General features: G+C 38.7%; 2 protein-coding genes across 3 annotated transcripts; one reads left to right on the top strand and one right to left on the bottom strand.

Moving 5' to 3' along the window:
• Positions 1 to 36,134: 36,134 nt before the first annotated feature.
• On the bottom strand, positions 36,135 to 39,413 carry LOC127653390 (homeobox protein unc-4 homolog). The gene is made up of 3 exons (XM_052140063.1): positions 39,158 to 39,413; positions 38,443 to 38,618; positions 36,135 to 37,127 (listed from the first exon to the last, which is right to left on the bottom strand). Exons 1-3 carry the CDS (start codon positions 39,411 to 39,413, stop codon positions 36,135 to 36,137), a joined length of 1,425 nt encoding a protein of 474 aa, XP_051996023.1.
• Positions 39,414 to 53,312: 13,899 nt separating this feature from the next.
• On the top strand, positions 53,313 to 65,524 carry LOC127652281 (AN1-type zinc finger protein 2B-like). 2 transcript variants are annotated; one of them, XM_052138423.1, is made up of 10 exons: positions 53,313 to 53,450; positions 54,762 to 54,849; positions 58,328 to 58,422; positions 58,514 to 58,645; positions 58,769 to 58,920; positions 59,007 to 59,123; positions 59,217 to 59,307; positions 59,409 to 59,488; positions 61,833 to 61,917; positions 63,334 to 65,524. In XM_052138423.1, the coding sequence occupies exons 2-10, from the start codon at positions 54,795 to 54,797 to the stop codon at positions 63,370 to 63,372; spliced, it is 846 nt and encodes a 281-aa protein (XP_051994383.1). In that variant the 5' UTR covers positions 53,313 to 53,450; positions 54,762 to 54,794; the 3' UTR covers positions 63,373 to 65,524. The 2 variants fall into 2 exon arrangements, with proteins under 2 accessions (XP_051994383.1, XP_051994384.1); XM_052138424.1 differs by lacking the exons at positions 59,007 to 59,123; positions 59,217 to 59,307; positions 59,409 to 59,488; positions 61,833 to 61,917; positions 63,334 to 65,524 and having other exon boundaries at positions 58,769 to 58,924.
• Positions 65,525 to 72,089: the final 6,565 nt, after the last annotated feature.

The following is a 72,089-nucleotide window of genomic DNA, read 5'->3' as shown; positions in this document are numbered from 1 at the left end:
ATACCTCAGTACACATCTGACCAATATAACCCACCCCTCCTTTTCACACACACTCTCACATCCTCTTTGATTTTTTATTCATTTATTTTTTTTTCTTTTCTCAGTGGAGGGTTACAGATGAATCACTTGCTGGGATGAAAACTATCCTTAGTTGAAGATAAAGTGCCTTTGAGGTTGTCTTTTTTCATTCATTGATGTCATATTTGTAAGTATGAACAGTGAAGAGCTGCATAATACTTCAACGTCAGAACAACTCTCTCCCCTAAAAGAGGAAAGGTCACAATCAAAGGATTCTATATAGCCTAGTGTTGGCCATTGTTTTATTTTTAAAGTTTTCTAATGTAGATGAAAGGGCACCCATCTAGTCAGATCAAGCAACACAATTAGCGGTGATTTAGAGGCTTTTATCATGTGAGATATTTTTTGTTTTGTTGACTGGATTCACCGTCTAAAGGTTAGTCTCAGTGAATGGTTTATTTTTTGATGTTACTATATTGAAAGTATACTTGGAGCTGTATAGATGGCCATGTGTGTCCCCGTGGTAGTGTTCGGTTTGGTAACTATAGAGTGTTCTCCTCTGAGAGCCCCTGAAGCGGGCCACTGAGGGGCCTGGCTCAGTCTATTCCCACCCTGCTGCTATTTGTTTTCCTCTCATTTGACTGTTTGTGTGAACATAGACTCACTAATTCTGGCTATTTAAGTTAATAATGTGCTTCAATTCAAGATGGATGGATTACAGACAAATTATTGGTTGTTCTTAAGAGCTTTTTAAGGGGATGGCAATGAGTCCGTTTAGCTATCATCGAGTCTTGTTTTCCCCACTGCTGTGAATGTGGGTATTTTAATTGCATGTTTGATGGTAGGAAGCTTGTAGTGGAGATTAGAGCATGCATTTCTTTGGTTTTGCATTCAGGGAGTCAGTCTTACATTAATGCCCCTCTCAAGAGAGGAGGTTGTAACTTGGTAAACTTGTAGTGTTGCCATAGAAACTATTCTCACCAGACTTTTAACCTTATTGCATCCCACAACGTGCTTTCCCATTTCTGGGCTAGGTTAATAAATCATTTCCAGATACATTTGCCATCTTAAATCTTGTTAGCTTGTAATGACTAACATTTTATTTAGGTGCAACAATTAATGGCACAAAATAATTGCCTCTGAAACATTACTTTCTTTTTATTTATTTTTTATTTTGTTTTTGCAAAACTGCAGTTTTGTTTAATATGTTGATGCCATAAATATTATTCAGAATGCATGTATATAAAGCACCAATATAATCCACTAAAAAGTCTTGTGGGATGCCTTGGTAATTCAAAAAGGTGTAAATTCATTTCTTTATTTATAAATTGAAATTGGAAGTTAATAGGCTCCACTTTTTTGAAGGGACACGATTAAAATATCCATTATGAGATCATCTCTTGAGTTTCTGTATTGTGGATTACTTTAATCTCGACAGCCCGATAAATTATAGAGCTCTGCTCTCAATCTAATGAGGTAATTGTCTAAAAGATTCACTGTTCCTTTCATTTCCAGAGCCATCCTAGCAACAGAACTCTCAAGGCTATCGTTTCTTCCTATCAATTTATTTTTTTCTCTTCTCCCTCTCCCATGGCATACGTTTGCATAAAAACATCCTATTTGACCTCAAACATATTTTCCTAGTCCTCTCTGTGGTTACCAACATGGCCACATTCCCTGATTTGCACAGGTGTGTGTGTGTGTGCTAATATGCTTTGCCGTTTGGCTCTGTTGATTATGCTGATTGAAATGGGCTACATTTTTAACAATGGCATCATGTAGTTGGTACAACAGAAGCAAAAAAAAAAAGACTATAAATCCCTTGCAAACATACATCTTTGGCAGGAAGCTGATGGATGTTTGGTGGCGTGGTGAAGTGAGGGCCATAGTTAAACACAGACTGTGAGTGACTGAGAGAGCTCAGCTTAGATAAGGGCGATCATGCTGAAAATGACTCCCAGGTAAGACCTCTATCTCTGGATACCCAGCTAGAACAAGCCTTATCTGGTCTGGTCCTGATCGGAATCTTAAAGAGGAAACTGCATGAGTTCCCTCTGTAGACCAATAAGACTGTGTAGATGGTTGACAGTTATTGTATTTGTTGGCTTACTTCATGTCCTACTAAACTTTCGAACAAATCTTTCTGCAATCAAAACACGAAAACAGACAAAGACAAGAAATCTTAAAATAAAAAAAGAAAATCTTTCTATTAAATCCAAATTGGATTAGTTTTGATGGTAATAATACTATAATAATATTGTTATGATTTAATCACACGCCTCACAAAAAAAGAATGTATCTGTTTGTTGTTGTTGTTGTTTTTTATAAAAAATCTTATTTAGACATGTTGATCTAACAGGATTGATTACTAATCTAGTTTTAAACCAATTATTTAAAATAAAGCAAAAGAAAAAGAAATTAAATAACTTTTGAATTCCAAGCTCCATTGACAAAATAATGGGAATGACCAAACCAGTCTCATGATATGTCGTATTAAGTTTGAAATGGTAAAATTGTAAGAATTCGTACAACTCTTACTCCCATTGAAAAAAACAAACCAACAAACCAACAAATTATATTATGACTTCTCTTAAATTTGACCCCAAACCTAAACCTAAACATGAATTTTATAGGAAAGTCACTTGCCTCTTTTCCACCATCGGGCCAGTTTGAGCCATGGCTAACAACTGGTCAGCCACGGCGAATAGCCTAGGATCTGCATTCCCACCATCAGGCCAATAGCCCCGCAGCATTTCCCTAAAACCCACCCTTAATTCGCCACCCTGGTGCTAACGTCACACACCCCGCCCATTTCACTAACAAGAGAGAAGCTCAAGCTGAGGTACATTGTTCCCAATTGTAAGTAACAAATTGAGTAACAAAATTTGTTAACTGACATTTCGTGTCTGAATAATAAAGTGTTGTATAGGAAGCTAGATAAAATTTGAATAAAAGTCATACCTCTTTGCACGAGCCAAATCGTACCACATGTTGCGATTATGGCATCTAACAGGAATTATTACGAACTGTCATGAGACTCTGTTGGGTTTGAATAGCGCTTTTCCATTATTCCATACCAAAAGGCAGCAAGCTAAAAGATCTAATAGTGGTGGTTTTTAGTGCATAAACCTCAAGTTGTATTTTAGAGGCATATGAGAGATAAGAATGTGTCTGTGGATCAGGAGTAGTGGCTTTCAAAATCCCATCACCCAGGTCCCTGCGCAGAAGAGTCTGGATTAAAAGAACCAGATTAAAAAGCTCAATTTAATTAGGATGAATGGATGGATCCTTCACATGAAAGAGTAATAACTACAGTCTCACTAGCAAAAGATAGCTAGGGCCCCACTGAGTTCCCTACACCACAGGTAAAATGGAAGATAAAATCAGACTGAACAAGACAAAAAAGAAGAGACTCCCAGGCTGTCATGCTCATATCATCTCTTTCCTCTTTGCATTTACTATCTTTCTCAGCATCTTCTAAATGCAGATCAATTACAAGACAGAGAAGCCTGGGTGTCACATGTGATTCACAATGTCAATTTCATGCTTTCAAAAACTGTTTGGCAAGTGCTCCCTCACTTTACATCTGGTAACCAATCAGAAGGGCAGCGTGTCAGAGAAAGACACAATTTAATGGTGTGACAGTTAACCAGAGAGTGCAATGTCGCGAGATTGTGCCAGGAAGCCTCTGTCTATCATGGAGTGATATTTATTTATTTACCAAACAGCACAGCACAAATAAAATGTCACATCTCATTTACACTCTTGCCCTTTGGAGATGCACAGAATCTCTTTAAATCAGAAGTGTGGAGTTGCTCTGTCTGATTAAAGCGTACTGAAAGGGGCCCTGATGACACACGCTGTGGTTTAGGACTGGGACAATTGAAAATAAGAAGGATGACATGCTCGCACACACATACCAAATAAATGAGTTTAAGTAACCAATCTATGGTGATCCATTTGATCTTCCGCTATGGTGTGACTTTTTTGTTCAAGCACATTTTTATGAAGCCATTTTAGAGGATTATATTTGATAAATTAGTGTTGTCACAATATCAAGGGCTCCTTCCACTTGGAGTTTTCAGATGTACAGCCATGTAAGCTGGAAGGTCTTTAGTGGATGTTAGAGCTCAGTTTGATAGCTGTGGTCATGGCCATGGAGTTACACCCCTGTTTTTGTCAAACTCCTGTTTCTGCTTTCACAAACATAGAGAGACTGAATTCACCCTGTTCAAAGAGGTCCAACGGAAGCTCTTCTGAAGAAAAAGACAAGAGGCTTGCTCTGGCCAGGGGGGTTTAGCTTTGGAAATAAACATGCTGCAGTGCCAGGGCTATTTCACATGCTGAAAAGAGGCAGGCCTCTAATCTATGAATGGAAAAGCCAGGGCACCCCTGTGACAAATGTTATCTCGGCATGACATAGAGGGTTGAAACCTATTCAGCCCCCCACTCTCGAGCCATTGCTAAGATTATGTCACTATAATCCCTAATGCAGACGTTTTGTGGCTTAGATGGGCAGGTGATTCCAAGTGTAAGGAAAACAGCAGTGCAAGGCCAGCGCAGATGTAATTGTTCTTTTTCTTCCTATGCCAATAGATGTGTACACCGTGTTGTCATATTGCGCTCATATATTTTTATGAGGCTCAGGAGATCCCGGATTGAAAGCTTAACTAGAAGTGATAATACAACATTGATACAAATAAATGCCAACGGATATGCTCAGGATTTTGGGTCTCATCACCGGTGTAAACCACGTCAGGAAAGTATACTGCCTTGCAAATGCAAAGCGAAAATGAGTTACCACTGAAATTGGGTCTCTTAGGTCTCTCATATGTTTTGTGACAGATGGGTTTGGCTCAACTATGCTCAGATTCAGAGAAAATGTAGCGAGACTATTTTACAGCTATTTTACAATTTTTACAATGGCTTTAACTGTCTGTATGAACGAATAACCAAAGTCAAGCCCATATTTAAAGTTGATTTGTTTTTGACCGAGTGTAGAGTGCAGATTTTGAGTCATGCGGCTTGCGTTCAGACCAAACAACTGATGAGCTCTGATGGAAGACAGGGTCTGGATCTATGGGTGACATACTACAGCTCTACAGTTACAACTATCTACAACAATTGTCTACAACACTACAGTTCCTCTGTCTCCGCAAGTAGCCGAAACCCACATAATAAAAAACAACACATACATGACACATAGCATTGTATAACGTAACAGACAAAAAGTTGTCCAGTGCAATTCTGTTCACACAGCAGTGGTTTGCCGAAAATGCGGTTGAGTCCTGAAAATGTATGGGTGTCAGTTAGAGATGGACATTTTCATGTAATTTTGTAGTTGAGTACTCTAACCCACAAAACATGAGTACTCAATTACTCGTAAATTAAAATGTACATTTAAAATAGCACGTTTGACATGTACATTAATTCACAAACATTACCAAGCATGGATTTAAAATTAGATAACTATACTTTCCTTTTGGGAAAATAATTAAATGAACATTATGCATTTATTTAAAAAAAATTATAAATATATATATATATATATATATATATATATATATATATATATATATATATATATATATATAATAATGGTTTAAAATATAATATTAAAAAACATTTGCACTCACCCGAAGCTTGCATAGAAACCAATATTTCTGGCATGAGGGTAATGCACATATATAAAATCTGAGACTACATGAAGGCTATCACATTTTTATAATTTCATGTTATTATTCAGAAAAAACAAGTTTTGAAAGTTAGCTTTTTTTAAATGCGCTCTGCCTGTGTTCAGAGATTTCATGCACATACATACTTGGTTTCTGTGTTTGCTTCACATTTTCTTTCCACCAATAAAAGCAGATCCTCATATGTTTTTTGAATTACTCCAACAAGAACTGAATACAAATGGAGTAGAATTCAAAAATAATCAAAAGTATTGCTAGAGATACACTAGGTTTTGCTTTCAAAAGCACAAATGCCATTTTATCTTCTCTCATCAAAAACCTCTTTGGCACACATCCACAGCACCCCCAGTGGACTCAATTGTAATTGTGAGATTTGGTGAGAGATTCAGATGGAAAACTGTGCAATTGAGCACTTCTCACAGCAGGCAAACGCATAAAGGAAAAGGAATTTGCAATATTTGAGTAGGATTTTTAATACTCAAGTAGCTGGTGCAGAATGAGTACTCGATTACTCGAACTGTCAGTTTAATTATAGAATGCGGTTGTTACTCTTGTAAACAACCGAACTGTGCATGAATGCAACTGTATTAAGTGCTCAAGAACAGGACTGGCAATAGTAATCTGCTGTGGTGTCAACTTGGCTTTAGACTATGATCTTTACTGTGACAGAAGGGTTTGACTCAACCAGACTCAGATTCACAGATAACAGAGTGAGATTATTTTAAAATCCACATTTGGCTTCAGAATTAAAAAAAACTTTGAAGCCAATTTTCTCAGTTTCAGTGTTGCCATAGTTATAGCATTTTGGCTTTGTAGGGCAGTATAATGGCCACACAAGTGGTAGAAGTCAAAGCATTTTTCCCAGATTTACCTCTCTCTCAGCATGCTACAGTGTTTCTGAACAAATAAAAGCGGCAACTGAGCGAGTGCACGGTGGGAGAAGGGAGGTCAGAGCACTCATTACTTCTCCCAGCCCAGTGGAAGCTGAACTTTCTGTGAGTGGGCTGTTTAATTGATTCTTATGGAACTGTGGTATTGATTACTTAAGAGCTTCTGGTCTGAATGCCTAGCTTGCCTTCGTCCTCATACCTGCATAAGGCAGAGTCCTCACACTGCAGGCTTTTATTGTGCCAGTAAAACTGGAGCTCCTGTAATGAGGCAGGAAGGCATATAGGCATGAGCAGTATCTCTGGTGACCCATTGATTGTGGGTGATTGTGCCACCTTGATTTTATTTAATTGAGTTTGCATAGGCTTTAATTTAAATGTTGATGTAGCCTCAGATGAGGTCATTTACAGGGCTGCTATTCAATGCACCGTAATTGAAGTTTTTTCCTTTTTGTGAAGGTTTGGGGAATTCAGCGCAGGATGCTCAAGGACATGTAGGCAAGAATTCCAGAAATTAGACAGGATTAATTGAAAATCTTAATTACTTTCTGAGGGCATAAACATCTCAATATCAATTAAAATGTATTTCCACTGCACTTGGAGGATATTAGGAGCAGCAGTAATTAGATATTGAGAGTGTCAAGACAACTTGATGGGTTTGCATGTAAGCCCTCTGATTGAGCAGTGAGAATTGCGAATAAATTATGAATGTGCCAGCATTGTCGAAACCTTCCTACCTGTTATGTACAAGTGTTAAGTGTGGCCTTCGCAAAGTTGAGACTCTGTAAAATATGGCAAAGCATATTCTGGTTATTATTGAAGTGTCTTAAATTATAAAGTGCATATTAAGCAGAGTTATATGACTTGGGCCAACAGGGAAATAATATCCTCCAGCTTCTGCAGAGCGGTGCGCTTGAGTGGGCAGATAAAAGCTGGTGTAAAAATGGGTAGTGGATGAAGAAATTATTTTGAGGTGTAAAGTGATTGTTATTCAGAGGACATTCCTCTGTCACTACCGGCAGTGTGGCCTAGAGCCCTGCCCGTCATCCCCTTGAATTTCATATACATCTGTTTCTTCCATATTTCTTCAATTTTCTTCCTTTTGTTTGTTTTCCATTTTAATTTCTGTTCTATCTGTGGGAATTTGAGCAAAGGCCTTGTGTTTTAGAGTCTATCTTTACCTTATATCTCTCTCAGTAACATCGACTCTCTCCCTCGGCGGAAGAAAAAGGGTCTCGGCAGTCATGAACCATTTAGCCAGAGGAAACCAAAGGGCTGCTCCTTTAAACCGGGATTTTTGGACCAATCTGTGCAATGTATTCGAATTGCAGAGTAACAAATGGACAGTGGAAGGGGTTTGTAATGGTGATTAGAGTCTGAAATTGGTTCAGATTTACAGTGTCAGTCAGAGATGGAAGGGAAGGAATAAGCAGTCTAAGCGCTCTAATGGATCCATCAGCTCGCTTCGGCTGCTCAGTGGGCCGAGTGAGGTCACCAGCCATCCGCGGGCGGCACAAAAGCACTTCAATTTTGTTAGGAAATGTATCAATTTAACTGACTCGAGCGGCACACTGGAAACCTAATGAATCTGGACTCAATTTTCCACCACACTGCCTCTGTGAACTGGAGGAAACAATGCTGGTGGTGAAGGGTTGAGGGAAGTCCATTGCGATTGGCTGGCGGGGACTGCGCTGCAACCACGTCGGCCAGTTGGGAAGACAAGGACCGTTCTTCATTTATTTAGTGATAGCCGCGACCCGGACTGCTGTCACTCATCTAACAATGATGTCATTAAAGGTAAATTGGCCTCTATTTCAGCTGGATGATAATGCTAATTGAGTGGCAAAACATAATACCGAGAGCTGTTGTGTGCCGTTAAGGGGAGGAGGGGGACAGATTAAATGGCCATACAATAGTGGGTGTCAGTCGCAGCAGATGTTGCTTTGTGCTGAGGACTGCATTGACATATCTCTTGCTTGTCAGGCCTGGGCTTTAGAAGAGTCTTACAGGACTGGGGACCAGATGGTCTCACACAAAGTCTGACTAAAGCAGTTAAACAGAGGCTGGTTATTAAAAAAATACAACTCCACCACAAGGAAGTGTGTTGCTTGGTAAATAAGAGAGTGGGCCTGTCTTATCGATCTGAATGCCACACGCCAGGCTGACTGCAGGCTAATGAAAGGCCTCTGAACGGCAGGCGTCATGTTTATTTAGGGGCAGGCCTCAGATCAGTAATGCTCCCACCTTCAGTGAAGCTGTCCACTGCACTAAGCACAGGAAAAAGAGGAGACAGGGGGCAGTTCGTGACATAAACGTATGCAAATAAATTTTTCCCAGAGTGGTGCTTTTCATTTCAATATTTGCATGTTGGAATCTATTTGAAATCTCTGTATTTTGCTCAAGAGCTTATGGTGACAAAGCAAATTGGAATATGAAGAGAGTGATTAGCTCATAACAATAATTATAGCAATTGTTCCTTTCCTTTTTTAATGTTAACTGATACACCTGATTACCCATGATATTTCTTATTACCACAGTGTTAATTCTGTAACAGTTTTAACTAGTTGTTAATTTGTCAGTAAACATCAATGTGTTGTGATTTCTGTAAACATAATACTGTATAATAACTGTACAGTTGAACCTGATAGAATGATTCCCCACCTGGATTTCATTGAATATATCGGTTAGCTTATGTATTAATCAGACTGTAAATCCAGCATGTATATTTTATTATACACTGGCTATGTGAATTAGAATTGAAAAGAGCCCCTTCCACTTGACCCCCCTGTTATTACGAACACTGATCTCATTTGGCAAGGCAGACACCAGCATCCTCCGATGTGTTTCATATGCTTTCATATGACTTGATTTTAATGCTATACTATATTGTGGATCAAGATTTTCATTTTTGTTAGTTGAAAGTTTCTTTTGAGATCAGTTTATTAATCATTTTTATGATACTGCTGGTGAAAGGTTTTGATTGTTTAATATTTTGTTAAAAAATCTATATTTATTTATTTGTTGTTTGTTTAATGTACATTTTTGTTGTATAATCTAAGCCTAATTAACAGTGTTAATTGTCATTAATTAACATAGTGGATTTATACGCTATAGATTGTGTGGTTTGTTTGCATCATTTATCACTACGCTGTGAACAATCAGTTCTCGTAGTCAATGTATTGAATGCAGGAGAAATGGGCGGGAGTAAAGACCTGAGCGACTCTGACAAGGGCCAAATTGTTATGGCCAGATGACTGGGTCATAGCATCTCTGAAATGGCAAGGCTTGTGGGGTGCACCCGGTCAGCCATGGTAAGTACCTACTGACAGTGATCCGAGGAGGGACAAACCACAAATCGGCGACAGGGTGTTGGCTCCCAAGGCTCATCGATGCATGAGGGCAATGAAGGCTATCCTGTCTGAACTGACAGAAGGTCTAGTCTGGCACAAGTCACAGAAAAGTTTAATGATGGTTACGGGAGGAATGTGTCACAATACACAGTGCATCGCACCCTGCTGCGTATGGGGCTGTGTGGCCGCAGACCAGTCAGAGTGGCTATGATGATCCCTATCCACCACCAAAGTGCCTACGATGGGCACACAAGTGTCAGAACTGGACCTTAGACAGTGGAAAAACATCATCTGGTCCAATTAATCCCATTTTTTTATACATCACGTGGATGGACTTGGATGTGTGTGCCTTTTATATGGAGAAGTGATGGCACCTGAATGCACTATGGGAAGATGACAAGCTGGTGGAGTGAATGTGACACTCTGGTCAATGTTCTGCTGGGAAACCCTAGATCCGGCCATTCATGTAGACGTCAATTTGACAGGTGCCACCTACCTAAACATCACTGCAGACCAAACACCCCTTCATGGCAATGTTATTCCCTGATGGCTGTGGCCTCTTTCAGAAGGATAATGCACTCTTAGTGTTGCCCTGGTCTCCAAATTCCCCAGATCTCAATCCGATTGAGCATCTGTATGATGTGTTGGACCAACAAGTCCAGTCCACGGCAGCTCCACCTTGCAACTTGCAGGACTTGAAGGATCTGCTGCTAATGACTTGCCAGATACCACAGGGCACTTTCAGGGGTCTTGTAGAGTCCATGCCTTCGACACTGTTTTGGTGGCACGCGGAGCACCAAGATCATATTAGGCATGTGGTCATAATGTTTTGACTCATCGGTCTAAATCATATATAAATCACTTAAAGGAAGAATAGTTCACCCATAAAAAAAAATATGTCATCATTTAATCTCCCTCATGTTGTTCCAAACCAACCCAGTCTAATGACAAGTCGTAATAATTAGTACAAGTTGGCTTAAACAAGAACATACAACTTCTAGTCCCATGGAGAAAAATAAACTAACCAACTAACGATGTTATTATGATTATGAAGTTTTAACCCCTAACCCAAACCTAACCATAAAATCTAACTGCTTACCCAAACCCTAAGCCTGACCATGATTTTAATAGGAAAATACAGCTTGATCATATGAAATTTAAGTTTCAACATTTCTGCAAACCAAAATCACGTGCTGTACTACACGTTTGACTGCAGTTTCCCTGTGAAATGTCCAGCCACAAGCTAATGAAACTATCATTCTAGAGGAACAAAATCACTTTCCCAGACTTTTGGTTTCACTGTACCTCATTGGTGGAATGACATTCCCAACTTCATCCATGAAGCAGACTCACTCTTTGTCTTCAAAAAATGCATCTTTATACATCTTTTCCATTGGCACTTGTCCATGCACTCTCTCTCACTTGTCCATGCACACTTAAGATGAACCGCTTATGGTATTATTCCACTTTTGTTAGTCACTTTGGATAAAAGCATCTGCCAAAGAGTAAATGTAAAATGATTGGTCATACTTTTTCACACGAGCCCTGTCGATAAGTATGATATATTACTATTTCGCCATCTCGTACAAATTATTATGAGTTGTCATGAGACTATGTTGTTCCAAACCCATATTACTTTATTTCTTTTGTGGAACACAAAAGGGATGCTAGGCAGAATGTAAGGAACTCACAGCCTCAGTCACCATTCACTTTTGCTGTGTAGAAAAAAGAGCAACATGGGATGTTTCAACATGGTGTCAAAGTGTCAACAGTCTTCAGAAGTTATTCTCTTGTGTTCCACAGAAGAAAGAAGGTCATACAGGTTTGGGGGGAGTAAATTATGATAGAATTGTCATTTTTGGATGAAATAACCTTTTGTAAGTGTAAAACAGTTAAACTCTGAGTCAAATAATACATGTTTCTGCCAAAGAGTTATCCACAAATTTGGTTAGTGTAATAATATTAATTTAAAATCGTTTAAGTGTAAAACAATTGAACTGTCAGTCCAATAATGTATGTTTCCTCCAAACAGTCACCAACATGTTTCCTCTTTCCATCCAAGGTTAGAAAAGCAGTTCAAGCACTGCCTAAATTTTTCTCATCCCACTTCACTTACCACTAGGATCACACTCCTGAATTACCCAATCAGAGTTAGTTTAGGAGCAGGACAAAGTGCTAAGAGAGGCTGATGATGTGACCAGAGCTCAGATTGATGTGTGATTCCCTGACATTTCAAGCGTGCTTGCTCGGCTCCCCTTCAATCAGTCTGTACTCTTAGCTTTGTCATTTCAGCTGGAACAAACACAAATAAGCAGGCAGATTTGCGCCCGAGCCCTAAGGACAGGAAAAGTTTTGAAATGCTATTTGACAGGTTCACGGTGACTGTTTTATTTTGTCTCTCCTCTCCATCCCCTAGGTGTTTGACTGTGAGACATTTAATCGTGGGACTAGCGCTTTCATATCAGTAACAAAAATCAAATAATGCAGGATGATTTACTTCCCCTAGCAACCGGGGAGCGCACTCATAGCAACCAGTCGAGCCTCAGGCCTTGGTGTAATAAGCTTGAAAATATTTCAATTATTGTGTAGATTTTAGTGGATTTGAGAGGCGGTCGGTGAGCGCCTCAGTACATTCAGCCCATGACCTGCAGAGGAAGACATTGATTTAAACAGGTGTCAGAGAGGGAAAGAAGAGGCAATTTAAATGTGAATGGGATGGCAAAGTCATTGAGCACTGTTCAGCACATGTGTGACATCCGCCTGCTGCTGCTGAATCAATGCAGCTTAACTGAACAAAAAAAATCTCACCTTGAGGAATCATCCGTCTGCTTTGGCCCAGTGGAGCAGGAGGATGGCGGTTTCGGCACGCTTCTCCTCAGCCTACCTAAAGCCTGATCGGGGTCTTTAGCAGTGCATGTGGGTTCACAGGTAACTCTGTATATTGAAAACCAGCTTGGAAATTCAGACAGCAATAAATAATAGAAATACACTCACTGAAAACTTTATTAGGAACACTATGGTACTAATAAAGTTCCAGACATGGTATTCTGCTGTTGTAGCCCCTCCGCGTCAAGTTTTGAAATGTTGTGCATTCCTCTTGGGTATTCTGCTCACTACATTTGTACGGAGTGGTTATCTGAGTTACTGTAGCATTTCTGTCGGCTCGAGCCAGTCTGGCCGTTCTCTATTGACCTCTCTCATCAACATGGGGTTTCTGTCCTCAGAACTACCACTCACTTGATGTTTTTTGTTTTTGGCACCATTCTGAGTGAACTCAAGAGACTGTTTTGCATGAAAATCCCAGGAGATCAGCAGTTCCAGAAGTACTCAAACCAGCCCATCTGGCACCAACAATTATACCATGGTCAAAATCACTGAGATCCAATTTTTTTTCCCCTTTCTGATGGTTGATGTGAAAATTAACTGAAGCTCCTTACCAGTATCTGCATGATTTTATACATTGCACTTATGCAACACAATTGGCTGATTAGATAATTGCATAAATATGTAGGTGTACAGATGTACCTAAAAGTGTTCAGTGAGTGTAAATAGGATGCTGTATTATGCTTGAGCTCTGCTAAATTAACTATGGTGTACTGAAGTAGTTTAACAACAATAGCTTTGTTCATGTCAACAGTAATGTAGTATCGACTGTCTGGAAATTTTTGTTTTGTTGAAACCTGAATTTATAATTGGAACTATGCATTTTACCATTGTCTGCATTAGCAAGTTGTTCTTTGTTCCCCCAAACCATGGGACAACAATTGATTCATTTAGATAAATGAAGACTGCATAATTCAAAACATAAGAAGCAGCGGTAATGTATAATTGTACTTTTCACACTAATTTGCTGGTAAAGCTGAAGCAGTATGGTGTATTGTAATCTTTATGCCTAAAAATGTAATTTCTCTATAAAGGATTCATTAGAACTAAATTTAGCTCTGGTGCCACCATTATCTTAACCGGTGAAAATATTAACATTGGCATTTTATTGAATTTGCAGGGTTATATTTAGCATGCAAATTGATTACTTTCACTTTTCCACAAATACAGATAATTTCAGCACGGCTAATTTTGAGGCCTAGAGAAGAGACATAACTGTATAATTAAAAGGGCAGACTTCTCGTCTACAACTCCAAGTGTCCAAAACAACCCCCCCCCACCCAAATCCCTCCATACCAGTCCTGTTTTATCTCTTGTAGTGATTGTATCATCATCCCAGGCTTATCTTCTATTACCACTAATGTTCACTGGTATACATAGCACTACCACGCTGGATTTAACATTTGTATCGCTGAAGATTTTAGACATGAAAATGGCTGCTTTTGTTTCATTGCTTCTGTATTGCCTTTGCTCATGGAAATGTCCAAACCATACAGAGTATGTGATCATTTTGTATGAGAACAATTGAAGGCAATGCCCTTCCAAAGCTCTTTAACCATTGCCTGGATACACAATCAAGGAAATGTGCAACAAATCTATTTCTATGGCCCAGATCTTCTGTTTTACTGTTGGATGAAACACCTGGTGGACCTGGCAGCATGGCTATTAGAGCAAAATGTTGTCCCTGATATGTTGACAGAAAATAATATAAATGTGTCTTTGTACTTTTGTGTAATCATTTGCTGATATCAAATGCCCACGGTCAGTCTGTGAGCTGTGGGCATGTGTGGGTGTTGATTGTGTTACGTGTTATGTGTGGGTGAGTTCAGTTGACTGTCAAACACACATTTTACTCATAGGTAATATTCGTCCTTTTTTTTTTGCCAAATGTAGCTTACATTTTAATGTGTTATATATATATATATATATATAGAGAGAGAGAGAGAGAGAGAGAGAGAGAGAGAGATTATTAAGCCACATCATAAATTGTACTTGAAAATCATGGCATGCCACCAATTCCAAAACTAAAAGTGACACAATTTAATTAATTTAATTTATATATCCATAATTTTACTTACCTGGAGTCATTTGTACACACAGAGACCTCATCTAAATTGGCTCACATGCTATTAGACAAATTGTACTTATATCATCTCCAGGCATTAAGTGTAGTAAATAACCCTTGCACCATTTGAGGAACTTGCCATCAGTGGCATACTTATTTAAAACTTGTGAAATATATTTGAGATTGTCCGTGTTAATGTCTTCATTTGAAGTAGAAAAAAGCATCACTGGAGGATTTTTTAATATGAGCAGTTCTAATGCGTGTGATCACACATTAATCGTCTGACAGCATCTCACTCTCACAGCCAGTCTATTAGGATTTTACACGGATGTAGGGTCTAAGTGTCAGGTGTCATAATTTAATTGTGTTGTTTTCTATGTCTCCCCTTCACTTTTGGGATGGGTATGCAGGCTAATCTATGTAGTGTTCTGTCACTACCCTCCTTTTTTTGTATTTTTTTTCTAACTAGGGACACTAGTAATTCACCTTTATACATATGTTTTAAAATGAGCTCTGCGGGACAACTGGATCATTATCTCAAAGTAATTGCACTGGAATGGAATAGATTAAATGTTAATTTTGTATTTTACAAAAGGAACAAGTGACCAGTTAGCTCAAGAGGTTTTCTCAGGACTTGACAGAATAAGGTGAAATCAAGTGCACGGTTGGACAATGTTGTCCAGTGGAGCAGGACTTGTGTGCCGTGGTCAGGGTTAAAGCTATTTTTATAGTTATAGGAATATTCCGGGTTCAATACAAGTCAAGCTCAATCTACATGATTTGTCACATAATGTTGATTACCATAAAAATGTATTTAGGGGAAAACAAAATCTGGGTTACAGTGAGACACTTACAATGGAAGTGAATGGGGCCAATCCATAAACTTTAAAATACTCACTGTATCAAAAGTATAGCCACAAGATGTAAACAATGTGTGTGTTAACATGATTAACATGAACAAGTTTTTAACAGAAGAATTCATGTAAAAGCTTTTTTGAAATTATAAGGTTCACATTTCAGCCTTTAAACCCACCAAAAACTCACCACAATCACTTCCTTTGTAAGTACCTCACTGTAGCCTTTTTTTGTAACTTTTTTTTTTTAAGGAGGAACAAGTCAAAACAATTTTTTGGTGGTAATCTACATTACAGTGGTGCAATAATTTAATAAATATAACAATGGCTTTAATCCAAATGCATGATTTCTGAGCCCTAATGTTATCAGAGATTTTGTCATATATGCATTTTTAGTAACACCCAACACTGCACATATATAAGAAGAAAAAACAAAAAGAAGGTGCTTTCTGTTGTTAACAAAAATCTGTTGTTTCTGTTCTTGATCACTGGCAACAGATTTTAACACATGCCTTGCATGAGAGCAGCTCCAATTTGGCAAATGCAAGGAATTAGTCTGTTGAATGACAGAATGAGAGAAAAAAAATCCTTCTTAATAGCCTAAATATTTGTACATTTCTTGCATGTGTTTAGCCATGCACACTAGCTCATACATGTATTTTATTCCAAACAAATGAACCAGGTTTTGATAAGCTTCTTTGAAGGACAATTGTTTGGCAAAGTTAATTACTGAGTCAGTATATCTTCAATAAATCTGCCGTCACACTATTGTCCAATGTGGCACTTCCATTTCTACATTATTATGTTGAAATACAAGATACACTAATGCATGTGCATTTGCTTGTGTTATCCCAAATGAGAATTTAAATTCCGCCTGACATTTACTTTACATGCATTATGTTTAATTGAATTTCTATTTGGTTGCAGGATTGCTGGAGGGAATCTTGATTTGTTTGCAGAAAATTAATGTCCTATTGCAAGCCCATGAATCCGTTTTAAAAGGTGTTGCCTGTGTTTTAATTATTTCTTTCTTTTCTTAATCATTTATTTTATACGGATAGCACCGAAATGAGTGTTATGTCTTAAAAGTTCCCTTCCTCAGGTTCTCCCCTGGTCGCCAATACAGTGCTGGATGAAAGAAATCCACAGTCAACCGGAGCCACTGATAGATATTGTCACACTTTAGAGAGGTAAACAGTATTGATTCTGTTCCACTATCGTCTCTAATTTTCTTCCAGCCATTGAGCAATGCAATCCTTTATAACTAATCACACTCATATGTAAGCTTGAAACAAGACGTGTGTGTGTGTGTGTGTGTGTGTGTGTGTGTGAGCGTGTATTTATCACTTTGTGGGGACCAAATGTCCCCATAAGGATAGTAAAACCCGAAATTTTTGACCTTGTGGGGACATTTTGTCGGTCCCCATGAGGAAAACAGCTTATAAATCATACTAAATTATGTTTTTTGAAAATGTAAAAATGCAGAAAGTTTTCTGTGAGGGTTAGGTTTAGGGGTAGGGTTAGGTTTAGGTTTAGGGGATAGAATATAAAGTTTGTACAGTATAAAAACCATTATGTCTATGGAAAGTCCCCATAAAACATGGAAACACAACATGTGTGTGTGTGTGTGTGTGTGTGTGTGTGTGTGTGTGTGTGTGTGTGTGTGTGTGTGTGTGTGTGTGTGTGTGTGTGTGTGTGTTTTCTTGTGTGAATTGAAGTTTTTCTGCATAGGCACATCTCAACACTTTGCTCTAATTTTATTGATTGCTCTTCAATAAGACATTTCTAAAAGTGGCAATTTAGACCTAGCTAAAAAGTAAACTCTGAGTGCGATCAAGTTTTTGGGGCCTGTATTTGAGCCTTTCTGAGCCTTAATATGATAGTGAATGTCTGTACAACCAGGGAGGATTAAACCTTCAGTAATGATCATGTACAGTAATTGCAAAGTCTAAGTTTTTGACCCTGCTGTGTTAAAAGTATTTGCAATTTTGGTTTAATGACATAGCTGGGGGTAAATGACTTGCTATCTACAGGACATTTATACCTTTTGATATAATTGCAACTAAGGGAGATTAATATTGACAAGAACCCACGATGTCTAAATTATAAGTTAAGGGTTAGGGATAGGTTTACATTACTTCCACTGAGAAAAATAAATGAATAACAATGTTATAAAAAAAATTTTCAAAGTTTAACCCCTAACCCAAACCTAAACTTAAGCATGAAATCTAACCCCTTACCCAAACTTTTTTTAACCTCATGAGACCAGTGCAGGACAGCTGTAGGACAGCCATTTTCCATTCCCCTTTTTGATTTGTAACTAGAAGCCCCAAGAATGTTTTTTTTTTTAACCAAATAGTGTTCCTAAAAATATATGTCCACATATGTGGACAAAGTGGACTAAGTTGAGAAATTGTAAATGATACCAAGCTATAGAAAGTAAAAAAAAAATTGGAGTTCGCGCCATATTGATTTGTCACATCACTTGATGCGTTAAAATTTTAATCCTTTACCGACACCCTAGAGTCTCCTGAACTGAGATCAGTCAGCTTAAATGAATCAAAATTAAGTATAGCCAATAGCGAATCCAAAGCGTAATGTCCACTCAGTTGGTTAAAATAAAGTGTTCAATAGGACATTTGTTGCCTGTATTATATCGATTTTAAATTCTGTTAGCAGAATGTTTCTGTCACTTCCTGTTCCGGTTGCTGCCGACATGCTGCCGGAGTGTTTATAGCTTGCTAGCCTGCTTAGCATTGCTTATTCTGGGGGTCTGGGTAGCTCAGCAAGTATTGACGCTTACGACCACCCCTGGAGTCACGAGTTTGACTCCAGGGCATGCTGAGTGACTCCAGCCAGGTCTCCTAAGCAACCAAATTGGCCCGGTTGCTAGGATGGGTAGAGTCACATGGGGTAACCACCTCATGGTCGCTACAGTGATGTGTAAAGCCTCCACACACGCTACGTCTCTAGAGTAACACGCACATCGAGCCACGTGATAAGATGCACTGATTGAAGTCTCAGATGCGGAGGCAAATCAGATTCATCCTTTGCCACCTGGATTGAAGCGAGTCACAACCATAACAAAAATGACAAATAATTGAGGTAAGTCATGTTATTTCTTCCTGCATTGCATGCCGCATGTTTACTATAGCTTCTTATGTCAGTAATGAGGGATTCACATGTGATAAATGTAAGGAATTAGTCTGGCTGACGGAGAAGGTTAATGAGTTAGAGGCATGCATCCAAATGCTAGTGGAGGTCAGAGAGAAAGAGAAGCCAGAAGAAACTCTTTCGGATGTGGGTAATACAGCGAGCAACACACACACTTTGGTTCCGGATGTAGAGCCCCGTAGCATGGCATTTGGGTGACGTCTCGGCAACATACTCGCTCAGCAAAGCAACACCACTCTCCCATTCCTGTTAAGATTTCCAATCGATTCTCACCACTCAGTGATAATCATGTTGAAAGAGCCTTTATAATTGGTGATTCTATTGTAAGGTACATGGAAATAGAGACTCCATTATTCCACAGCTACCATTGTTAAATGTATTTCTGGGGCTCGAGCATCTGACAAATTACTAGTGCTGGCTTATGTTAAAGTTAGATTTTCTAAAATTGTTATTCATGTCGACACTAATGATGTCCGGCTTCGCCAGTCGAGATCTCTGTAGATAATGTTAAAGAAGTGTGTGAACTTGCAAAAATTATGTCAGACACTGTAATGTGCTCTTGCCCCCTCCTGTATCACCTATATACCATATAGAATCTGTGTCTGAGTCTCGAACTACCAAACACAAAACTCTCACTAAATCATTTAGAAAAAATTTGATTAAGGTCAAACTTGAAAAAAACAAACAATTGAAGATAAACATCATATAAAGGTAGAGCTACTAAACATTAGATCTCTTTCTAAAAAATAAAAGAAAAATTGTAAATTAAATTATTACAGATCATAGTTTGGATGTGCTCTGTTTGACTGAAACCTGGCTTAAACCAGATGAATATATTAGTTTAAATGAATCTACTCCCCCAGGTTATTGTTATAAACATGAGCCTCGTCTGAAGGGTTGAGGACGAAGTGTTGCTATAATGTACATTGAAGTTTTTGATGCTACTCAGAGGACAGGATATAAGTTTAAGCCTTTTGAACTAATAATGCTTAATATGACACCATCAGATGTAAATAAAAAATCTCTGTCATCTTTTGCCATTGCTACAGTATATAGATCACCCGGGCTGTACACTGGTTTCCTTGGTGAATTTGCAAATTTTCTATCAGAACTAGTAGTTAATGTAGATAGAGCTTTAATTGTTGGTGACTTCAACATTCACATAGATAATGAAAATGACACATTGGGATTAGCATTTATCAATACTATCAACTCTCTTGGAGTCAGACAAAATGTGACAGTGCCAACACCTCGCGATAATCATATGCTAGATTTAATTCTGTCATATGGAGTTGATGTAGATACTATAGAAATTCTACCGCAGAGTGATGACATCTCTATTATAATGTCACATGTACAACTATTCTTTCGACCACTAAAGATAGCTTCACTAATAATCTTCCAGAATTGTCTCACATACTCAGTAAGCCAAAAGTCTAGAATAACTTGATGTAATAACAGAAATTCTGTCAAAGCAAAATAGTAATGACTTCATGAATTTCTTTTCTGATAAAATTTAAATAATCAGATATTAAATTGGAACTATTCAATAAATGGTCACAGCACCTGAGAAAACAAGCAACTTTTCCTCACAAGCAACATCAATAATTTGCTGTCATAGGTCATGAAGAGCTAACAAAACAATCAAAAGCCACATGTATGTTAGATCCAATACAAACTAAGCTCTTAAAAGAGGTATTCCCTGTAATCTCAGAACCTCTTCTTAATATTATTAACTCCTTGCTATTCTTAGGACATGTCCCAAGAAACTTTAAAATGGCAGTTATCAAACTGCTTATTAAGAAGCCACAGCTTGATAGTGGAGAATTGGCTAACTACAGACCGATTTCAAATATAAAATACTAGAAAAGGTAGTGTCCTCTCAACTATGTTCATTTGTACAAAGAAATGGTATATATGAACAATTTCTGTCAGGATTTAGTCCCCATCACAGTACTGAGAATGCAATTATCAGAGTTACGAATTGACTTGCTCTTATCACCTGATCACAGCTGCATTTCTCTACTAGTTCTTTTAGATCTTAGTGCTGCCTTTGACATGATAGATTGCGAAATTCTCTTGAATAGGCAAGAGAATTATGTTGGCATTAGAGGACTTGCATTAGCATGGTTTAGGTCCTATTTATCAGACCGCTACCACTTTGTATGTGTAAATGAGGAATTGTCAAATCAAATAAAACTTAAGTATGGAGTACCGCAGTGATCAATTTTAGGGCCTCTGATTTTCTCCTTATACATGCTTCCCCTGGGAGATATTGTCAGGAATCATTAAATAAGTTTCCACTGTTATGCCGATGATACCTAACTTTATATTTCTTCTAAACGAATATTCACAATTCTCCAAATTAGCAGTGTATCAATATAATCAATGACTGGATGGCCAGAAATGTCCATCTACTCAATTCCGACAAAACAAAGGTAACATTTATTGGACCAAAAACCTCTAAATACAAGCAGCTAAAATATAACTTGACTCTCAATGAATGTACTGTTACTTCATCTTCTACAGCGAAGAACTAGGGTGTTATATCTGATACCAAACTGTCCTTTGAAAATCAAATTTCCAGTGTTTGTAGAACAGCATTTTTCCACCTCAGAAATATTGCCAAGTTACGACACATGCTCTCTATTCCTGATTCCAAAAAAGTAATGAATGTGTTCATGAACTCAAAACTAGATTATTGTAATGCATTACTGGGAAGATCTATAAATAAACTTCAGTAGGTTCAAAATGCAGCTGCAAGAGTGCTGACTAGAACCAAGGAATATGATCTTATAAGCCTCTTTTTATCATCATTACATTGGCTACCTGTTAAATTTCATATTCATTTAAAAATTTGGTTTACTACATACAAAGCTTTGAATGGTCTAGCTCCACAATACTTAATACTTCTGACACGCTATATTCCATCACGTTCATTACAATCACAAAATTCTGGGTTGTTGATAATTCCTAGAATACAGTGGTGGGCAGTGCATTTAAAGTCTAGTTAAAACTCTAGTATTTAAAGTGTTAATCATGCTATTAAGAAAACGTCTCGGTTACCTACGTAACCTCGGTTGTCTCTAGATGAGGGAACGAGTATTGCGTAAGCTAGCTTACGCTACGGAAAAGATTCATCTTTTCTGAGATATTGAAGCCAAAAAATTATCCTTAATTTTGTATCATTTGTCAACGCAGTGCAGCAACTGCAGACCTTGAGCGGGCTAGCTAGCGAGCTCATTGGTTGCTCTGCGGCAACTGCTGCAGCCTATAGACGAACTTGCGTGAATTCGCGCCCAATGAGAGGCGCCCGCGCGCTCACTGTCCCAAAGCCCGCCAGAATGGGCGTGGCTAGGGTGCATATAAGCGCAGTTCGTAGGCTGGAACCCTGGTTTTCATTGAATGAAGCGAAAATCGCTCGTGGCGCGAGCACGGCCAGCTACGCAATACTTGTTCCCTCATCTAGATAGAACCGAGGTTACGTAGGTAACCGAGACGTTCTCTTACGAGAGGTTCTCTCGTATTGCGTAAGCTAGCTTACGCTACGGGAACCCATTGTCAACACCGTGCGCGCCAAGCATCCACTGCATGAGCCCCAGGGGGGTGGGGGGACCCGGGGGAGCCCTTGTGAGTGGGGAAATAATATTTGGCCGGCAAGAGTGCGGGTCAGTGTGTGTGTGATACATAAGCACATACTGGGAAGGGAAAAACAGAGCGGCGGTGCCAGTCTGTGTGGAATGTGTCCCATTAGTGCAGCTCACCAGCACTAATGTGCTGTAGCGTATTAAACCGCTAGTAGTTTTGCCTGCAGAGCGGGCACTTCCAGATTGTAAAATCTGACAAAGGTGGAGGGGGAAGCCCAGCCCGCTGCCACACATATGTCCTGAATGGAAATCCCGCTGGACCATGCCCACGAGGAGGCCATGCCTCTGGTGGAGTGAGCCCTAATGCCTAACGGGCATGGCAGGTCTTTCGACGCGTACGCGGCAGCAATAGCGTCCACTATCCATCTAGACAGTGTCTGTTTCGAGGTGGCGAGACCCTTGGTGCGCCCTCCGAACGAAACGAAAAGCTGCTCAGCACGTCTGAAAGAGGCGTAGCGTGCAGTATACAATCTCAGTGCTCTGACTGGGCAAAGGAGATTTGTGTCGCGTTCGCTATCGGATGCTGGCAGAGCCGATAGGGAAATAATCTGTGCTCTGAAAGGAGTACCGATCACCTTGGGGACATAGCCGTGTCTAGGCTTTAAAATGACCTTGGAGTCACTTGGTCCAAACTCCATACACGCAGCGCTGACAGACAGCGCGTGAAGGTCTCCCACACGTTTAACTGATGACAGGGCAGTCAGAAAAACGGTTTTGAGTGAAAGGTATTTCAAATCCACGGATTCAAGCGGTTCGAAAGGGGGCTTTCATAGCTTCGAGAACTACAGAAAGATCCCAGATAGGAACCGATGGGGGGCGCGGGGGTTCATCCTTCTAGCTCCCCTGAGGAAGCGGATGACCAGCTCGTTTTTTCCCCGTGACTGGCCGTGCAGGGGTTCGGCGAACGCCGCGACGGCCGCCACGTACACTTTGAGCGTGGATGGGGATCTGCCCTTATCCAACAGCTCTTGTAAAAACACGAGCAGTGATGACACCCCACATGTCCGTGGGTCCAGGTCTCTGTCGGTGCACCATTTTGAAAACACCGACCATTTGGACGCATAGAGTCTTCTCGTGGAAGGGGCTCTAGCGTGTATGATAGTGTTCATTACTCCTTCTGGCAAAGCAACGGGTAGTCGTTGATCACCCACGTGTGCAGCGCCCAGCGCTCTGGGTGGGGATGCCAGATCGTGCCGCGAGCTTGAGACAGGAGATCTGCTCTCACTGGGATGGGCCACGGGGCTGTCAGTGACAGCTGCGTAAGCTCCGGGAACCATGTCTGATTCTCCCAGCGCGGGGCTATGAGGAGCACCGAGTGACGCGTTTCCCTGATCCTCTGCATTACCTGTGGCAATAGCGAGACGGGATGGAAGGCGTAAAGCGGGCGGTTGGGCCAGTCCTGGGCCAGCGCATCCTCGCTTTTCGAGAAAAATACTGGGCAGTGAGAGTTCTCTTCTGACGCAAAGAGGTCTATCTCTGCTCTACCGAATATTTGCCATAATTTCTGGACTGTTTGAGCGTGCAGGGACCATTCCCCTGGGGGAACATTGTCTCTGGACAGTCTGTCTGGGCCGTCGTTCAGGTGGCCTGGCACGTGCGTCGCCCTCAGAGAGTGCAGGTGGCCCTGGGACCAACTTAGTATGCGTTTTGTCAGATGGAAGCGGTTCCTGGATCTGACACCACCCTGACGGTTTAGATAGGATACCACAGATCTGTTGTCCGAACGGACCAGGACGTGGTGACCCTGAATGACCGGGAGGAAGCGCACGAGCGCGTACTCGATCACTATCATTTCCAGACAATTTATGTGAAGGAGCTTTTCCTGAACTGACCATAGGCCGAAAACCGGCGAGCCCTCGCAGACCGCGCCCCAACCCGTGTTGGACGCGTCTGTCGAGATGACTTTTCGGCGAGATACATCTCCCATCGTCACTCCCCGCTGATACCATTCGGCCACCGTCCAAGGCTGCAGAGCTGATATACAGGTCTGAGTCACTCTGATCGGCTGGCGGCCTGTGGCCCATGCCCAGCGAGACGCGCGGGTGTTTAGCCAATGCTGAAGCGGGCGCATGCACAGTAAACCCAGCTGAAGTACTGCTGCGGCTGAGGCCATGTAACCTAACACTCTCTGAAATTTTTTCAGAGGCGTGAGGCTGTTCATCTGAAAAGACGCAGCCGTGTAGATAAGCGAGCCGTCATTGCCACAGAGTCTAGTTCTATTCCAAGGAAGGAAATTGCCTGACTGGGCTGTAGTGAGCTCTTGGTCCAATTGACTGCAAGACCCAGACTGTTCAGATGACTGAGGAGAACTGTTCTGTGAGACAGAAGCTCCGTATGTGACTGTGCCAAAATCAGCCAATCATCCAAATAGTTCAGAATTCGCAAGCCCTGACTCCGCAGGGGTGCGAGCGCCGCATCCATGCACTTCGTGAAGGTACGGGGTGCTAAGGACAGGCCGAACGGAAGGACGGTGTATTGATAAACCTGACCGTCGAAGGCGAATCTCAAGAATGGCCTGTGACGGGGATTTATCTGAATCTGAAAATAGGCATCTTTCAGATCGAGAGAAATAAACCAGTCCCCCTGGCGCACATGCGCGAGGAGTTTCCTGATTGTAAGCATTTTGAACGGTCTTTTTGCAAGCACCTTGTTCAAAACCCTGAGATCTAATATTGGTCTGAGGCTGCCGTCTTTCTTGGGGACAAGAAAATAACGGCTGTAAAACCCCGACTCGCTCAGTGAAGGCGGCACTCTCTCTATGGCCCTTTTGCACAGAAGGTTTGCTATTTCTGAACGAAGCATGCAGGCTGCTTCCGTGTTCACAGTAGTTTCGAGCCGCGCCCTGAAGCGGGGAGGGCGGCGATCGAACTGTAGCAAATAGCCCTGTTTTATTGTGCTTAACACCCATTTGCATATCCCTGGGATAGCTTCCCACGCTTTGAAGCGTAACGCTAGAGGGTGAATGGCCGAGTCGCCCTGATTGCCGTACACAGTGGGCTGAACAGAATGTGTGAGCGCGCTTATTGTGCTTATGCATGACTGCTCGCAGACAGCAGGGACATGATGTTCTGTGAGTGACTTCCGATTGAGATGAATGGGGAAAGAGTCACATCTGTTAAGTGATGCTGCGAGCATAGTCACGGGCACGGGACTTACACATAGAGAGGTGTTTGCTGGCCGTGTGACAGAGCGGGCAGAGAGGGGACGCAGCACGGGCTCGTGGGCGCGTTTATTGACTCTAACACTCGAGCGGGCTGTGCCCGCTTTATGTGAGTGTGCTCTGATAGGAACACGGGAAGTGTAATGCTTGTGTGTAGGGGTGAACACTGGATTGTGGGCACATTTTCTACACATAAGACATGTTTGCTCTCTGATAGGGACACGGGAAGTGTAATGCTTGTGTGTAGGGGTGAACACTGGATTGTGGGCACATTTTTTACACATAAGACATGTTTGCTCTTTACAAGATCTTTTTGTGTCGCCGTGAAAACGGCGTTTGAGTGCAGGCAAGCGGGTAGTAACACCGGCTTGTTGGCTGCTGAATTCACCACTGTAGTTGCCTGAGAGAAGGGGACTGACAGGGGGCGAAGCTTTGACGGTGGTCCGGCCGCGGCGGGACTGAGCCGTCGTTTTTTCAACAAAGCTAAGAGGACTTCGGTTGTACAGGTTTCAGCGCAATCTTAGGCCGAGGCCCGCGGGGCGGCGGTCTGCGGCGGCTGTCTGAGCGCGATCTGGGGCGGCCGCCCTGTCGACGCTGGGAAGTCTGGCTTTGTTGAGCTGGGCGCTGTGAAGATGCTCGTGGAGGAGGCTGGTTACGTGGGCGGCCTGCAGAGGAGCTAGCGCGGCGAGGCAGGAAGAGATTCATGGCTTGGGTGGCTTTCTGGACTTCCGAAAAACGGTCAACAATGCCACTTACCGCGGAACCGAAGAGACCGGACGGAGAGAGCGGCGCGTTGAGGAACGTGGAGCGCTCAGCTTCTCCCATGTCGGCTAGCGTTAGCCACAGGTGTCTCTTGGTTACAGTCAGCGAGGCCATGCACTTCCCTAGGGCTTGAGCTGCAGCCTTGGTGGCGCGAAGGGCGAGGTCCGTCGCGCTCCTTAGATCTGTAACAGCTTCTGGGTGCCTGTCTTTCTCATCCCATTTCCGAAGAAGGTCCGCTTGGAGGATCTGCAAGACGGCCATGGAATGCAGAGCAGATGCAGCTTGGCTGGCGGCGGAATAGGCACGGCCAACACAGGCGGAAGTAGTCCTGCAGGCCTTAGACGGGAGCACTGGCTTAGACCGGCATCTCGCGGAGGGCGGGCAAAGGTGTGCTGCTACCGAATCCTCGACCGGGGGGATGGAAGAGTAGCCCTTCTCGGCGGCGCCGTCCACTGAAGCGAGAGAGGTGGAGACGTGGGATCGAATCCTGGCCGAGAGAGGCGCGTTCCACGATTTAGAGAGCTCGGCGTGGAGTTCCGGCAGGAAGGGAGCGGCCTGGGCCGCGGGTGCCGCGCGGTGACGGCTTTGAAGAAAGCAGCCGTCGAGTCTGTTGGGAGCCTGCTCAGGGGGCGGTGACCACTCGAGCCCGAGGCGGTCGACGGCCTGTGTGAGGAGGCGTATCAGTTCCCCTTCGACTCCGGCGCGGGTCCTGCTGGATTCCTGGGCCGATGAGGAGGCTTGTGACCACTCCTCGCTGTCCGAAGCCATGATGGAACAGCAGCCCTTGTCCTCCGCCTCGCTCTCCGAGGTGGCAGCAGTGCATCTATAATACAAAAATCTTTTTAATAATATTTGCAATTTAAATGTTGCTTGCAATACATTTTATTTTGTCAGGGTACACAGTTATGCTGCTTTCCATTCGAGTTGGATGTGGGATATTCCTACTTGATATCTCCGACCATAAATGCATTCCATTCCCCGATATTGAGAAGATGACGTTAATGAAAAAAACTGCATTGCTCCCGTTAGCTTAACAGGGGTTTGACTCTCATTAGAGATGTATCCTAGAAACCCAACTGATAAACAGTGCGGCAGCACTAGTATTTGTGCTACAGGTGTATGATTATCAAAAGAGGTTATAATTTACCATGTTTTATACACCTGTTTCTGCAGGCCTTTCTTAAACAAGCTTTAATATCATGTAATATGGAAACAAACTCATTTATCGATATTACATAATAAAGTGAATGCCTTATCACTTACTTTGTATATCTGTCTGAGTGTCGACATGTTTGTGTGATATCATGCCTCTGCATCTCGGTGAAATTGGAGTTGAGAATTTCTGCACGAGACTTAAAGTTGTAATTCTGATTTAAAGATGCATTCCATTGCACTTCTCCTAGTAGGAAGTTGTAAAATCCAACTTTCCGAGTTGTATAACAATGCAAAAAGCACTTAACAATTTTCTTGTAGTGAAAATCAGTTCTAGTTTCCTGTTTAATAAATTAAGCAGAAGGATCTCTTTCTCAACAGCAATACCAGCAGTGATGACAGTCGACTCATCAGCAAGATCTTGCGCTCTTCGCATTCAAATTACATCACTTAAAGCATGATTGCCTCACTCAAGGCCAACTAGAAGGCCTCGACTGGGACATATCCTATCCAAGAAGATCACACCCACCAAGAACAAATAAATCAATCTGATTGGCTGATGAATCTGACAATATGACATTAGATGCGAATTAATTTACACTGTTGAGGGATTCTGTGGAAATGCTGAAGGCCTGAGGGGGTGGAGCTCAGACTCACATGTTGCTTTGGCTAAGGAGCATGGCTTCGGACAAGCTTTTGTGAAACAGCTGTCACACTTTGCTTGTAAGCATAAAGGAAAAAATTCTGACTGGATAAACATTTCTCTTTTCTCTATTTGTTTGTAGATTAATTTAGAGTGGAAAGTAATCAAATATACAAATGCAAAAAGGTGATTGAGAATGAAAGGATGAAATTTTTTTATTTATTTGGCATGTTAGGCTAGCAGAGAAGGCTTTTCTGGCCCTGAGAATTCACCACTGCTAGAATATTCAAATCCACAAAAGGGGGTAGATCCTTTTCCTGTTTGGCTCCTAAAGTATGGAATAGTCTCCCTAACACTGTTCGGGTCGCAGACACACTCTCACTCAGTTTAAGTTTAGACTAAATCTATTTAGCCAGGCATACACCTATTTATACATCAACTTACAATTAGGCTGCTTTGAAAGGCATCTAAACCGACATTATTCTATTTGTTTCCATGTCTCAACCTCGGGATTCATATCCTAAAGTTACCAGAGCTGGCCAGATCCAGCTTTGTTCCTGCTTGTTGTCGGACTCCACTGCAACATGTAGTTGAGTGATGATGACAAACTACAGCCGGTGCTAGTCAGACTTCACTTAAGTCTTTTACGATGGACTTCAGAGGATGAACTGATGCCAACTACAACTGTAAGACATCGGATATTTCATATGCCACTGCCTGAAACTTGGATATAGGATAGACCTCACCGAAATTACCTGCTGTTTGAACTGTGATGCACCTCACTGATCTCTGCCTGTATCGCCTTTATCTATTGATTGACTACACTCTTTAAATGGAATACATAGACTACCATTTAACTGCCAACAAAAGCTTTCATCAGCCAACTAACAAAGGACAATTGCATCTATTTGAAATTCTGCAGTTAATCCAGGATGTACTTCAAAGATATTAGTCATGAATCTTAAAGTTCATAAAAAAAGAAACTTTTTTTAAACAGTGGACATTAACATTTACTTAGTTTACACATTAACCATGACTTGCACTGCACACAAATAACTAATATTGGCATTAAATTCATGTTTTTTAACCAGAGGGGAATTGGCCCCCACAGTGAGCCTGGATTATCACAAGGTTATTTTTCTCCATTAACCAACATCTTATGGAGTTTTGTGTTCCTCGCCACAGTCGCCTTTGGCTTGCTCACTGTTCTAAACACAATCATTATTTAATTATTTAAATTTATACACAATTTACAATTATATTTAATCAAACTACACAATGACGACTCTAAGACTTTGTAGGTCTTACAGTTTAATTTATTTTGTTAATGCATGATATTCTGTAAAACTGCTTTGAAATGACGTGTGTTGTGAAAAGCGCTATACAAATTAAAATTACTTGACTTGAGTTGGTATCTATGGGAATAAAAGTCATGTACCTTTTTGTGTGACCCAAGTTGTACGATATCTTACCATTTTGCCATCTCAAATGAATTATTCTCATGAGTTATCAAGAGACTATGTTTGATATTCCTGCTAAACAAAGCTTTATGTCTGTGACTGGTATTGTACCTGCATAATTTAATAAAATTGTATATATTCAAATATATTCACTGTCTTGTTATTAGACAATGGCTGAATGCATCAGGAATGGAAATTTATGGAACAAATAATGATCATGACTTATTTAATAACCTCTGTGGGCTTCTGTAAGTGTGGATATAAACATAAATATCAGTTCCGTTTGGTGCTGCTAGTGGCGCAGGAATTATATTCTTCACCTTTAATTTCATTCAGCAAACCTTATAACAGCACTTCATGTGTAAACTGGGCATGACACATGAAATGTTTTGAACCTTTTGTTTTCATCATGAAGAAACAGCTCCTTTTCAAGCCTCTCTAGAGTAGTTGGATAATGGATTTAGAAATAGCTTTGACAGTGTTTTTCAAAGTTCACCTGAAAGGAATCATTTGCTATTTCAAGGAGGTTCTCTTTATTATGCTGTTTATTCCAAGTCAGGCTGAACGGGTGTTTTGTGAATCAGACTAACTGTGTCCTCTCCGTATGAAATGGAGAAGGTTAATGTGATTTAAGATATAAAGTAATTACTAATTATCCCAGGGTTAACTACACCCTTTGGCAATTTATTTCATGTCCCGCTATCTTGGGCTTGACCCAATCAATGACAAAAGTTACCTTATTAATCCCCATAAAAAGTTTGACCTTCTATAGCAGAGTTAAGTTGAAAGGTTTTAATATGGGAATGTGAAACAAACTGTATTTTAATTCAGAAAAGCTGTGAGTGATTTGGGGAGAAGAAAAAAATGCCCCACTATAATGAAAAGCATAGTTAATGCTCAATTCAAAATGACTGCATGTGGCATGCGCTAAAGCCTCCAGGAACAGAAATCTTTATTCTGAAATTCAGCACCAGTTGCAGATTTTTACAGCAGCCCTTCAAACTGTCATTTCACTGTTACATGAAATCATTTTGATGTTAACAGGTTCTTTACTAAGAACATCTACAAATTTACACCTTCTACTGAGCTGTGATTTGTTACAATAGCTTCTCTAAATCCATTTTAATGCTGCTCTCTTACCCTGTATGTTTTTTAACAAACGGCTGGATCAAAAAGCCAGTAGTTTGGTAGTTTGTAAATGGTCAGAGGGGAGCATATTTATCTTTCACGTAACTAGAGTTATTTGTGACCCGTAAAGGGCCAACACTTACAAATAGATTTTGACAGTGCTGCCTTAACATCTGGAAATACTATTTAACTCATCCCATCTCAGGAAGTTTTCACACTTCATGCTTCATTAACCTCTATGATCTGGAGTCCCTGGGAAGACTGGGGCGTAAAACGTCTGTTTACACAGCACCTTCTAAATCATCACCGAGAGCTTGAGCCATCACTGTGGCACATCAGCACAGGTGAGGAAAATTCAGGTGCCTGGCTCTGGAGGATCCTTCCCACCCATCTCCATTTTCACTTATAATTGATAATGAATTAGCTTTCAAGTGAGAATGAACTGCTAGTGTCAGTTCACAGTGAAGCATATCCTGCCTTGATTTGATTTGTATCCTGCAACTGCCATGTTCTGCATTTTATTTTCTGATTCATATTGCTGTGACACCTCACATTGTGGAAGTTGTTAGCCATGTATTTTGGGGTTTGCCATATTCACAGAAATGTACTATTATTTTGATTATATTTGTTTTTGCCATAAATGTACATTTTTTACAAACCAATATACAAAATACTGTCATTAGCATCATTGGGTTTTAAGGTTTACCTTCTTCAACTTAGATGCTGAATAAGACGTTTTAGATTTTGAATAAATGAAGATTATTTTGGGTCACTGTTACTACATGATGCAGTATTGGTCGATGAAGGGATAAACCTGTTTAACTGTGCAAAATGTGTATCAGCAACAGACTTGATAAGGTAATACTAATTGCTATTTTTATTTGTTGTGACAATATCAGTCTGCATTTTGAAAAGAGAACTTGTTTTTGCTAATAGCTATTTTGCTATAAAGCAAAACTAACATTAACTGATTTACAATGTTTTAAATCATCGTTACATCTACATCAAAATTAGACATATGGAATTACTTTTCATTCATTTTGTTTTTGTCATTGTGCATTTACATATTTTCATTAATATTGCATATTGTTAAACAAATAATTAAACATAAGTGTCATTATGATCCAGAAAGATGCACCAGATCCACATATTCATTAAACTGTTTTTGAGATTATTGTCATGGACCTACAAATTCTCCTTTGGACAGAATTCAGTAGTTTATCAGGTGAAATATAGGTAATGAAACACATCCCACAAGGTGATAATTAGAAAAGAAAAGAAAAGCTGCAGTCACAGGCTGTTAGATTTTTAATAACTACAATGACCCGGGGAGTTAGTGTTAACATTGGGTCATGTTTATCATACTGACTTACATTGTGTCAAGAATATATATGGAGGGGGGAAAAAGCCATTTCAAATGCTAACCTATTGTGTAAAATTGGTATTAAAAAAGGTCCCAAATTTAGCTGGTTTGTTTTGTATGAAAGCTCTATGCATTGAGCCACATATAGATGTCTTGTTAGTTTTCCCCATTATACACCTCTTAAAAAGTCATGTCTTTTTACATTACTGAGGTGGGAACTTAGAAATAAATTTACCTGTTTTTTGTTTTTTATCAAATAAAAATGTCCAATTCTAAATCTAAGTTGCTCTATTAATTGCCTTCAAATGGATCTACTTAACTTCATTCAATGAAATGTCCAAATTAGTTCTCTATTGGTAATTCAGACAAGGGTATGTCTGTTTAAATACTAGCTAGCATTTTTTTCTTGTTCAAACTCATGCCAAAAAAATCGATAATCCATCATATTATAAAGGGTGGTTGAATCAAAGTTCAATCTTAGTTCAATAAGGAGTGGTGAAGTGATGGAGGGACAGCGGGCTCTACCATTGGTAGCCAAAGAAAAGCAGTACCACTTAGATCTTTCTCACAATCACTTGAAACGGTACTTGACATTTGGCTCCTTTACTGCAGCTACTCTGCCATGTATTTTAGGATTACTTTAGAGTCTATGCCCATTAATTCACCCGCGTTCTTCAACACTCTTATCTCTGCGATGCAAACGCGGGTTAGGGGAATAACTGACAACACTAAATTGATTAACCCAAGTAAGGTAGAGGCGCGTGATATTTGTCGTGTTAAAAAAATCTGGTATTTTATATGTTTGGGCTTCAATTCGTGACTGTAATTAATAAAGGAAGGCCTGCTTGATAAGTACTATTCATTTAGATATAAATCTGTCTATGTGGACGTTCAAAGTCGCTCGTCTTTCTATATAGATTTTGTTTTGTCATAATTCGATCTTCTGCCATATAGATATTGCTCTCTATGACAAAGGTTCTGATTCCCAATCGATTTCACACCTTACGATGGGTTTTTTCTAATTCACACTCCTTTCGAGCTATTATGCCGATTGCCGGTCCCTGTAGAAATGATTTCCGTGGTCAAAAAATGAAAGAAAACACTTTATGTTGTTCAAGATATTGGTATTTTCAGTGACTAACTCTGTCTATATCGTTATGCATAAACGCGAATAGAACTTTACATTGATAAAACCAACTAATTACCAATTAACCATTTAATTAAGTCACTAATTCCATTTTTCCCAACCAGAATGTCTCTTTGCTTTTCTCGATGAGTCGTGCTAGATTGTTTATGAAAACCATAATTAAATGTAAAAAGAGTGGACTTTTACCATTTGTGAGGAGATTTAATTCTATGAAGATGTATATGGCGAGTTAGTACGGCTCACTGATTTATCTAGCCATGTTCAATCTGTGTGCAGCCTAATAGGGAAGCAGAATATAATCACAACTGGGTTGGCCCATTGGCCTTGCACCTGTCCTCGAGGTATATCGCTCTCTGAGTTTGGCAAAAAAATGTAAAACGACAAAAGAAAATAATCTAGAGAGCTCTCGGGGAGGGGTTAAGACTGGGTGTTGCAAATGAGGCTCTTGAAATCACCTTCATAATTAATTGGGCGAATTTGATTCTATTAAATAAAAATAGCACGCATTGAGGAACTCAATTAGCCTTAATTAAGCTTGATATCCTAATTTGGAAAATGTGTTGAAAACAAGCGTTTTCCGATTCGTTTTAGCCCTGATGTGGTTGAATACCAGCTTTCTGCCTTTGGGCTGCTTTTTTCTCCTTGGAGAGTTGAAAATGAGAAATGGAGATGGAATATCAGGAGGTGCTAAATTAGCTGCCTGATCTGCACTTATTGCTGCACACACTCCCCCATTGCTTTGCTGTTCTCTCTCTTTACATTCCAGGCATGGCGCGGCGTTGAGATAGCAGATTTATCAAATGGGAAAATGAATGCATGATGATCAGTTAAATTGAAAATCAGCGCCTGCATGACAGCCCGACCTGACACCTCCGTAATTAGAAAGAAAAATGATGGCGTCCGATGCATAATAGAGCAAAAACAATTTACACTCTCCCATAATGATCCAGCGTTCAAATTGAAAATTTCTCCGGGTAGAAATTGAATTCATAAAGTATGATTCATGGAGGACACATCTCCTGGAGGCTGCCTGGGCTATATCGATTGATAGTTTGTCTTGAATCATACATCGTGCTGCTTTCAGGCAAAAGCTTAACTACTTAAGCAAATCGCTAATTTCACCTTAAGGCCACCAGTGTGCAGCCAGCGATACTCCAATACAGACATGAAAACGTCCCACAAAATTGAAGGACACCTCCAGACAACTATGATTTTCCACACATTTACTTATTTTGTATATAGGCTTCAAAAGGCAATTAATTGACTGAAATAAAGATATAGTGGGGGGAAATGGCTTGAAAGACCCAATTTTTCAATCTGTATTAGAATTAAAATACTGAAAAAAGAACCCACCTTCATATTTTGTACATTGACAGTATAATATCATTGGCTGTCTGACTATTTATGACGTGTAAATCTTTATGTTCTCCCCCTGTGGTTTTATCTTGCCCATGATTGTGTAGTCTAGATTGCGAAGTCTTCAGTCTGTCTCTGGTGAAAATTATGTAAATATAATGAAAGAGAGACACTGGCTCAGAAATTCATTTGCGCCGGCCTCTCTGGTTATTTTCCATTTATTTGCAAATCCAGACCCGGTCGAAGTGAGAGGACTAAAGGACATTTAAAAAGACAATAAACGCACCTGTATGACCAAATTAAGAAAATGAAAGTGGTAATTCACTGTTGATGTTTACCATTTGTATTTAATCATTAAAATGATCACTGTTAGCCTATTAATAACAATTTTATCGCCTCTTTTCTCACTTTGGCTTTAGATCTGGTCAACACTGCTAATGTTGTCAAGGCGCAGATGTCTTGGAGCCCCCACAGAGTCCCATGGGGCCGCCAACCCAAGAACAAATGTGTTCTGCTATTGTAAATAGGCACGTTTGCGTCACCCCTCCTATTACAGCCGACGCATGATCAATAGGCTGATAACACAGGAACATCAATATAAGCGACAGAACAATGAGGGATATCATCGAACATCTATCTTAATATAGCTGGCTACAAGGGCCCTGACAAAGTGAAAAGCTCATGAAAATTCCGCCCCACGAATTCCCATCTCCTATCCAATATGCACAAACACACTCCCAGCTGCCTGGGCTATTATTTTCGTATTTCAATTTGACACCCCAGCCTTTCATGCTAATTCTATTATTCTTGGAAGTTTATGTGATTTTATATCACTAGAAATCGGTAATGTATTATAACCCTTTGGGCTAAAATAAACTGAATCTCTGCAGTAGCCACCGGGAAAATAATTACTTTTCATATCAAAACTCTGCAGGAGTCGAACGGGTCTTTTCGCCTCCGGCTTGTAACCTCATTTCAGTGTAGCTTATGGATGAATACATTTGTTAAAGCAATACACAAAATACAACACATGGTTTTAAGAGGAGCAAGCTCTTTTTAGGGCCATGCACGCTTATGTTTGTTGTATACAATCGATTTATTTATGAAAAACTTACATATATATAAATATCTTAATACTTTGTACAACGTTTGAGGTTTTGTCTTGCTTTTTTTAACAGTTTGTTATACAGGGAGCTGCAGCTATTTGCTCAATAAACATTTCATAGCCCACCACACACATACACAAATTATTCACACAGGTATTTCCCCTAACCGGAATTTAAATATGTCAGTGAAAACGATACGTTTCGTTTCGACATGTCACGTTTTTTCCTCTTCTGTTTATCTTTGGGGGTCGTGCAATATCGACACGCTCCTCGGTTTTGACTTAATTTATTCCATATCGACATCAACTGAGTCTTTGTCGGTGTCCTTGTTGGTTGTCGGTGATTGTGAATTTTGGGGTGGATAGTCAGGTAACGACTGTTCCTTCTGCTCCGACTGTGGAGACTTTGTATCAGCAAGGTTTAACTCTATGTCATGTGGGCATCTTTCGCCATTAAATGTAGTCTGTAGTGGACTGCTCTGTGGTGAACACGTTCTGTTGCCCGACTGACTGACCTGGCCTTTGACTGCTGGCGCGCCGGTGCTGTTGTTTACATTGTTGTTCTCATTGGTGTCCTTCTGCCCTGGGTTTCCAGCTAATATATTGTCAATAGCTTGGCCTTTCTGGCCATTTTCGGTATCAGGGCCTGGTGTTGTTTTCAAAGCAGTCTGAGGAACAATAAAACCTAGTGGTTGTGTAATAGGGTAAAGTAAAAAATGTCCTTTGCCTATCAAAGGCCGTGGAGCGGGTACTGGGAAGTCCATGGACGGTTTGCGCCTGGGCCTGGAGTCCGACAGAAGACTTTCCACACTGAAAGGATTGAGTTTTTGTAGTGTGGAAGACCTACTGTTGGAGCACAGGTTTGACTGCTGACCGCTGTCGGACGAGTCCAGCTCGGATCCACTCGCGTCTTGGTCTGTGTTTCTTTGGTTCTGGAGTTTCTGTGGTGTTTGGTCACAGCTTGGATGCGTTTGGTTTCGGCCAATGTCGAAATGGACACTTTGTTCATTGTCCGTAACTTGTGACAAGCCACTGTCACTGTCAGATCCTGGGGTGTGAAATAAGTCCCCCGCAAGCAGTTTATTCTGGGACTTTAAAAGCCGTCTTTCCTGTTTGCGTTTCTTTTTCTCCATCCTCTCCAGTTCTCTGCGGGCAATTTCCTCTGGGTCCATGGGCTCGCCACTGCAGGTCGTCGGGTGAGAGTTATGTGCAGGTCGCCCGGGCCCCTTTTTCGTGTTCTCCTTTTTTCTCCATTTTGCTCTGCGGTTCTGAAACCATACCTAAACAGTGGGGGTGGGGTGGGGGAAGACATTATTTACTTTTATAGCTCTTCATTATTATATTACATTTAGTAATAATGGCATATCTACTTTAAAATTTTACATTTTGGATTTATAATTTAGATTATGTATTAAATATGGATTATATTTAGGATTTTAATGTAAACTTTACAAACTAGCTATATGTAGCTATAGTCCTGTTTTATTGTGAATTTATGAACAGTATATTATTAATCTAGAACAGAGGGAGAGAGAGAGAGGGCGGGGGAGAGAGAGAGGGAGAGAGAGAGAGAGAGAGAGAGAGAGAGAGAGAGAGAGAGAGAGAGAGAGAGAGAGAGAGATGCAGGCTATAGTCTATTTACCAAACTGGTCCAAAGGTCTTTGAAATTTAAATTAGAATAATAATAATAAAATCTCACATACTCAAATATTATTAAATATATTTTGTATTGCTAATAAAACCAGAGGTATGGTCGTAAAATGAAAATAGAATGTAATTATCTAAACAGTCGAATTTTAGACCATTTTAGAATAATATTATGGTTAAAATGCATCATCATGAGTGTCTATCCAAAAGTAGGCCGCATCCTGAAACATAGCCTATAGAAGAATTACATGACGCGCCAATCATTTTTAGGCATGTTAGGATTTGTAGGCCAAATATTTGACTGGTAGGCCAATTGCAGACCACAATAATGATTGAACACACGCCCGACAAAGACGGAGGTTATTTTTCACAACGAATGCTGCCCTTTCGAAGAGAACAAATGCATAAAATCACATACAGGTTATCTATTAAGTGAAATTATTAACCAATATAGTACAAGGGAAATGTACAACCATCTTTTCTCCTCCATGTTAAAATATATTTTACAAAATCAGAGCTGAAAAAGAGAATCGTGAAAATGAACATTTTGATTCGAATATTTGTTTTGTGCATGCTAATCTCCAGATATTTCTCCATCATTATGCGAACAGATGGAGCCACCTACAGCAGATAAAACTAAAACACGGCGATTTTACGTGTCACTCTGTTTCACTTGTTGACTCATATAATTTAAATCTTAAATAAAGGTTTCTAATAAGGAAAGGTAATATTAATAATAAAAAAAAAATCCTATTTTTTATCCTATTAGCATGTCCTGTTTTGTACAAAAAGGCCTACTAGACTTTATTTAATTGGGAAGGGGAAAAAAACTAGAACTAACCCGATTATATAACATCGTATTGTATTGACACCATGTGCCATTATATTTGATGCATTGTTTTAATAAATAACACCACAACATTAGAAAGATAAATTCAGTGTATTTACCTGCACCCTCGATTCTATCAAATCCAATCTCAGAGCAAGTGCTTCCCTCATGAACACATCAGGATAGTGACTTTCATTAAAAGCCTTCTCTAATTCTTCCAGCTGCCAGCCAGTGAAATTGGTACGAGTTCGTCTTCTTTTACATCCCGGGCTATCCTTTTCTGGATCCCCCGAATCTAAGTGAGAAAAAATAAATTAGAATCTCGCATTACTTGCTCAGTGATGCCCACCAAAACAATGGGCCCATTGATACTCTTCGTGTTTATGTCATTGAGTGATCCATTATTATGTATTACTGTATATGTGTGAGAGTGGGATGGGGACATTAAAGCAATCTTGTTGTTGTTGTTTTTTAGTGTTGTAAAAAGTGTTGTAATAACAACAAGAAGAAACAGCAGATGACGATGAAGAAGAGGAGACAGTGCACGCTATCTGCAAGTTTCCAGCTTTAAATAAACGGGTTAAATTAATCAGCCTCTCTTTGTGAGAAAAGTCAGTTCTTGCAACGACCGCTTTAATTCGTGTAAATAAGCTTATATGAACACATGAGATCATCGATTCTTTTGTTTGACCAGGCTCAAATGTATTCTTCAATGCTTTATGGGGTAAGAAAATGAATAATAATAATATTATTTTCCATAAAATTATTATCTTCTTCCATTAAACATCCCAAAGCCCGTTTTTGGCATGTAGGCTACTCAGTGTGTTTTCTTACCTGTGAGTTTGTACTGTTGGTTATCTCCATTCATGCCGCAGCCAGACGACAAGAGGGGGTTGGAATTAACCACAGATGCGGAGCAGGAGCCGTTTAGTAATCCGTCTATCGAGAAAGGAACCGCGGCCGCAGATTGAAGTTGATGACCGGCTAATTCGTACACATGATGATGGCTTAGGTGGTACGGAAAGCTCACCATCCCACCGAGAGAGCCTCCAAACTGGGCATGAGGGGAATCCAGTATCCTGTCCATCATCTCCCAGGCAAAAGGAAACGACGTCTGGTGGTTGGTGATGTGAATTTCAAAAACATGCAGCGAGAGTGGCTAGCGAGGAGGGGACATGATGTGGAGAGTAGGATGAGCTGTTCTTTATCAACACGAAGCTTCCGATAATTAGCTTCGGCTCTGGGAATTTGAGACCAATGAGAAGCGTTAATCGGCGCTGACGTCAGAGACGTAGTCTGAAAACGCTTTTCATATCGATTGCTAATTAAACCTGACATCCACCTCAATAAACAATATCAGAGCTGTCACAACAAGACAGGAGGGCTTTGATAAGAACTACATCACGACTACACAGGGGGCCTTAGAGGGAGAGCGATCAGATTTGATACCCAGTTAAACGCTAAATAGACACTGAAATCTCACCTCGGACTGCAGCCGCACACACACAGAGCGGCGACGGATTCATCACCGTATGAGACAATGTCCCTCTACTCATATCAAATCTTTCTCACTCACAGAACTCACACACACACGCGCGCAAAAGAAAAAAGGAGAAAACAAACACACACACCGACTCATTTTCCACGAGTGCAGGTAAAATTCCACTGATCACTGTTGACAAATTGACTGACCCGAATATTTGTTTATGTTTTGATAGTCACTCCGAGGATATACAGAGCTGTCAATTTGAATTCAAAATTACAAGTCCGATGCTGAAAGCGTCATGTGTGTAAAAGAGGGGATCTTAACCAACTAACTAATTTAATTACATGAATAGCTAATTAAAAAGCAGTCGACATTTAACAGAAAATTAGACATATTTCCCCCAGCCATAGCATTCTGGTGTAGTGAATGTCATTTACACTGATGTACAAATAGAGCTCGGTTTTTGGTCACTGTATATATAGCCTATATAATATCATACACCCTTTTGCATGGCTTTGCACCTCTGCAGCAATATTCGTTTATTAATTAATATAAATTAATATTTTATTGAATAGGCCTACATGTATTTTATAAATATATTATTAATAGTCTACCTATATATATATATATATATATATATATATATATATATATATATATATATATATATATATATATCCACAATTTAACATTTAAATTATGTCTATAACAAACTACTTCGAGTCAGTAAGTATTGTAGTGACTGTATTTGTAGTGGTTGCCCTTTTTGGCTGCACCTCGAGCAACATTATCTGGCATACATTCTTCCACTAAACAGAGTGTACTTTTCTGAATTATATGTTAAAATGTGTACATTTGGCAAACAAATGTGTTTGTGAATACAGGATCAATCCCACCGCTTTAACAGGACGTCCTGTCTCCTCTCTCATTTCAGGGAATCAATTCGACATTATTTGGCCAATGTCTGGGATTGTCATAATGTTAATCCGATCTGAAATTCCGCTCCCCACTCACTCCCTGACCCTTGGCCCCCGGATTGGCGTGTTGTGATAACCCGAATCTTTCAACAGAGGCCCTGATAATTGTTACCTTATTAGCATGCAAATTGTTTAATTAATATTATTATGAGGAAGTATATAATCCGTTCGTCTCTTGACCTCGAGCCCAAACAGCACCCCTCTGCATTTCAATGTTTACATTTTAATGAACCCTTTAAAAATGTCTCACGCTTTAGCTTTTTATCCCTCTATCTTACAGAAAGTGCTTTTAGAAGTTGGATGAATCTTTGAATGTCATTTCTTTTTGTGCCTTAAACTTGCTTTATCGTACTGTACACAAGTCCCTTTTTAACATCAATATTCTATAATTGCAGCTTTGACAGATCAGGGCGCGGTCCCATCCTGGCGCGATCTACGCTCAATGAAAAGCAGCCCTTGACACGCGCTCCCGGGAGACATTGCATTTAAATCCGTTTTTCTACAACCAAGTGCCATTGTCAGATCCAAGCTTTAATTAACCCGACAATAAGATAAACAAGACTTGCTTTCAGGGCCAACTGTCTTATTTGCCATTTATTGGGATTCCATTCACATATTCAGCACTTATAGGCCACATTTCTAAATAATAGTTTGTCTATCGATACATGTGACGTTGTAGCTACTCCATATAATGACTATTTCTGTTTATTGAACGTGATCACTCTTCTCCAACGAATGTACTATGTGTACTCTTTATTTAACAGTTTTATGTCATTTTAGGGTCAATGACATCTGTTTTCACACACAAAAAAGTGGCATGGTGTGGTACAACACTTGACTTGTTTTTAATGTTATTTATTTATTTATTTATTTATTTATTACGCAAGCTTCAATCAATCCGCCTTATCCAAAGTTCACAACTTTATTAAATCAGCTCCCAGGGGAGAGGATAGAGTCAGGGTTGGACCTCATCCACACGACAAACACACGCAGGCACGTATGCACCAGTAGGCTTTCCATTCACCAATTGCACCACCTTTCCAGTATACATGAAAACATATTCCAGTGAGTTCTCCTATACATGTCTGAAACCATTATATAACTGGAGCATGTCTTAAAATCCCAACAACAGTAGGCCCTACCCAAGTTGTCTTATAATTAGCAGGTGAAATGTCAGTTTCAGGAAAAGATCTGAACTCGAAAAGGATGGAGTTTCGGGGTGTACCTGAGCTCAATCCACCCAAAGCTCCCCTTCAAACCATGCCTCTGGCGGCAAATGAGTATGTGCAATCAAGTAGACGTCACTGACCCCATTAACAGCAGGTGTTCAGATGTAACGCCTAACCAAACAAACTAATCAAAGCGCTCATCCAACACCAACGCCCACATCACTAACATTACATAAAATCAAATTCATTTTTAATTAGTCTAGCAAATTAATACGCAACAGCTGAGGAGTTTAATTACTCAATTAACTTCACGCGCGTTAATTTTTAACTATCTAAATTAAGTTGCACATTATTCGATTTGATGATAATTATAGAATTAAATCTAAATTAATTGTTGTGAATGATTTGATACGACGAGATGCAGTTCCAATTAAAGAAAAGGACGTGACGTTACTGTTTAACCAAATCCTTTGATTCGATTTTTGCAGGCAGGAAACTGTTTCCAAATTTTTTTCTCTGATCCTGGAAAAAAAAAGAAGAAAAATCCCTTCTTCTTAATCCCTACAATTAAAAGTTTCCTCCATCTAATTATCTGTAATTGTGCTGCTGTCAAAGTAGAATGGAGTAGTGAAAGCGATTGATTTGGACTTTTAATTCACTTCATTTCTGATAGAAGGGAAAGTAATTCCCTTCAAATTACCTCATTCAATCCTGACACCCTAATACCCTTCCAAATCTTTTTACTCGCCGCATTTATATATTAAAAAGGAATCTAAAATGAGTGCGGCCTCCTAATAATAATAACCAAACTTCCATTAGAATAATAATTTCATTTCAATTAAAACTGACTTATCACCTTTGCTAAAACGTGCTTAATATGCCGAAAATTATCTATGCTTGAAGGAGCCCAAACTGGGGAGTCTAATTGTAATCAGCGAATCAGAGGTGCTTGTCGCTCCCGTGCCATCGCAGCGAGGCAGTTCGGAAATAGAACTAATTTACTCAACTCCCCCGGGAAATCCGCTCAACAGATTAACATTTTCAAAATTTTGTAATGATATAATTTGAGAAATGGTGACGCCAATTTGTGAGAAGCCTTTGTGCAGAATCATTTGCATTTTTTCCACCGCCTGCATTTTCCCCGTTAATTACAGCTCCGCAGATGAAGGGTGTGCAGTTTGACTCATTGCTTATTATTCAACTTCAATCTAGTAATGTAACACAACGGGCAAAGAAAATAACCAAATCTCCCTCCTAACCCCATTTAATTCCTGGAGTGTCTCAGATCTTCGGAAATGCAAAGAGACAACTGACTCCCTTAAGAACCGAAAGTATGTGTGTGGGCATGTGCTGGTGTGTGTTCATTTCTTTCATCTTCTTTTTTTTTTAACTAAACATTCATAGGTGTTCACACAGCTTTGCTATGGACTGTCACGTGACTATATCCTCCAAATAGGAGGAGGACATGGTTGGCAATGACTTGGGCCTAGCGGATGTCCCAATCTAGATATCACCATGCCCGAAGGGATTCCTCTCTTGGAAAGAAAAAAACAAAAACAAAACAACCTTGTTAAAGTGTCCCATACCTAATCTAACCTGCCCCTTTCACCTATCCAGTATGGGCCAGCAATGGTTAAACGTTTCTTTTGTTAAGATTGTGCTGTCCGTTAATCTCCTGCCCGGTTGGTAGCTCACGTTGCAGGGATCTGAGACAGGGAGAGCTTTAACTATTATCCGCAGCCTGGCCATCTGCTGCTGTAGAAAATTCAAAGCCCAGGAGATCTGCATATATCCACATCGTAAACGAGGAAAGATGTTTTAATTAAGAGAAATCAGGTTAGCTTAGCGCTAATTAACAAGCCATCTTCTTAATGAATTGTGTGTGCCGTTCTCTTTCCATGAAGCGAATAGGACATATTTCATTTCCAAAAACCAGTCCCCACTGTACCATCCATGAAAGTTGCATTATGCTCACCCGTTTATTAGGACTCCTAAATTTAGACTAGTTTTATCAACGTCGTTTTCTACGTCGTTTTCTGTGAATACGTAGCAAGTCATTTTTAAGTGTGCGCAGTCGAGATTAATTGATAAAAGTTATATTGCTCATTAATGAGCTCTTGTCTTTTTAATTACCACTCTAAAAGCTAATTTAGTCTGAAATCGAGTACATGAGCGCCATCACGCGGTGGTCTGTTTACAATTTAGCATTCATACGACTCTTGCAGTAAAAGCCAAACTACTGCTATTCTGCTGCTTTGAGTTTTCATTTGGTTCTCTAAAGGCTTTAACATGTATGACATAGACGCTGGTGTATTACGCCCGTAGGCTTATTCAATTCAAGATTTGTTTTTCTCACCACAGTGATCTTCTGTGTAGAAACAACTTTCACCTCCTAAGTGGTCCTGACATTGCGTTTCCTCCCTACGTCACCCCATCTGTTCTCTATTCTCATTGTCTTTGACACGTTTATTGAGTCCTCTTATACATTCACCCTCCCTCCAGCTTTACTCTGGCCCTGAGCCGCCTCCTCTTCTGGCCCATTAACCCATTGGGGAAATCTGCTTGTACAAAAGCCTGAGAGGTGATCCTCAGCGTTAACAAGTCGGCTGTCACTTTGGTCAAAGTAGCTGACTTGAAGCAAGTGTGCAGTTTCTACAACAGCCATGTGAACAGGAATATAATATTTTAAAAAGCATCACTCAGTCAGTGAAATGCACCACAGTAATAAAGTATATATATATATATATATATATATATATACTGGCAGACAAAAGTTTGGAATAATGTACAGATTTTGCTCTTATGGAAAGAAATTGGTATTTTATTCACCAAAGTGGCATTCAACTGACCACAATGAACAGTCAGGACATTAATAACATAAAAAATTACTATTACAATAAAAAATTTAAAAAATTCAGAACTTCTTCAAAGAGTTCTCATCAAAAAAATCCTTCACGTGCATCAATGACAGATCTTTAGCTTTGAAGATCTTTGGCATTCGAGTTGTCAGTTTGTCCAGATACTCGGGTGACATTTCTCCCCACACTTCCTGTAGCACTTGCCATAGACATGGCTGTCTTCTCACACATCTTGCAGTCTAGCTGATCCCACAAAAGCTCAATGCGGGTTAAGATCCATAACACTCTTTTCCAGTTATCTGCTGTCCAATGTCTGTGTTTCTTTGCCCACGCTAACATTTTCGTTTTGTTTTTCAGTTTCAAAAGTGGCTTTTTCTTTGCAATTCTTCCCATAAGGCCAGCACCCCTGAGTCTTCTCTTTACTGTTGTACATGAAACTGGTGTTGAGCGGGTAGAATTCAATGAAGCAGTCAGCTGAGGACATGTGAGGCGTCTATTTCTCAAACTAGAGACTCTTATGTACTTATCCTCTTATTTAGTTGTACATCTGGTCTTCCGCATCTCTTTCTGTCCTTGTTAGATCCAGTTGTCCTTTGTCTTTGAAGAATTTAATGTACACCTTTACATAACATCTTCAGTTTTTTGACAATTTCAAGCATTGTATAGCCTTCATTCTTCAAAACAATGATTGACTGACGAGTTTTTTTGTTGTTGTTTCTTTTTTTGCCATTTTTTACCTAATATTGATCTTAAGACATGCCAGTCTATTGCATACTGTGGCAACTCAAAAAGAAACACAAAGACAATGTTACGCTTCATTTAATGAGCCAAATAGCTTTCAGCAGTGTTTGATATAATGGCAAGTGATTTTCTAGAACCAAATTAGCGATTTTACTCAAGGATAAGGTGTTGCAGTGATGGCTGCTGGAAATGGGGCCTTTCTTGTGATCAGTTGAATGTCATTTTGGTAAATTAAAGTACCAATTTCCCAAAATATCAAAATCTGATGGCATTAAATTGTATATTTAGACACAAGTATATAATAGATACAATTATCTAGATAATATAATAGATACACTAGCTATAATAGATACATTACTTAGGTAATAGGAAATATGTTACCTTAATTACACTGTAAAAATATAGTTGTTTCAACTTGGTGTTTGTGCTGCCTTTATTTATAAAAAGTTATAAAAGTTGTCAACTTAAGAGGGGAAGTTGTTTAAACAGAACATAAAGTTTTTTTCTCACCCTCATGTCATCCCAGATGTGTATGACTTTCTTTCTTGTGCTGAACACAAACAAATATTTTTAGAAGAATATTTGGTGGTCAGAACTTTGAAGGTACAAAAGCACAGAAATGAAACATAAAAATAATCCATAAGAATCCAGTGGTTTAATATGTGTCTTTAGGAGTGAAAGGTGTGGAAGAGAAACAGATCAATACTTAAGTAATCTTTTTACTATAAATTCTCCTCCCTGCCCAGTAGGTGGCAATATGCTCAAATAATGCAAATAAACAAAAACAAAAGAAGACATTTATGGTACAAAATGACTTAAGTATTGATCTGTTTCTCACACACACCGGTCACATGGCTTCTGAAGACGTGGATTTAACAACTGGAGTCTTATGGATTACTTTTATGCTGACTTTATGTGCTTTTTGGACCTTCAAAGTTCTGGACACCATTCGCTTTTGTGAATTGTGAATTGTGAGGACCTACAGAGCTGACATATTCTTCTAAAAATCTTTGTTTGTGTTCAGCAGAAGATAGAAAGTCATACACATCTGGGACGGCATAAGTTTGATAAAATAAAGAGAGAATTTTATTTTTTGGGTGAGCTATTCATTTAATGTCTTTTTAAGTAAACTTTACTTTCTTAGTAGAGTCAAATTCATTCGAATTAAATTCAAACTGAATATATAAATTCAGTTACATATTATAATTTAATATTATTGATAACCATACAAATAGGGCTATTCCATTGCCAGAGGTCAAATAAATAAATAAATAAAATTAAAATAACAACGGTCATTAGATGGTAAATGGCCAGTTAATGTTCAGAGATCATCATCTGATTACATATTCAGACTTACTGCTCAAGACTTTACACACAAATCACAATTTGCATAATTAATTAATGCTGTGAATCCGAATACATGAGCGTTATGTGCATAGTTACACTTGACTTATAATTTTTAATTCAGCTGGATATTTTTTTTTCAAGTTCAATAACTTATCACAAGTTCAGCTAACACTAACTTGGATAATTGAGTTATCGCAACAAGATCAATCCAGGGCAATTATTCTTACTCTACATTTTAGTTATGATAGCTAAAAGGTAAAATATTTTTTTACAGTGAACTGGGGTAAAATGACCCCTATCCAGGGCAAGAAGCCCCTAGTGTAAACTTGTCCCAGCTGTCATCTGATTTTTACAGAACGTATAGTATACATCTGATATCATTCATTGTCATGTAGTTTTTTGTCATTTAAAGTCAAATTATATGTACTGTAATTATGTAATTTAGCAATTTAGTTATTATATAACTGAATAATTACATACAAATAAAATAACAGAATCCATGTCAAACAGATTTATCTGAAAGGTAAATGTAATGAATAATATACTGTACAGAATATAATCATATTTAGACACCCATATTTATAATTTAAAAATCAGATTGAATTGTAATCAATCATCCAAATCTTTAAAATAAATAAGATGTTTAAAATGTACAACTTTTATATAAGTTTTAAATTAATTATCAGCTTGGGTCATTTTACCCACGGGGAATGTTGTTTTTCAATAAATATGGAACAATTACTATTATTATGATATATATATATATTGAATTGATATCAGAAGGATATATATCTTGCTATATATTAATAAATTTGTGACAATCATATAAAGACTACTATTGATAACTTATTGGCATAAACAAAACAACCTTTCTTTTTAGAAAGTGATGAAATATGGTGCAGTACTATTCAATGGTAATATTTACACACCCAAACCTGCTTTGCAATTCTTAATAAGAATTACAGATATGTCCAATCACAAAAGCTTAACAAGCCTTCAGATGCAACGGTTAATATGCGCAATTATCATTCAGACAGCCTATCGAAATTCAATCATGCATAAAGGGATTATTAACCAAGAATAATATTATCTCATAATAGAAAATACGTTGGATTGCTTTCCTTCAATTTGTCACAGCAGTAATTACCATCCAATTTAGAATCTTATATTTCTGGATGCGCTCAACTGAATGTAAGGACAAAACAAAGAAAAACTGAGTATTAGTTTATAGTTGGACTCAAGGAGTTGGTCACCCCTGAGTTACTGAATGTTCTTCAGAGCAAACAAATGTAAGAAAAGGAAGTTTTATATATATATATATATATATTTTTTTTTATAAACTTCTGTTTGGTGTTAGAAAGATAGAAAGAAAGCAGAACAAATCCAAATGTATTTCTCCTAAATATTTCTGTTTAAATCCTATTTGAAATCATGATGCATGGCATAGAGACTCTATACAGTTTTGCAGTTGATCACTACCTCTAATTTACATCTTCCAGATAACAGAGACCACACACAGTACAAGAATTTCATATAATGTTTCCATTATGTCCCTCTGAAACAGAATCTCACACCTGTGAGCCTATGAGGATTTTCAGTGGCGAGTGCTTAGAAAAGTGAAGTCACATTTCAGCAGGAAACCCCCACAGTTTAGAAGGTGTGATTGTTTATATGAGGCATGGTATGTCAAACACACCCATAAAAAGTTAAATGCTTTGCAAGTGCTGGACACCTGGGAAATTTGTGACACCACTGACAGGGCGAGTGAGAAATGGTGATGAGCGCCCCCTAAACAAAAGCGTTTATGACACTATTTGACAGACACTGTCACAGCGCAGAGAAATGGAGGGTGACCTAGGGAGACATTTTGGCAGAGAACCATGGCACATTTGTAGGCATAAACATTCACTTCTGCAAAGAAGGGAGGGATAATATGAGGATATGAAATTATTACAATCATTTTACTATTCAAGCAGACAGAGTTGCAGCAACGTAAAGGAATCCCGACGATGAAGCAGGTGTTCTCTAAGAGGTGCCATCTGGCAGCAAAATTAGCAGCTTATGAGCCAGGTGCTCTTGTACCAGGGAAGAATCTGAGATGAGCTCAAAAGTGATCTTTTACACGGGCCTCCAGGAGCATGACTGTGAACTGTTGCATAATGAAAGGCAACGATTGAGTGGTCTTTCTTTTGAATAATTAGTATGTTGGTGTGCATACAAGACTGTTTGTGTCTATTTGTGTTATGTAAAACTATGCTGCAAACTTTGGAATTTCAGATCTTTAAATTGGATGATTGGTTGAGTGATCAATGTACTAATTATGAACATGTATTCACAGTTTCAGAATTCATGTGGTCTCACAGCCTGAACATTAGCTGTTAATCTTCTTGGCAACATTTTTTTTTTTTTCATTTTATGCATAAAGGATGCTCTTGATAAATATAATGTTGTGTGACAGTGTAATACTAGGTAGGCTATTTCCACTCTTTTATATGAGACAGACAACAGACTATATAAAAGTGCATTTAAAAGACATATAAGGCGATACGTTTTTTTTTTTGTAAAATGAAATTAAACTCAGTTAAAACACATTCTGGCATTATCTTGATTTCTACTTTTCAATGAAGTTATCAGTAAAGTAATCTGATTACAGTTTCCAGATTTTACCCAACACTGAAAATGTCAAATCTGAAGGATTGCTTAACAGATTTTCAAATGTATGACATATAATAATTGTGCTGAAATGGACAGGTACAGTAAGTAATTGATATTTGTCAAAGTTGTTATTAGGCATTGTAAAGGCTACTTAGTTATTCAACATACTATTTTATAGATAAAACACCTAAATCAAAAAAGGGGCATTTGTGATCTCTGTCCATGGACATGAAGGTAATTAATTTCAAAGAGTACAAATTATGTGATCCCTGAATTTCTATTATTTATTAATTTTTGCAATCAACTAGGCCAATAGTTTTGTAATCAGTACAGTTTACAATGTAATATACTCTATGTTGAATATCACTCAAACAGAAAAAAAAAAGAAAAAAAGAAAAACAACACTGCCACCTCGTGGTTCACATATGTAGGCCATGCCTCTTGTATACGTGTCATTTACAAGTCGTAAGTCCTCTCTCTTCTTGATTTTTGTTCTTAGAACAAAGAGACTATGGATCCATCAAAGTCGATTATAGGGGTTCTAGTGATATAGTATACCTACTGTGACAATAGTTATAGGGAACAATTTATCATATTATGCAAACACTTTTGAGACAGGAATATGCTTTTTTAAATAACAAATTAAGATATGCTTCAAAATAACCACTTCAGAAAAGGGTGCACAATTTCCTGTTCATTTCAAGTATCTCATTGTGTCTATAAACAATTTCATCTTCATTGTGATTGGATCAATTTGTCAATTTGAACCCACTACAAATCTATTTGCTCCACTTAAGAAAAACAATGTTTTTTTTTTTGTTTTGTTTTTTATCACAAATGCTATTCTTTCACTTATTGGACTGTTAATGAAATTGTTGTTTATATAATCAACTTGATCAAAATTGAAAATTACAAATAAGTATTTGTCTCAAAACAAATGTGTTAATTTCCTGGATATCCATTAGCTACATAAAAAATTAAATAATAAATGGCCTCAAAATCAACCTTTTAGACATGACACCCAATGATATCATGGAAGAGGAAAAATATGTAGTTCATAGTGACAAACAGGTTTTTATGAAAGTACTGTGGTAGTTTTTGATCATATTTAGTGTTTTAATATTTAGCTTCTAATTCAATATTTTAGCCACCCTTTGTCTAGATTAGCTCTTCACACTCCAGGCCTTTGCTCAAACTTCATGAGATATCTTTTAAACAGTACTGAAGGAGTTCCCATGTATGCAGGCCATGAATGAAAAAGCATGAAAAACATAAATTCATGTGTGTTCAAACGTTTGACAGTATTTTTGTAAACAGACTGATGCATATATTTTACTTTTAAACCTTTTCCTTAAGAAAACTGCAGAAGAAATACTACAGCTAAGCTTACACAATGTAATAAAAATATAGATATTTGTATATTTCGCGAATAATTTGTGGCCTCACGTTCAAAGCTGAAATATTTGAGATCCTCGTGACAGTGATATTTACTAAGAAAAATGCTGAATCACGGCCTCTTGTGGCATTTTCTAGCAATCTCCAGCAATAACGTGATTACGTCAAACAGTAAGTCAAAGCGCTATAATGACAATTTGAAGTCAGAAACCATAAGAAACACTTAAAACGACATTTCCGGAAGCACACTTTTGCCAGTGTCATTTCATCTGTAAAAGTCCCTTGAAAACTTCAAGTGAGGCTAATCTGTGTTTTTCTGGATTATTCAAGCAAGTTATTGTCTGTAGACAATCAAATAACCTTTATCTCTTTGCATCTTTTTCTTCTTTTCTATGTGTTTCAGCTTTTAGCAGATTAACTTTTTTTTTAAAGTCTCACTATTCTGAAGAAGAAACAAAATCACATTATGGGACGAAATGGATAAATACAAATTTACCTACAATTAAACAAAAATATGTAAATAGATAGACAGACAATGCAAACAGATATTTTCTGATGATCAGTCAAATGAAAAAATTCCATTATAATAACCCATAGGAAAATCCAGAGGGAATCCATGGTGAATTAGACTTCTAGGTTCGCCTACAAATTGAAGTCATGGCTGAACAGCTCTATTAAAGACCCCGTGAAATCATTATTAAAGTTTTACTGATTTTAGTCCACATCTATTTGCTTTAAAGTCATCTATATGCTAGTGTACGTCTAAACACTGACAAAATTAGTGTTCAGAAGATAAGAATTTAAGATGCACACCCTCCCCTTCAACTGTTCAGTACATCTGTCTGTTTTCTTACTAGTGCTGATCATGTCTTCATAAGGCACTTCGAAGGGAGCACAATCCATGCTGTAGGGTCATTCCAAACTGATTTTCCAAAAAGAATCACTTGAAAAGGGAGTTCTATGTGAATGTTATCACCTATCAGCCATCTGAAGCTCTCGCTAGTCTCTGTACTATGAAGTTGCCAGTGGGCGTTTCTACTGCTGTTGCTCTAACATTGTTGTTGGTGGACTGCACGTCTGGCCATGTCTTTTAAAAATATGATCACAGATGAGGCATGTTGCTAGTAAAGGAATCAGTTTTCTTGTTCCTAAAAAATGCCAATTCTGCAGAGAAGAGTGTTTTTATATTCTATATTGCATCATATAATTAATAACATGAACAAAACAAACTATCAATGTACAAATCAAACTCACTCAGACTCCTGACAGTGTCTTTTCTACGCTTCGATTTGTATTATATCCATGTATGTGGTTACAAACGAATCATATAGACTAGTGAAATCACTTACGGAAACTTTGTCTTCTGTCTTGCTTGACGTGCACTCGATTCCATTCTCTCAAAAGAGACAGATGTGTGCACAGGGCTTCACAGTGAAGGGTAATTGTCTTCGAAGGGAATAGGGCATAGGGATGATCACTTCTGAATGGGATGGACCAACGCAGGAGTGTTGCTGGAGTTTATTTTTGTGCTGCCAGAGTGTCCAGCTTGAGTAAGGGTTCTTTATGCTTAATGTATCGTGATTTAAAACATGGATCTTTTACACACTTCTTTCTCATTCATCTGAATTGGACTTGCTCAACGTATCCAGCCTCATTGCAAGCAAAGACCACAATGTGCTGTGTGTGTTCAGGTTTTTTATTAATGTTGTCACTCAGTTAGATCATTGTTAGGTTCTCAGGTCTTTGGAAAATCTGGTCGGTATTGAGATCACTTCTCAAGTTTCCGCTATAGCCAACTCTAACGTGAGCAGCATGGTGGAAAGGACTCAAGGAGTATGTGTATGTGGCTGTACGAACTAAAGCCCCACTTCCTGTTTAAGTAAGAAATAGGCCTAGGTCAAAAAACTAATCGAATTGCGCTCATCAAGTTACTATACACAGACTTTAAGGATATCATCAGATGTAGACTACAATTCTACAAGTAGGCCTACATAAGTTTAAAACATGGCATATTATGTATGTCATGATTAGCAGCTTTGCACACAAAAATAATTTTGTTTATTTTAAGCAAATTCCTTTCAAGGCTCTGTTTTATGTCCTTCTGTCCCCAAAGAACTGTGAAAGCAAAGAGAAAGTCCCATCTAAGATGCAAATAATGGAGAGGACCGAGGATCTCGAAAATGTACAAACATTTTTCTGCAATAATTAGATAACAATACTTTTGGGAAATGTTTTGTAGTAATTAAGTATAACTTATGTGCAGCTAACTTGATACTTCTATGGAAACCATAGACTGCAGAATACAATTTAGGAAATGCCCTTGGACTTTTATTTTGAAAAAATAAAATCTCCTGAAGCTGCTAGATTCACAACCCCTTCGATGACATTTCAGATTCGCAGACGACTACAAAATCTCAGAAGCTTTGTTTGACCGAAGTGACAGGTGAAAACAACTATCAAAGGAGGGACCCATATAAGTGGATTTTTTCCACATTTTCGGTAAGAGACACATCATGTCGGTAGAAATATATTGGTAAAGGATTTTCGCTTTAAGGTGATCTCGGAGCTTTTACAGACACTGTTAATTCTCTCGTAAAACTCTACTCTGTATTTCGTTTATTACATTCGCATAAAATCAGTTTCGGGTTCAGTTTATTAACATGCTATTCATTTAACCTGCCGCATCATTACGTTACAATCAGATTGTGTCATATTTTAATAACAGCTATTCATTTAGAGTTTGTGTCATATTTTTAGTTTTGATACAGAGATGTTTCTCTTTCCCATTTATTCTCGCATGATTCAGCATTAGTTGAACACCGCTCAAAATCAAGCAGTTTACAGATACACAACAGTGACGTGTTGTAAACATGATAGACTTCCGCTTTTTGAACCATGGGTTGGCCTTTAAAGTTGGTTCATTATATACAGGGTTGGGAGGGTTACTTTTGAAATGTATTCCACTACAGATTACAGAATACATGTTGTAAAATGTAATTTGTAATGTATTCAGTCAGATTACTCAAAGTCAGTAACGTAATCTAAATACTTAGAATTACTTCTTCAGTAGAATTTTTCACTTGTTTTGACTATAAAAACTCTGCCAGTTCAGTAAGACAAAATACACATATTGAAAATACATTCTCTGAAAAACATAAATAGTTTATGCAGTGTCATTTATAAAAACAAGATAAATCAAATTGATCTTGTTTTAAGGATTTTTAGACATTTTTACAGGAAAACAACACAAAAATTATTATCAAGAATATGATTTTTGCCCTAATATCAAAGGTCTTACTAGAAAAAATAGAAATTATGATCCAACGTGAATTTTCTTGATAAAAAAATATGATCGTGTCTGGAAACATGTTCATATAAAAATTGTATTTTATCTTAGCGTAAAGCTGACAATTTACACAAGGTTTATTTATATTTCTTCTGCTCCAGACTTACTTCAAACTTACTTCTCTGTCTGCTCGTATGAATGTAACACATCATAAGAAAGTGTTTAACCGCTGTTCAAATGTACTTTGGATTGCATCATTTATATGTATAAATGTTTTTCCTCTGAAAGGACTAAATATTAAATGAAACAAATGACAATAAAATGCAGTAATCTCTTCAGTTATCAAAATACTTTTGAATGTAACTGTACTGTAGTTACCAATTATTTAAATTGTAACTGTAGTAGAATACAGTTACTTATTTTTTGTTACTCCCCAACCCTGATTATGTATATGTATTTATATGTATATGTGACCACAGATGACAGTAGGTCAGAGGACTGATGGTTTTATTTCCTGTTGACAGTAAAAGAAGCTAAACACTTTTCACCACTGTGCCATGGAGTTTCCAGAACTCGGGGAGCACTGCTCAGAAAAGTCCTGCAAACGTCTTGGTGGGTGTTATTTTTAGTCTTAAGGCCCTTGTCCGATTGTCCCACAACCTGTGTGGGTGCTTTTAATTCCTGATCTGTTTGATCACGTGGTGAATGTCAAATGCTATGCATGTTTGTTTTGTGTTTTTTTTTTGTACTAGGTGTAGTATTCCTCATCATCACACATTATTTCGTCCCATTTAATGACTAATGTTGGGATAATAAATGTAACACATAATACAATCTAGTGATAGACAGATCTGTCAATGAGGTATTCTGCCAATATTGTCTATTTTTGTTGTGCACATCCCAGATGTGTATGACTTTCTTTCTTCTGCAGAACACAAACAAAGATTTTTAGAAAAATATTTCAGCTCGGCAGGTCTAAACAATGAAAGTGAATGATGACCAGAACTTTGAAGCTCCAAAAACACATAAAGGCAGCTTAAAAGTAATCCATGACTCCAGTGGTTAAATCCATGTCTACAGAAGTTATATGATAGGTATGTCATCGTCCACTGGTTCGCCACCGGTAACTGTAACAAAAATTGGCCTAAACCAGTTTGTTTTTTGTTTAAGTAAATAAGTCAATAGACTCATCATTTTGTAATAAGTACTTTGGTATTACCATTTTTTGGACATGGAGGCTACATGCTAACAATTCATAACCATGGTATTACTATCTTTGTACCATCATTGTGCCATGGTTCTACCACATTAATGCTGTAAGGTCCTAAATATTCATCACAAAATATAGTAAATAACGTAAAAAAAAATACTATAGAAAGTGTCAGTTCTATAAAGAGGATGATGAGGTCAGAGAGGAAGCGGCAGGGATGACAAAATAAAGTGAGGGAGCAGAGATGTAAGAAAGTGAAGAGAAAAGTATTGAGATAAGAAAAAGATTAGCATTGTGACGGACTGTGGTGTTTACAAGGGTACTTGTAAAGCTACTTGAAAAATACCATGGTTTTACTATAGGATGGAACATTGTAATTGTAAAACACTGTAATACCATGGTACTTTTTGTGAGAAAAATAGCAGAATAGGCTATTATTTGTCATGATAATGAAGGACATTTGAATGTTTGAATAATTAGAAATGTATTGCCTATAATAAAAGAAAATGGTTAAATACTGTAAAAACAAAGAAATAAGTAGAAGTACTGCTCATTCAAACAAATATCATTCCTCTTTTTTATCCTTCTGTGCATGCCAACGATTTTCTGTATAGGCACATACCTTGAAGTCTTGGCTACAAAAAAGCTATTGAACATTTTCACTGCTATTGCTCAGGAAAAAAAGATAATTGAATAGGCCTACATGTTGAACAACATGCCTTGCATGGGGTAAGTTGTAACAGTGGAACCTGCCATTAAACAGCCTATTACAGGCTTTTCAGCTAAATGTAAAAAAAATTATCAAACACAAAACAATTCATGAAACAGCAAAAATATAAAACCAAACGTACGAACTACAACATTTGTCCAGCAAATGGTGTAATTAATAAATTGTATAAATGTATAACATTAAAAATACATGTGGAAACTTCCCTCAATAACTTTAAATGTATGAAAAACATTTGAAATATTATTTATGTATATATATGTGTGTGTGTGTGTGTATATATATATATATATATATATATAATGAAATTATTAAAAAAAACCTTCTCAGCCTCCCTGGTAAAGTTTACTCCAAGGTGCTGGAGAGGAGGGTTCGGCCGATTGTCGAACCTCAGATTGAAGAGGAACAATGCGGTTTTCGGCCCTGGCCGTGGAACGCACGGACCAGATCTTTACTCTGCAAGGATCCTGGAGGGGGCCTGGGAGTATGCCCATCCGGTCTACATGTGTTTTGTGGATCTGGAGAAGGCGTATGACCGGGTCCCCGGGAGAGACTGTGGGAGGTGCTGCAGGAGTATGGGGTGGGGGTCCCTTCTTAGGGCTGATCCAATCCCTGTACGTCCAAAGCGAGGGCTGTGTCCGGGTCCTCGGCACAAAGTCGAGTTCATTCCATGTGGGGTTGGTCTCCGCCAAGGCTGTGCTTTGTCACCAATCCTGTTTGTGATATTCATGGACAGGATATCGAGGCGTAGTCGGGTGGGGAAGGTGTGCGGTTCGGTGGGCTGGGGATCTCATCGCTGCTTTTTGCAGATGATGTTGTCTTCATGTCATCATCGGTCCGTGACCTTCAGCTCTCACTGGATCGCTTGGCAGTCGAGTGTGAAGCAGCTGGGATGAGGATTAGCACCTCTAAATCTGAGGCCATGGTTCTCAGCAGGAAACCGATGGAGTGCGTACTCCAGGTAGGGAATGAAGTTTTGCCCCAAGTGAAGGAGTTCAAGTACCTCGGGTCTTGTTCACGAGTGAGGGGACAATGGAGCGGGAGGTTGGCCGGAGAGTCGGGCAGCAGGGGCGGTATTGCACTCGCTCTATCGCACCGTTATCACGAAAAGAGAGCTGAGCCGAAAGGCAAAGCTCTCGATCTACCAATCAATTTTTGTTCCTACCCTCACCTATGGTCTTGAAGGTTGGGTCATGACCGAAAGAACTAGGTCATGCAGTACAAGCGGCCGAAGTGGGCTTCCTCAGAAGGGTGGCGGGCTTCTCCCTTAGAGATAGGGTGAGGAGCTCAGTCATCCGTGAGGAGCTCGGAGTAGAGCCGCTGCTCCTTTGCGTTGAAAGGAGTCAGTTGAGGTGGTTTGGGCATCTGGTAAGGATGCCCCTGGCCGCCTCCCTAGGGAGGTGTTTCAGGCACGTCCAGCTGGGAGGAGGCCTCGGGAAGACCCAGGACTAGGTGGAGAGATTACATCTCCACACTGGCCTGGGAACGCCTCGGGGTCGCCCAGTCAGAGCTGGTTAATGTGGCTCGGGATAGGGAAGTTTGGGGCCCCCTGCTGGAGCAGCTGCCCCCGCGACCCGACTTCGGATAAGCGGTTGAAGATGGATGGATGGATGGATGGATGGAATCACTCACATTTTGATGTTACACAGTTTTGGTTGAACTTTATCTTCATTATGTAGTTTTGCCTGAATATAGGTTTTAGTTTGGAGGATTATAGCACATTATTCTTATTTAAGAGGGTTTTTAACTGTGTTGAAACAACATGCATAATCACTGGTAGAGAAAATGCAGATTTATTTGGAATTGAGATATAGGCTAAGCCTTTGTGAGCCTTGCCCCGGTCTTCTATATCCATTCCAATATTTTTTTATAAATCGCACAGAACAAAATCAACCCGATATAATGTCAAACAATGTGTTACTATTATTAAAAATTACAACATCAATCATGTTTAATTGCAATAACTTTAACACCTACAGTATATTTGATATATCTTGGCATTATATCAGCCAGTGACCAACCCTCTCTACACATCGGCCATTGAAAAACCCATTGTTTAAACACTAATCTGGTTTTATAGTGATGCTGTACCCATAATGATTGATTATTTCATGCGTAACATGATCTTTTATGTTATGTGGTGTGGACTACAGATTTTCTTCCTATGAGATGTGATGCCTGTGAAGACATTTTCTGCAAAGACCACATAACTTATGCAAATCACAAGTGCACTTCATCATATAAGAAGGTGCGTATAATTGTGTGAATAATATTCTTGCTCCAGTGTATCGCTGCAGTGCTTTCAGGTATGCTGATATGTGTTTCTTCTCTATGTACAGGATGTCCAGGTTCCTGTATGTCCATTGTGCAACACCCCCATTCCCATTAAAAGAGGGGAAATGCCAGACATCAAAGTTGGGGAACACATAGACCGAGACTGCAAATCTGACCCGGCTCAGAGGAAACGAAAGGTAGCCTTGATTTGGAGGTCACAAAAATAAATACAGATGATGATCTCTGTTCCTTTCACTTGGTTTCAGAATCAAGGTAAAAATGTCAAAATAATGCTAAGCAGATTCTTTCTTATCCCACAGATCTTTACAAATAAATGCTCCAAGGGTGGCTGTAAACAGAAGGAAATGATCCGTGTGACCTGTGACCAGTGCCACTTAAACTACTGTCTCAAACACAGACATCCGCTCGACCATGACTGTAAGACTGACGGCAAGCCTGTTTCCAAATCAGGGTAAGTTCAGTGTTGCTGTAGCCATGCTGATTAGTGAAGCTCTCTGGAGGACTTGCACAATAATGATGGTAGGGTTTGTTTTGCAGGCATGCTGCTTTAATGTGGGCTCAAGCCCCCTCTTCCAGTAATGTTGCTGCGTCATCCACTAGAGGGAGTTCTAGGTCTATGTCAAATGGAGTGACCGCTAGACCTCAGAGCATTAGGTAAGCATATTTTGAGAAATTGATGTCCTCAGAAGTTTCATTTGATTACATTTAAGACAAGTTGTGATTTAATTGTTTTCTGTTGCCCCACAGTGCACAACGGATAAATGCTGCATTTCCTCCCATGGTTTCCCCCACGGCACAGAATGTAATGCCTACATCGGTGTCATTTCAGGCTGGACTGGTGTGTTGCTCATTTTTGAGTTTCAGTGGACCTTTCTTATAAAAACAAAAGTTCACTTTTGACGGTCTTGAAACCATGAATTATTCTATTCATTATCACAGACGGACGAACAGGCCCTCCAGAGAGCGTTAGAAATGTCACTGGCTGAATCTGCGCAAGCAAGCCAGCCTACTACTCTAAGGTATTTATGTCCTCAGTCAGCTATGTTGCTTACAAATATTGTTAATCTATTAAGAAATGCACACTAAAATCTAATTTGTAGGTTAAAATTTGAATGAATATACACAGGCAAGTGTTCATTTTTGGTCACCATTTGGTCATCTTATGTTTGTTTTTTTTAGACCAAACAATTAATTTCTTGAACAGTTTTGTTGATATAAAAGGGTTTCTGGCTTACTGTGCCAATTTCTGGTAATGGTCTTTGTATATGCTATAAAATAATATCCTAACAAGTTACCTATCCTCCTCCAATACATTATTTGAAGGTACAATGTTGAAAATGATCTTGGGATCTCATTTCACAATTTTTAATCACTTTAATAACCATTTTATCATTTAGCAGTTCACATAAAGTAGTCTTGTGATGTGACCAATTTTCAAAAGTACAAATATCCCATGTAGTATCTCAATTGATCCTTTGCTAAGATCTGCCCCCTTGGCTACTATTGCTCACAAGGTTTGCAGAACTTCCCAAAGGAATGAATGGGAGTGCCGTAAACGGTGTGTTTTGGGCAAAATACTCTCAAAACTGAATCGACAATAACCTTACGTACAGTAGGCTGGAATAAGAGGAACATTTTAAGGCATTTTTAATTGACGTTTTTTGTAAAATAAATTGTTCAATTACACAGTAATTTGATTGAAAACTGTGGAGACTATGAATCAGAATGAAGGTAAACGATTATTACAGTCTCTTAAAAAGAGAAAAGTGTAATTCGATAGCGATTACATGCCTGAGAACATTAGCGTAAGTGAACAGAATTGCTTATAACATCTCATAACACACTCACTGTAATGCTGTGAACTGTTTATTTACCATCGCCTTTGCTAAGACCTGAATCAATATGTGAATTAATTAAGGTTAAGTTATTCATTTGAATTTATCTTGGAGCAAATGTATGTGTCCTTGCTGATGTTAAACATGTTTATTTGGGAATGAGGAATGAAACCGTTTAATCCATAGCATGCTCTTCTCGAGATTTATTTAAAGATTAAACGAAAAGAAAGAAACACTGTGTTCTGTTTGGATACATCACTCATTATTAAAAGCAATCCAGCAATAATTTTTTTTGACACATTTTTGGGGATTGTTTAGATACAATTCTGCTTAAAACTACTCAAACACACTACTCCCATAGGCTCTCACTAGAAAATAGCAAACATGTGTCAGAGAAATGGCAGACGGTAACTGTTGCTAAGACAGGATTGGTCAGAAACACTTAAGATGGGGTTTAGTGAAGGGTCAATTAAAATGAGGTCATATAAACTCCATAAATTAACATTTTAACAAGAATTACAAAACATCTTTTTAAAAAAGGTTTAGATGAAGTATAGCAAATAATGTGTTACATGCAAGATCTTACACCGATAATGCTTCATTAGCTGACAACACGTAAGGTCATGTAAATAGCTTTTCTTTATCAGAGTAAGTTCATAAATGTCTTTTAAAAATTAAACCACCATTTTTACCAGCCTTTCCAATGTGCGCAAATGTTGTGCGCAGGTCTGTTTACGTTTTGAAATCCACCGCAGAGAATAACCACATGAATCAAATGTCATGTAAATGCAGTTTTCCTGCATTGTCCAATTTTTATTTTGTAATAAGCAGATTTTTTTTTTTCATTATCAGTATATTGGTGTGCATTTAAACAGGCTCATTGTCACACTGCTGGCACTGCTTACATTGAATGTCAGTTGCCCAAGTGAGGAAACCACACATGGTCTGAGGGTGGTTTCAGAAATAGTACATTTTAAACCCAGGTCAGTAACCAGCTGCAAATGACCTCAGTGCTTTCGATGTTCCTAATGTACAGTAAGTGGACTTGGTGGACCCAGTTTATTTTTTGTTCCTCTTCATGTTGATTGTGGTGTGAAAAACAAGGGGTCAGCTATATAAGCCTCGAGATAATTATGTAATAACTAAATGCAAAGCGGACTGGTACCTCTTCACATTCACGTCACACAAATCAGTAGTGGTTCATTTGTGTGTCCTTTTAGGGGGGTCTGAGATCATTTAGGTTGTTCACATATACACGTTATATCGCTATGAGAATGTTTGGAGTGCTTAAACTAACTAGGCTTGAAAACGCCCTAAAATGCATGTAGTCAAGAATCAGACATTTAATATCTCCTCCTCCTCGGGTTTTGTTGCACAGTACACTGTGATAATATCTGTTCTTTTCAAATCTGTTGCCTTCTTAGTGTAATGTGTGTTTAACACATATCCATCTGCTTATAGAATGGTTTCCTCTGTCATGATCTGAAATTGTGACCATTATGTTGATAACTGACTGTTGGTTTTTCAGTCCTCAGGAGCAGGAGGATCTGGCCTTAGCTCAGGCTCTCGCTGCTAGTGAAGAAGAATACAGACGACAGCAGCAGAGACAACAGGTAGCCAGAAACCTTAGAAGTCAGTAGCATGCTATGCTAACATGACCTCAACTAGGTGCATAGCCCTTGTGGTGTCTCTGTTTCTGTCTAATCTAATTGGGTGCCAGGGTCTTTGCAATGGTTTGTATGTTTCTTGAAGTGTTTTGCTGAATATTGCAAAATCATTAAAGGGACAGGTCACCCAAAAACGAAAATTATCTCATGCCATCCCAGATGTGCATGATTTTTTTCTTCTACTGAACACAACATTTTGTGGAGGCCTTGGTAGTTCAGCGAGTAAAGACACTGACTACCACCACTGGAGTCGTGAGTTCAAATCCAGGGCGTGCCGAGTGACTCCATCCAGGTCTCCAATGCAACCAAATTGGCCCCAAAGGCAGAATAAAAGTAATCCATAAGGCTCCAGTTGTTTAATCCATGTCTTCAGAAGTGATGTGATATGTGGGTGAACAGTTCAATATTTAAGTCCTTTTTTACTATAAATTCTCCTCCCTGCCCAGTAGGTGGTGATATGCACAAAGAATGTGAATCACCAAAAACAAAAGATTATGAAAGTGGAGATTTATAGTAAAAAAGGTACTTAAATATTGATCTGTTTCTCACTCACACCTAACATATCACTTCTAAAGATGTATATTTACCCACTGGAGTCTTGTGGATTATTTTTATGCTGCCTTTATGTGATTTGTGGACCTTCAGAGTTCTTGCCACCATTCACTTGCATTTGTATGGACCTACAGTTTGTACATTAGTCAGATAGTCATCTGTTTGTGTGACCAGTGACAAATTGGTGGGGTGTTCAGGAAACCTGTTTAATACAGTGATTATTTTTGTAATTCCGTTACTGCTGTTAGTGATGCAGAAATTACACTTTAACATTAAAAAAAAAAAAATTATGAGTCCAGTCATGCAATAGCTGAAATCAACTTCTGACATGACTGAAATTCGGGAGCAGTAAAATCTGGGCATGCATCTGGGAATGACAGTAACATTGCACTTTTTACAGAGAGACAATTACTGTTAAATAAACAGAGAAGAAACTCAGAGACTATGTCAGTTATAATTACTGTGCATGTTTACTTTTTATCTACATTTTAATTAGTCTGTCAGACCTTTTATCGTGTACCTGTGTTGTATTTGCATGGATAAACTGGCCATGAGCTTGAATAATGAATTAACTTCCATGTAAAGTCATTACTTTATGAAAATAAAAATGATCCCAGAAGCAATTGTGCTCTAAAAAAAGAAGGCAAAGTGTGCCCTTAAACACTCAATTAAATGAATGCTTTGTATGCTGTTTTTATAGTTTGGGTAATCTAATTAAAATAGTTCATTTGTGAAAGCTGTCTGTTTCAGAGGATAAAAGACAATTCACTAGGAATCACAGACATTGTTTTTCTCATTGTTTTCTCATAGGAAGGAGTTTCTAAACAATCTAGTTGCTGCCTGTCATAATGTGAGGTGGCCCTGACCAACTTTAATCTGCCTCAATCTGCACACAAGCACCAATAATGTACCAGCTAGCTGCAGAGGCCCAGTGTATTCCTCAGTCCAGCATACAAAGCTTTTAATTCTCAAAATCAACACATCTGAAGGCTGATTTTGTTTTTAATCTTTTTCTGTTCTTCATCACTCTTTAGTGTGCTTCTGGCAATTCTGCCATTTTGGCAAGTGGTGCTTTATGTAAATATTTTCTAGAGTTATCATGCTTATCTGTCAATGTAGATGTCTTTTCAAAATAAATTATTTTAAAGTGTTTATTTCACAACCTGTGGAAGTGTTTCATGTAGATCACATTACACCAGAGCCCTCTCCGTCATTCCCTTTGGTCTCAGTGGATGTTATACTAATACCATATTATGCTATACAGTACTTTGTGGCATTTTCAAAAAGACAATACATTTTCAGATTAAATTGTTAGCCTTGACTTTAGGTTCTATGAGTGGCAAAAATTACTCTTATTTTGTTACAAAGTTATTATATAATTTTATAAAATAACATTTAAAAATAAAATATACTTTAAAAGCAAATACTTTTTAGAAATTGGGGTATATTTAGCTAACCTGACTGAATGCTGCGAGTTAACCATTAGCCTCACACTTTGTAAGGTTATAGATTAGATGACTGATGTGCTCACAAGTTAATTGATATCCAGTTTTTAGTTGTTAGTAGCACTATAGTCATCTTTTTGCTAGTTGCTATTGTGCTCTCTCTACACCCTCTTAAATGAACGCTAAGTGGCGCATTAATTATAATTTTTTATGTATTTTTTCGTAAAAAAATAAGTAATTACAACTAGGTAATCACATCCATTACTAAGCAAGGTAATTACGCAATGATGTAACCGGATACATTAACATCAAAAAGCTAAGTGCTAAATCACGTCAGTGCACCGCACCTCCCTATTCAGGGTCATTTAACAATCACTCCAGTCCTTGATTACACAGAGACAACTATAGGTAATTATACTGATTCATATTCTGATCAGTTCTCTTTCTAAAAAATCATTATAGCTACTTTTCCACCATCGGGCCGAATGGATCAGTAGCATTTCCACTTTAATTTACAAACTGTTCTCGGTCCGGATGTTTCGGCCGTGCTGGTGGAATGGCTTTAGTGCCTGTGACATGATTGTCAATTTGCCAATGGCGAGGTAACTCTGTCGTTTCGAGTACATCAATATATAACTCGTATTATATTTTTTCAATACATTTTCTTTTTAGCTTGTCTGGGTATTTATTTTACATTTCTGTGTTTCAGGGATGGATTACCGACCAAGCTAATTGGGCCAGTGCGCAGGGGCCCTTGACTAAAAGGGGCTCTTGACTGCCCAGGGAGACCCTGGGCTTTAAGGTTGTGCCATCCAGTTTGGTGATCCCATGCTCGAAAACCCATCATCAATGAAAACGAAACCCGGCCTTTGCAAGTCATAATCCGTCCCTGATGTGTTTCTGTCCGGTTGCTAGTAGCAACCACCATGCCACCAACCACCAGGTTTAAACCACCATGCAGAGTAGGAAAGCTCTGCAAAAACCCCTTGAGGAGTGAAATGTTGTTCTGGGTACACACGTGAATACGCTGTTGTTTGCGGTCTTAGAGCGGTTCACGATGCCGCCGGGTTTGGGTCAGTAGGACTTTGGGTTTGTAATTTATGAAGTAAATATACAGGCCTTCCGAACATGTTTCATCCATGTGCGCTCACACAGATACGCGCAAACGGGGCCGTTCACATTGAATGTGTTTTTGCGTGCATCTCCTCTGTTTTTCCATGTAAACGCGCTGGACGAACGTCATTGACTGCTGTACTGCATCTCGGTGTTTCTTCAGTGTCTCATGTAGGACCGGCACATTTTTAGACACTGTGTCAAGTTATAGATAACTTTGTTTTCATTGTTGATGGGTTTCCAATCGGGGGAATCGCCAAATTGGATCGTGCAACCTTAAAGCCCAGGGCCCCCCTGGGCACTGGCCCCATTGGCCCGATCGGTAATCCATCCCTGCCTGACAGTTGCATGCACAACCCCTCAGCAAATGGTAACTCTCATGTCTTTTCTCTTTTCTATCCTATTGCAACATTATTGAAGCCATGGAGTGCCGATTAAAAAGAATGAAGAAACAAATAATGAGTCTTGTTAATTTGTAGATAAGCACTTGGATAAATAAACCAATTTATAAATGGTTAAATAAATAGACGCATTTAAATGTTTATTTAATTAATGTTAAATTGTTTTTAATTATATTTAACAACGCAATTGTGCATTAAAGAATCATGTCTTTAATTTTTTAAATGCAATTACATGTAACAAAATAGCACATTAATAAGTCACTTTTAAATGCACCTTTTACATTTTTCTTAATTTGTTTGCCAATGGCTTTTTTGTATTTTTTTTATTTACCAATTTTCTTTATCCATTTGACAATCGAGTTCAATAATGCCATTGGACAGTTAACTCGTGGGTGCATCCAAAGAACTTTCGACTCAGTTTGAAGACACACCTCCATGCCACTTGAAGTAAATGTAAAATGGCCTATCATTGGATGGCTGTTGATAGAGGTATGAGCAGATTACGTGCTCTATGAAGCCTGCTCAAAAGAAACTGACATCTGATGCAAAGAGTTACTGCGAAATCGTACAAGATCATTAATTTAACCTTGATATTCTTTGTGAATGTTGCCTTCAGTGGGTAAAGGACCGTCTGATGGTATGTGAGTGATTCTATAATTGTGGGTACATTTGGCATTTCAAAAAGTTAAGGAAAAAAACTGTTCACTAACAAAAATTATTTCCAGTATCTTATTGAAAACATATACAATTTTAATAATTCAGTGCTTGCCAAACACAAGTTACTTCCTTTGACTTTTAACGAAAAAACTGATTTATTCATAGTATCGTTTGTCAACTCTGTTACAGACAAATTAGGCAATGTATTGAAATAACAATAAAACATAACAGGAAAAATTCTTCTTGTTCCATTAGACAAACCATCCTTACATTCCAACACTTGAAACTGAGATAATATTTAATCTATGCATACATTAAAAATGAAAAAAATACCTGTCTTCTCAGAACCACCCACTAGGAGCAAATATTTTTCATCTAAAAATGTATTATATACAATATTAAGTAAAAAAAAAAAACAGTATGTAGTTTAAATATTATAAGGGTGCAAAAATACATCAATAATGTTTATGAGATTTTAAACAACAATTTAATTATTTTTGGTGAAAATAGTTCATAAACAGAGTTGACCCTTTAAGTAACGGAATTGATCAAAGTAACAGATTTGACAGAATTCACTAGGGGGTACAAACCCTCTGTTCCCCAAGCCCCTCCCTGCCCCCCTGAACCCCCCTGCATAACCATGGAAAAAATATAGTTAGGCGAACAAAAACAATGAATAATTCCATCAATGTAATAATATAATTAGGAGTAAACCTTCTAAGAAAACTATCATTCAAACATCAAAAAGCCCTGTCTTCACAAAAGTGGCATAGAAATAGAATCATGTATGATCTGAATGCCTGTAAAAATGAATGCTCATTTTTATGTAATACTGGCCCATATTTCTTTCTGTATTTCAACATGTCGTGATGCAACCTTGGTTGGGGATGGAATTAATCTTATAATATCCTCATGAGGATGCCACAACATATCATCTCGTGTCAGCCAGAAGAAATGGTTCCTTCCTATGTTATGCATACACTTGACCTTTGCATGCGTTTCGGTGATTTGAAGGATGGTTCCAGGATAGATGTCATTATCATTTTTCAGGATGCACCAATGTCCAACAACATCTTGACACTCCCAATGGATTTCCACCCCTTGCTCTTCACTTGCTCTAAGAGGCTCAGCTGCAAAATTGAAGATTTTTGTATGGTGGCACTGGCACACCAATTTTTGCTTTGTGGAGCAGAAGCAGCTCACATCACGATAAATCAGCTATATAAGGGACCACGAGAGTGTTCTGTATTTTACAACTTCAAAAGTAGCAACCCTACACTCACAACTCACAATTCTTTGGTCAACAGGACAAACATCATTTGTCTGGAAAAAACATTACGCCGATTTGGCGGGAAATATGATATTCAAGCGCAAATTTACAATGTTGAAGTACCTCAGTAGCAAATGTAATATACAGTATGTATAATATACATATTATACTGTATATGTACACTGTCTATATGTGCATATGGAACATATAGACAGTGTACTAAATTCCTTTCTACCATATGTAGCGAATCAGCTCTATATTCTTCCACCGTTAGGTAGTGAATCAGTTCTATGAAATATTAATAATCAATCATAACTTGTTATAATCGATTATGAATATTTGGATCAGTTAATCGGGTTAACTTGATGTAGCTACATTAACATTACAACCAAATACTCGGTTCATCCCGTGAACACTCAATTTTGGTTATTAATTAATTAATTAATAGAAATGTACATTTCGGGGCAAGGGAAATGTCTTTCTTACTAAGTATTAAGAGCAAGTAGTCAAAATCTATGATTAGTGACTTTAGATATGAGCTTGAGACACAGACAACTTTACATGTGACATGAACAAGACTTTATTAACTAGACTAAACATTTAAACTACTCTAACATACAGATACATACATTCATACAGTTTACCAAGGGAAAGAGGGCTGAAGCAGAATACAGGAAGGCAAGAAGTTATAGCATTGTTTGAAGTTCAGCAGATCAACAGCCTGAGCAAACCATCATATTAGTTCTGACACGCCTTTTTAGAAAGGGGTTAAGGATACTTAATGTATCAAATAATGAGACTAAGTTTGATACTTGCATGTCCCATTTGAATTAAACTGTCCTGATGCAATTTGTTGATGCTCCAGTTGATCTTTGATGAGGTTGTCTTGATGAGAGAGAACCAGTGAGAGTCAGAGGATCTTGGTGAATGGGCAGTCAAGGCCGTAGCCTGGCACGGGCTTGGGAGTCCTTGGGGCCTTTAGTTTGGCATCATTCAGCGAGAGAGTGAGAGAGCACAAGGCTCAGAGAACCAGAAAGGCAGGAAGCCAGAGGAGCATAACAGTGCGAAGAGATAAGAGGTAAGAAGATAGAGATAGAGAGAGAGCTAAGAAGAGATAAGAGAGAGGATAGAGGAAGTGGGCGCAGCAATTTTATACCCTCGGGAAACAGGTCCCACCTCTCATTGGCTCGACCAATAAGAAGGGTTTGAGTTCTAGGCGGGAATTTGGTTTATTGCTCTTTGTTGTAAAATTGCCCATTGCATGTGCAAGAAAGAAAATAGGAAACATACTGGTAATACTAATATGCTGTTGTTATCGACATATCATGTACACAGTCATTTCAATCTTCAAAATACCAAGTTATAGAGACCAAATATGCCACACATATGATTTTGGTTAACCATAGTATGCAAAGTCTGAAACATTAACCCATTAGTTTGCAAGAAAACATAGATCAAGCACATTTAAGGGAAAATGTGAGATGGCACATTAGATACATGTCAATATTTATCACATGGATATATAGAATATATATATAGGATTAACAGGGTTCATTTCTCTTTCTCAGTAAGAGAATGAAGGGAGGGTCAGCACTTCTCTGAACATTCCTTTGGAGGTCGTAAAGGCCTCCATTACTCTGGGCAGGAGAATGATTCCTTTGTTCCGTCACGGCTCATTTGCATGTTTCTGGCTGGGTTTATGACGGTAAGAGATTTTGGGCTGAATGACTCAAAAGATGGCAAAACATAACGTAATATCATTCTACTGAAGATCTTATATTCGAATTTAGCTAGGCCAAATTGTAAGGTTTAATTTGATACCAAGAAAAGTATATTTGGTACACTTAATAAGGGAATATACACTGAGGCTATTAAATATGAGGCCTCAGAGTTTAAAACACACAACTGAAACAGTTCTAACGAGTTTGATATACCTCAGAAATACACAACATACAGGGATTACACGTATTTCATTAGCAATATGCAGTTCTGTGTTTAACTGAAAACACACACACACACATTGTTGTGTTCAAAGTTTCCCCCTTCCTGTCCACACGATAAGCACGTGGTGAGCATGCGGATGTCACATGCGGTTCTCTGTCAATAGTTCATTGTCTCTTTGTCAATACATTTATTGTGCTTGTGGAGGCTGGTTGGCGCTATTTCAGTAATTGGGGGGGTTTTTAACAATAAGTTCTTGTTTGTTCGGGAATCTGTTAAAGCCACTGATCCTCCGCCATACCTTACACATACTACTACCATACTTACTGTTTCTGTCATATCTGTGTTTGGCAAAAACAGTGAGAGAAGTATGGATAGTATGCCATTGTGAACATGGCCATAGAATGGGGAGAACAGGGCTCGTGAATCGGAGGGATGCCTGATGGACGCGTGAAATAATCTCTGTTTTGAGTCGATTCTTCTCAATCATTTTGTCTAAAGTGCGGGCTGAATCGTTTGAAGCACTTTGTCACGCAGTAAAACTGCTTTGGAAGACAAAAGACAAAAACAATGCTGAATGAAGTGGATATTTACTTACAATTCATTGAAACAAATCCTGCAGGTGCATTCAATCGTAACGTTCAAGTGCTGTCTGTGAACGATTGTCTACTGCTGGTAAAGGCATTTTCTAAATAAAATTCTATCGAAACACTAACATTACATGAAAGTTCTTAAAAGTGCCAAAAATGACTAAGCCAATACCATGTTTATTGGACATGTTCCTTTGAGTTGCCTACCATATAAATACCACAATATATTATAAAAAAAATACCAAGGTTTTACCATATTGTACCATGATACTGCCACAGAAATATAAGTTTGATAAACTTCATCTTGTGTTGTGTCCTGATGTGAAAAGGCGTCATTATGTTTTTAGTCCATAGTTTCATTAATGCTACACAATATTCAGTATAGGCTACTAAAGAAAATTTTCAAATGATGCTACTAAAATAACGAGAAATCAATGCTTTCATGCTGCTTTTGCAATAAAATAAAAAAATTATAAATAAAAACATAAAATCTCCCAGGGGAGCATGCCCCCAGAACCCCTTACAACATCATGGTGTACTTGTTGGGACCCAGACTCCCCAGTAATAATGAAATCCTACAAATATCCCTGCTGTGAAACATACTGTACGGTGTGCACAGATCTTTAGGCTTTAGATCTTTGCACCTTTGCTTTTTTCTTTCTTTCTTTCTTTTATTTATTTATTGAATATCTTAGACCACTTGGTGGTCCAATTCTCCCCTTTTTCTCCCCAATTCGGAATGCCCAATTCCCAATGTGCTCTAAGTCCTTGTGGTGGTGTAGTGACTCAATCCGGGTGGTGGAGGACGAATCTCGAGTCTTGTTGAGAGCGTTACTGCAGAGATCTAGTGTGTGTGGAGGCTTCCCGCTATTGCAACTTTATCACTATCACATTATAGCGAACACGAGAAGGTTACCCCATGTGTCTCTACCCTCCGTAGCAACCGGGCCAATTTGGTTGCTTAGGAGACCTGGCTGGAGTCACTCAGCATGCCCTGGATTCAAACTCGGGACTCCAGGTGTGGTAGTCAGTGTCAATACTCGCTGAGCTACCCTGGCCCCCCAACATTGTTTGTGTTAATGTTTTGCTAGATTCAGTTTATACCCATTTGTGATGTTTTAATTATAAATTAATTTGTACTTTTTTAAAGTACAAATTAATTTATAATTAAATACATTTTTATATACTAAAGTTTACATACTAAAGTTTACCTCAGGGATTCCCTTCTCACTCAGAGCACTTGCGCAGGTTAAGAGCAAGGTGTGTGCATCCTGTTTCCATTTCGACCCTCCTGAAAAAAAATATAAAAAGCTTTTTGATAGACAAGACGGTTATTGAATAGCACATCTTTGAATTCAACTGATAGATGGCAAAAATGATCTGAGGCTGTATCTCGGCAACACTTTGTCACATTGAAACAAAACTTGATATGTGTCCTCACCACCTTGCCTTGATGGTACCTGAGCACTTTGGGCACAGTGCCACCTAGTGGTGCAGAAATCTGGAAAATGTATTTTTGGACCATTTCTTTTCAGTACTTTAAGCTACAAATATGACACTAATACATACATATATATATATATATATATTTGACCTTATGATCTTGTCCTGAGATTCCATATGAAGTTTCAGGATGGTATAATCTAGTGGTCAGAACTTATCATAAATGTACAAATTGCCTTAATACTGCTTGATCTAAATTATAATTTTGGCCTTATTGGATGAGCTGGCAATGCTTGCTAAGATGCTAAATCTGCTGCTTAAGTGCTTGGCCCCAGTAATTGCTGTATTTTAGTTCTATTTCTATTTCATTTTCTTTTATTTTATTTTTCATTAGTTTTCACTCTTTGACTGTCAGTTTCAGGTTTTTTTGTTTTTATTTAAGTATTTTATGGCTGCAGTGCCAAAGCTAAAAGGTAGGGATGTTAGGGACACGTCCCTTCCAACTCTTTTTGACACTATATACTTTTTATACTAATAGTATCATTATTCATGTGTAAATAATTTTTCAACAAGTTTTGATTAAACTTCAGTTTGCAAAATGCAGCTGCCAGGGTGTTGAATAGAACCAAGAATTCATCATTTTAGCCTTATTTTATCATCATTACATTTTGCATTTTATGGATCTACAGAGCTGAGATATTCTTCT

The sequence above is a fragment of the Xyrauchen texanus genome, chromosome 12, assembly GCF_025860055.1.
Source record: "Xyrauchen texanus isolate HMW12.3.18 chromosome 12, RBS_HiC_50CHRs, whole genome shotgun sequence".
NCBI lineage: Eukaryota > Metazoa > Chordata > Actinopteri > Cypriniformes > Catostomidae > Xyrauchen > Xyrauchen texanus.
This window is presented reverse-complemented; position numbering and strand designations above follow the sequence as displayed.

What these genes read in the sequence shown, in the direction of transcription:
- LOC127653390 (XM_052140063.1), bottom strand. Translation starts at nt 39,413, where the DNA reads ATGATGGACAGGATACTGGATTCCCCTCATGCCCAGTTTGGAGGCTCT. An exon ending in CCAACAGTACAAACTCACAG is followed by an intron (nt 38,619 to 39,157) that starts GTAAGAAAACAC and finishes TTTCTCACTTAG; the next exon opens with ATTCGGGGGATCCAGAAAAG. An exon ending in TGATAGAATCGAGGGTGCAG is followed by an intron (nt 37,128 to 38,442) that starts GTAAATACACTG and finishes CCCACTGTTTAG; the next exon opens with GTATGGTTTCAGAACCGCAG.
- LOC127652281 (XM_052138423.1), top strand. Translation starts at nt 54,795, where the DNA reads ATGGAGTTTCCAGAACTCGGGGAGCACTGCTCAGAAAAGTCCTGCAAA. An exon ending in GCACTTCATCATATAAGAAG is followed by an intron (nt 58,423 to 58,513) that starts GTGCGTATAATT and finishes CTCTATGTACAG; the next exon opens with GATGTCCAGGTTCCTGTATG. An exon ending in AAGCCTGTTTCCAAATCAGG is followed by an intron (nt 58,921 to 59,006) that starts GTAAGTTCAGTG and finishes TTTGTTTTGCAG; the next exon opens with GCATGCTGCTTTAATGTGGG.